A 72,089-nucleotide genomic window follows, 5' to 3' on the forward strand; every position below is an offset into this window, starting at 1 on the left:
TTGGGCTGAAATCCTAAAGCCGGATTTGATTTAGTAATTATCAACAAGAGAACCATGTGGTTATTAATCATCATCATCATCATCTAACCTCGTCATAATTTGACCAATTGTTTAAAGTGTATGCAGTTTCATCCACTTTATAGGCATACAGCATCTGCAAATTTTGGAGATAGAATAGAGAGAAGCGTGCAAAAAGGAGTGCCAGCAAAAAGAGTCCAATCATGGACAAAGATAAAAGAGGTTTAGCCTTTGAATTCAACGTGCTTGATCGTGCGTGGGTAGGGGACTCATTTTCCTTTTCTACATCCCTCTTTCTTTATTTTTCCACGAGGAGACAAATGCATCGTGTAGGGGTTGGCTTTGTCGGGGACGTGCCATTCTCTCTCGCACATTTGTCTGTCATTGCCGCCCTAGCGTGCTGCCTTTTGCTTGCTCTTGCTCTCGCTGTTTACTTTTTTGTTTCATTGTTTTGTTCTCCCCTCAAGCAATCATTACACTCATTCCCTTTTCTCCTTCTTGGAGCTCGGGCAAATTCTTGATTTGTTTAGGGATGGGCCATTTAAGTTTACCTCTGTTTTTTTGTCTTTTTATTCTCTTGAGGTTTTTGGCACTTGTTGTAATCTTGGATTCATTCTTGAGATTGCCTAGCTTCGTGAGGAGCAGGTACCATAGACTCATAGTTGTGAGGCCTGGCAAAGGCCCCAGGTTGAGGTCTACTATAGTAATAAACTAGACGAAGGCTCCTCCTCACCCCCATTGGCTGTGTTACTAACTTACCGTTATAGCATATTTTTCACCTTTAAATATAATTAATTAAATAAATTTTTTATAATCATGGCTCAAATTTGAAAAACTACATAAGGTATAAACCAATAATGTAGAGAGAGAGAGAGAGAGAGAGAGAGAGATTTTTCTTAAATGACGTAGAAGAATGAATGTTGAAGACTTAATTATGATACATTTAAATACTATGCTTCTCAATTTTTATTAAATATAAAATGCAAAGCCATGAACATATATTAATACATTAGTAAAATTCACAAGGATGAATGTTGAAGAATTAGAAAATACATTATGTAAGAGGTTTAGGTAAAGGGTGTGCATGCCAATAAATACATACAGCATAGAATTTGAAAAAGAAAGGCAATGTTAGTTTGCGAGGACAACAACAAATTCAGTAGATATCGTGTAGTGATTCATATGAGCAATGGACTTGACATGAACATGAGACTTGGATAATGGACCATCTAAACTTGCAATAAATACATTAGAACTGGTAGTAAGGGGTTGACTATTAGACATCTAGCTTGTGGGAGAAAGGGGTAGTGGAGTTGTGGAAAGTTTTTAGTGGTTTTCATACATGGCTAGTCTAGGAGAAGACTATCCAGATCGTAGGTGAAAGGTTGTCAAACATGGAGCATGATTAAAAATGCTCTACAAAATCACTAAGTTCATGGAAATTTAGGAGAAACTGTTCAACACTTGCTGGAATGAGGCTACTGAGTTAAAGAGAACATAAGGGAGAAACTACCCCCACTATATCCTAAAAAACAAAGATGGTAGCTTTGCCTTGTAACTTCCTTGAAATTGTGTATAAATAGGCTTGAAATTCTTTGATGTGTAGGGTGCAAGTTTTATATACAACACATATAAGTGTATTATGTATTTCCTATGTTAAAGTGTTAATAACGTTTAGGAATTCTCCTGTATGTGTTGTGCACTATTATGTTTCGTTGCTTGTGTTAATTTTGCTTGTTTATGATAAGTTAAAGTATGAGAATCTATTTAGAAGAGTGAAACACATAATTGTAGGAAAATACCAACGAAAAGGTGGAAAGACTTAGTTTAGTGGGATTAGATTGCTGCATAAAGGATGAAGTCTTAAGTGAAACGTTTATCCCTGTGACAAGTAGTATTTCAACACGGTTGTTTCTAAAACTGTACAACTTGATAGGTTATGCCAGCGGTATGTAAGTAATTCAAAAGACTTACTCAAATTAAAGGTCTGATTGGATCAATCAAAGAGGGCAAAGATCATTCTATTCTTGCCAGGTTAAAGAAAACCATTAAAAGCACTGAAATGGTTGAGGGTTTGTATATCAATTTTGCATTATAGTCAAACCATAGATTAGTGGCCGTTGAGGAATTGATTCCCATCTTAAAGAGGATAATAACAAACACTAATGATGGGGCAAGTCATTCAAAGCTTAAACTACCAAAACCAAAAGATTTTGGTGGGGAGAGAAGTTTTAAGGAACTTAAGAATTTTATATGGGATATGAAATAATGTTTTAGCGTGGATAAAATTGGTATGTATGACCAAGTCGATATCATCATGATGTATCTCATGGGTGATGCTAAGCTATTGTGGAGATTGAGGACAAAAAAGAATTTGAATGTTGGACATTTTAAGATTAAGACATGAGATCATCTTAAGTAAAAATTGAAAAAATAATTTCTACCAAACAATACTTCATGGGTTTTAAGGAAAGAATTAAATAAGCTTAAGCCTAAGAAGTCAATTTAGAAGTATGAAAAAAGCTTTAATTCATTAATTCTTAACATCAAAAATATTTTTTTAAAAAAAACATGCTTTTTAACTTCATGTTAGGTCTCCATCTTTTGGCACAAGTTAAACTAAGATGATAAGAGGTATAAGATTTGGCTTCCACTATTGCAGGTGCTAATAGTTTGGTTGATTTCAAGGTTGTCATTATAAAAAGCTATGTGTCAACATCCTCTAAATATGAGATGAAGGACAATAAGGACAAGAAAAAGAGGAAGTTTGGTGGAGGTGCATCCAAGTCTACCACGAATAAAGGTAAGGTTAAGCCATCGAGTGGACAAGGTTAAGATGCTAAACCTAACTTTCCTTGTTTTATTTATAATGGATCACACTTTCCTAGAGAATGTTTAAAGATGGAAAACATCAATGCCATTTTAGTTAAAGAGGGCAACAAAGATGAAGAAATGGTCACACATATAAACCTGATGCTTGTATTAAACTATTTAATGATTAAGTTGGGTGATTTAGTTGAAAATTCTAGATTTGTTAAAAATGATTTGACGCAAATTAATGCATTATAACAAGGAAAGTTTAGTGCTTTAGATGCTTTGATGTATGTGAAACTCAAAGAAAATAAAAAGGATGCCAATGTTATGTTAGGTTCGGGTGTTACACATACTGTTGTGTTTGACAAATTCGTGGGAGAATTGGACCTACAACTGAGTAGTAGTTAGGCCACTATAAACGTAGTGAATACGAAGGAATAAAAAAATAGGCATGGCTTATAACGTGTTGAGTATCTTGGATTGATGGAAAGGGAAGCAAAGCTCTTGGTTGTAAATCTAGATAACTTTAATGTAATTCTTAGCATGAACTTCTAGAGGAAGGACAAGGTCAATCTAATCCCATATCTTGATGGAATTATGATCGCTGACAAAACTTGTCTATTTTTTTTGTTTAGTGTTGTAAATTGTTAATAGCAAGTGGCAGAAAAGAGAAAAAAAATAGGGTCTTAACTATTGTAATTGATAATGTTTTGTGAAATGGTGGATAAGTGTTCCTTATGGAAGTGATGGATGAGAAAGCAAGTAGATATGAGAAAGTACCTAATATTATTGCTCATGTGTTAGAGGAGTATAGGGTTGTGATGCCACTTGAGTTGCCAAAGAAGTATCCACCTAGAATGACTATTAACCATCAAATTGAGTTGGTGTCAGGATCAAAGCCATCATTTCAACCCTCTTATCAAATGTCACCTACAAAATTGGTAGAATTAAGGAAGCAATTTAAAGAGTTGATTGATGATAGATTTATCCTTTCAAAGCTCTATATAGTGCTCCTATTTTGGCCAAGTATGCAGTGTTTATTATTACCCCAATAATATGTATAATAGAGGTTACTGTTGGATTGTTCTATTAAAATATGGTGAAGTATTTTAGAGTGATTACATATATTGTTACTGATCATGATATACGATTAAATGGAAGGTTTTGGATAACTTCATTCAACTTTATGAGGATGAGATTGAAGTTTTATACTGCCAACCATCCATCAACTGATGTGTAAATGAAAAAGATAAATGATTAGTTTGAGAAATATTTGAGATATCATATGACAAAAATGTAGTAAAACTGATTGGAATTGTTAGAAAGTGCATAATTTTGTTATGAGATCCATAGGTCCTCAAAAACAAAAGCTAGTCCATTTGATTTGGCTTTGGGGACACATCCATAAACTCCTATTATGATTGTTATGCAAAAAATTTGGTGGGAAAAGTCTAGTTGTGTACAAGTTTGCTTTAGAAAAATAAGAATTATTTAAGCTAGCCTAAGACAACTTAAGTTAGGTAAAAAAAAGATGCTAAAGTATACTAACTATAAACAAAAATTGTTGGAATTGAGTAAGGGTGATAAGATGTTGGTGAAATTAACTCCATAAATTTAGAAGAAAATTATAGGGAAGTCAAAGTATTAAGGCTTGGTGCCAAGCTATAAACCTTTAGAAATCATGAAAAAAAAGGTGTTGTTGCCCATATATTGCAGCTTTCAGAGTGACGAAAGCTTTATCCAATTTTTCATATAAGTTATTTGAGACCTTTTCATGAAGACTAAGAGGATCTAAAATGATATAAATCATAAAGAGCTCCTCCAACGATTCACAAACAGTTTGACAACTTGGCCAACATATATAGGAAGAATGGATAAATTGAGTTTTTACTAAAATAGAAGAAAAATTTGAAGGTTTTGTGTAAAAAAGACATGAATTTATGGCAATTCAAAGATAAAGTGTAGGAATACTTCACCTTTATTATGAAAAGTATACCAAACTCTTTTAATGGGGTGGTAAAATACAAGGTATGAGGGTATGCTAATGAATGCATACTATGTAGAATTCAACAACGAAGGATTGTGTCGACCTGTATGGACAACAATGAATTCAACAAGCATCATTTAATGATTTGTGTGAGCCATATGTTCTTGGTTTGGCATGAAAATAAGGCTTAGATAATTAACCATCTAAGCAGACAAAAAACATAGCTTATAGGAGAAACTTACAACAAAGTTATGTGAAGTTTTAGAGGCTTTTAGATATGGCTAGTTAATGGGAAGATTGTCTAGATCATGGGTGATGGGTTGTCAAACATGGGGTATGATATAAAATGCTCTACAAAGTAACTAAATTCATGGGGTAGACTACTTAACACTTGTTGGAATGAGGCCACTAAGTTCATGGAAAATATAAAGGAGAAGCTGCCCTACCATGACCTGAAAAATAAAGATGGTTGCTTTACCTTATAACTTCTATGAAATTATGTATAAACAAGCTTGGAAGCCTTTGATGTGTAGTATTCAAGTTTTGTGAATAACTTACATAAGTCTATTGTGTATTTTCTTTGTTGATGTGTTAATAAAGGTTATAATTTTCTTGTATATGCTGTGTACTATTCTATTTTATTGCTTGTGTATTTGGGTAATTTATAGGCAGATTTATAGTGGTATATTTTGATGAGATACTAATTTATAGTCACACTGACAGATTCTTATTTAGAGCACTTATGAGTTATTTTTAATACATTGAAGAAGGAACAATTGTATGTCAATCGAAAAAAATGTAAGTTCTTCACTGATATTGTTGTATTTTTTTGGTTTAATTGTATATGTTGATAGTGTTCAGGCTGACCAAAGTAATATTTATATGATTGTTGAGTGGTCGACACCAAAAAACATCTACGATGTTTAGAGTTTTCATGACCTTGTGTTTTTATATAGAAGATTCATTAGGAACTTTAGTTCCTTATCACACCCATTACAAAGTGCCTAAAAGGATGTACTTTTTAATGGATAAATAGGGTTGAAATTAATTTTCAGCTAATGAAACAAAATATAACATGAGCTCTAGTTTTGACATTACCAAACTTTAAGAAGCTGTTTAAAGTAAATTGTGATGCTTTTAGGGGAGCTATTAAGGGAGTTCTAAGCTAGAACGGGTACCCCATCACCTTTTTTTATGATAAACTATCCACCTTGAAAAAGAAATATTCCATATTTGGTTTAAAATTTTACTCTATTGTTTAGACATTAAAGCATTAACAACATTACCTTGTGTATAAGAAGTTTATTTTAATTACTGATCATAAAGTATATAAATGAGCAGAATAAGCTGAGTCGTCAACATGTGAGGTTGGTGTTGTTTTTGTAAGAGTTCACTTTTTTATTGAGAAGGCAGCTTAAACAAGGTGGCTGATGCTCTTAGTCGACGAGTAACCTTGCTCAATATTATACACATTAAGATGCCAATATTTGATACTTTCTGTGAGTTGTATTTGAATGATTCCTCATTCAATCATATAAATACTAAGTTATCAAAGTAAGGTAAATGAGATAACTTTGTGCTTTTAAATGGTTATGTTTTTCATGGTTTGCAGCTTTATGTTCCAGTTTGTTCTTTATGGGAGTATATCATTTATAGTTTATATTATGAGAGAGATTTGGGATGAGATAAGATGTTAGCTCTAGTGTCCTCAAACTGTTACTGGCCTAAGTAACTAGGTCAAGTTTCCAACTTTGTCAAGAGGTGTGCTGTTTATTCGAGGTCCAAGATGGCCTTATCGAATGCTAGAATATATACACCATTACCAGTTCTTAATGCTCTATGGCTAAACATGAGCATATATTTTATCTTAGGCCTACCCTGTACATAACAGGCCATGAATTCTATTTTTCTTATTATCGACAGGTTCTCTAAGATAGCCTATTTATAGTCTATTGAAACACCATGGATGCATCTTGGGTTGCCAAACTTTAATTTAATAAAGTGGTTTGTTTGCATGGTATGTGTCATAACCTATTTTTGAGCCCCTGTATAAAAAAATACAAAAAAATAAAAAATATTATCAAAAAAATATAAACAGTGAACAAAGGATGTCAGCACGCCTAAGAAATGGTTAAAAATTGGTTGAGAAGGTTAAAAAATACAAAGGTTAAAATTTGACAGTATTTTATTGATTGATGATAGCCCTATTGACAAAGAAAATTCAATTTGAGTAAGAAAAGTTCAAAACCAGATGTTTATGGAGTCAATTAAAGTTTATTGAGGGTTTAATTGAATTTATAGAGAGTTTGATTGCAAGAAAAATTGATTTTGAAATCAATTTATACTTTAATTGGAAGAAATTAAAATTCTGGGGTCAAATTATAATTTTTAGAAGTTAATTTGGTCAAATCAGGGGCTTAATTGCATAAATATTGAAGTTTGATGGCCATTTAGGGACTTAATTAAAGAAATCCAAAATCAAAGACTGAAATAAAAAAGATGCGTATATAGAGGGGCTGAAATTAAAACCGATCAGGGGTCGAATTGAAGAAATTAGAAGTTTATTACTCAATTGAGGATCAAATTGCATAATTTCAAAAACAAGGACCAAAGTAAAAAGGGCAGTTAACTTTAGGGCCGCTGTTGGATTTTTGGCTGGGATGCAATTGCATTGATTTTAAATTAGAATTGCAATTTAGGACTTGATTTAACAAATTACAAATTAAGGATCAAAGTGAAATTTGACATGTTTTTGCCACCTTTTTCATTTAAATGAAACGGTGCGTTTTGGTCAAAACGCGCCGTTTCATGCACTATTTAAAAAAAATAAAAATGAAGGCTCGAAACAGTGCCATTTCGAAGGCATTGTATGTCTTCTTCTTCCTCTGGACGAATGAAGCAGGGGAAGAAGAAGATTTTTCTTCCTTCCTTTGTCACCGCCATCAACTTCAAAAAGATGCCAACTCTTTCTAAAAAAATGTCGACCACTTTTCACTTGTTGGATGGATGGTGGAGGGGCGACAGCACAGTGGCCGCCCCAGCCACATCCCCCCTGTTTTTGCCTATAAAAACAGGGGAAGGGGAAGAAAAAAAGTGATGATCGAGAGAGATAAAAAAGAAAGAGAGAGACCAAGAACACATAGCAGATGAGAGAAGAGAAAAGAGAGGAAAAAGTTGAAAAAAGGAGAGAAAAGCAGAAGGAGAATGTAAAACAGAGGAGAGAGAGAAGAGAGACAACATTGCTGGCCACCAGCGCCATCTCCAGCGTCGTTGCCACTCCAAGTAAGCCCTCCGCCCTTTATTTCGCCTTCACTTATGTCTGAAGGGGGGAGAAGCTGGTTACTGTGCTCATGCACAATAACCATCTAATGTGGGCTGGGCAGAGCCCAGCCCATGCAGTTGGGCCAGGTTTGGCCCAGCCCATGTATTTGGACCTAACTTGATCAATTTCAATTTTTTTTCAAATGCTTATTTTAGAATTTTTACAATTTTTTCGTGTAGTTTATGTAATTTTGATTGATGTCCGGCAGTATTTTTATGTCGTAAAAATACAAATTCGGTATTAAAATGCTTGGTTTTTGTCAAAACTTTCAAAAATACAAAAAAATTTGAAAAAAAGAAAAAAAATGTTTTTGTGTATATGACAAAGTATCTCAAAGCTAAAAATTTATATTGTATTTTTCATACACTAAAAAAACAATGTTTTAGCATCATTTTGACTTTAATAACTAGTTTATTAAAGTCAATAGAACATTGGCCTAAATTTCAAAAATAACAAAAAATTTATTTTGTTTGTCTCTTAATATCCAGGGTATAACATTACACGTAATGCGTATTCTTGATATTTAATTCTTTTTTGGATAATAGAACGGTTAAGTTTAACCGTATTAAGGATAAGAACCTCCTTGTTAAGGAGGATTTGTCTTGAATTTTCGATAAACCAACAATTAAAAACCATAACACTATTTTAGATTTTAATAGATAAAATAATACAACCTACCTTAGGTAGGGTATGTTTGGGGTGCTAATATCTTTTCTTTACGCAATCAGTCTCCGTACTTGATCTTGGAGACCAGTTAAGGTTCCTAGTAACCAGAATACTAGGTGGCGACTCCCATTCAAATTTTCCACTGATAAGAGACACAATAATTCCTTATCTCTTTATATTTTGCCAGAAACACACCACATCTATTTTTTCCTAGAGGATGGATAGTCATTGTGATGCCGCATATATGCGACAGTATGCTAAGATCCATCATTTTAGATTGGAATGTCAATTTTATGAGTAATTTTTGAACGAGTTTGTAGGGAAGTGTTGCTACCCAATTTTTGACCTATGTTTTCATAAAAAAATAAAAAAAATAAGGGTTTACATATGGCCATAACATAGAACATCAAGGCTAACATTAAGGAGGCAATATGTCAAGGAGATAATTATTGAATCATATATAATTATTGCAATATAAAATACCATAGATATATGATTTGATTCGTGCTGGTTATGAAAAATAATCACTGCAATATAAAATACCATATATATAGGATTTATTAGTGCTGGTTATAGAAGACAATCTCTGCACTAATTATTGCAATATTTCCTTGAAGAGCACGTATAGATATCTTTTATATAAGTGAACCTTCAACCATAATAAAAGGGGGAAGAAAATTTACAAGGGAGTAATTTTGCACATTTGGGAAGAAACACAAACAACACCCTAACCCTAAACCCATTTTTTTTTCAAGCAAGACTGGCCGCCCTCCTTACATTGGAAAAAGAAAGGAAAAAAACCAGCTTGTCACTCTCTTTTCCCTTGTATCAGTCGACCACAATGCTCCCTCTCTGCCACTCCACTCTTTGGATCTCTGTCTCCATCGTCCCTCATATCCCTCTCAATAGAGTCTCCATCAACACTCCCTTCTCCCCGATTCCAGCCTTTTCCCTTTGTTTTTCTTCTCCCCCCCAGCTGACCAAAGAGCACACTAGCCCTTTGCCACACTAAGCCACGACCAAACTTGTCGCCCTCTCTCTTTTCCTCTGTTTCTCTCCCAAACTAAACAAACTCATAGCCCCTTAGCCACGATCTCCCTCTCCCCCTTATAAGCGCTGACCCATTCAGCCTTCACAGAAACCAGCAGAGCTCGCCCTATTTCAACAGATCTTCTCCTTCGATCTCCTTCATAGCAACCAGCCAGAAGCAGACCTAGCTCATCGCCTCCCACGACTGCCCAAACATGGCAGACCACACAGCCCCATCGTCGACTGAACAACCACTCCCATCTCAAGAGCAGCTTCAGTGGCCACGCGCATAGCAGCAAGGCCAAACCTATAGCTACCCCAACCACTTGATCTGACATTGGCAGAAAGTAGAACAAACCAAGAGGAGAGGAGAACAGAATGCTTTAAACAGATCTAAAAAATACCCAAATAAAATCGACGCATGGAGGAGACGCGCCGCCACTGTTTTTTGGTCCAGATGCCTTCCCAGCAGTTTTCCTGGAATTTTAGGGGCTATTATATAATTTTTGAATTGTGTAAGGTGTTGTTTGATTTATTTTGAATTTTTGTGATTTGTAACTTGTAAATGTGGGGAAAATAATAATAATAATTAAAAAAAGAGAAATATATGTGTGTGTGTGTGTATTTTATGTATGTTATTGAATTATAAAATTAAAAAAGACAAAAAATAAATTTAATGTTTTAATTTGTATATAGTCAAGTATTTATAGAACAAATAAAATCATGTTGTATTTTCCGTGAAGATATAAGAACATGTTTCTATATATTTTTTGGAATTTAATAATTGATTTATTAAAGCCTTAAGAATTTGACTAATATGTGGTTTTTTTTATAAAAATACTAGGTGACGACTCCAAAAAACCAATCAAGCAAAATAAATGAAAAAAATCGCCATCAGATGTCGCGCGTGGGAGGGTGAGACAGGAAGGATGAGAACTCAACTAAATTTTAGTAGTATTTATCACCTTTAGATAGATAGGTAAATAGAAATGGTTAATTGTAGCCTAACAATTTACTACAAAGCTTAGTTGGAGATAAATCAAAATAATAGGATATAACATTGCTATAGGTGAAGTTTGCTTATAATAGGTCATGAAATTGGACAACCTAATTTAGTCCATTTGAGATCATTTATGGAAAGAATTCTTCTAGAGTACTAGAGCTAATTCTTGTGCCTCACATGACACGAGCAAGCATCAAAGCTACTAATATGGAAGATTATTTACATGACATTCATGAGAAGGTCAAATGGACTATCAACAACAGCAATGCAAAGTATAAGGCCATATCAAAGCTACTAATATGGAAGATTATTTACATGACATTCATGAGAAGGTCAAATGGACTATCAACAACAACAATGCAAAGTATAAGGCCATATCTGATAGTCATGATATGAGAGTGGTGTTTGAGGTTGGTGATTTGGTATGAGTAGTTCTTATACATGACATGTTTTTAGTAGATGAGTATAATAAGTTAAAGAAAAGGAAGATAAGTTCTTGTAAGGTGTTGCAGAAGATAAATGATAATATTTATAAGATTTGTCTTCCTCATTATATGAAGACTTTTATTGTCTTCAATAACTAGCATTTGACTTCTTATTTGGAGGAATAGAACTTGAGGACAAGTATTCTTCAACCCAAGAAGAATGATATAGTCGGGCCTGCAATAACGTATGATTTTGAACGATCATGTATAAATCTGTCACAACTAAATGAGGATTTGCTTCAGACATATTATATGGATGACTTAAAATATATATTTACAGATCAGTGATGTAGGTCAAGGTCTAAGAGAAGGTTTGGTCATGCCAGACCAAAATAACGACTTAAAAGAGTCATAACTTTTGATTTAACTGTTAGATCACACTTAAATTTTTACAGTAGTTTTCTGGGGTTGTTTCCCCGTTAAAACGATTGTATAGCTATGTGAACCTTTAGATCTTTAGATATTGATAAACTTATCAAAGCCCTATGGATTTAGCATTTTTTATGATTTTCTTTTTTATTTTTAGATTTCTTGTTTATTATGGATTTTATGCCTTTTTTTTTTATGTAATTTCAGATTTTTATTTTTGTTTTCTAGTTGAGGTAGAATTTCTAAACTATTCAAGCCTTTGTAAATCTTTAAAAAAAGCAAACTTTATTATCATTATTTTAGAGAAAATAAGCTTGTGAATTTAGTGCTGACATTTATAGCTATTTTCACTTGTTAAAATATCATGTGTTTTATCTTTAATTATTATCTTCAGTTTCCGCCGCTGCATCAGCAAATCTGCCGATGAAGTTGTCAATTCTTATTGGTGTGAATGTTAACCAAGCTGCGACAAGGAGGGTTCTTCTGGGATTTGAAAATCTGTTGGGGTTTGAAGTTCTGATTAATGGAAAAAATGTTGTCTTTATATGATTCAAGTCGTTGCTTTTTTCTCAAAAAAGTATCTACTTTAATTTTTGTCGCATGGTTACAAAATTTCTATCAAGCATTCCTTGAAATTTATGCTTTTATGTTCTCGATTATGCACACATAATAATACCCCTTTAAGCTTTTAGAGAGACAAGAAAAATTACCTTTAATATTTTTCTTACCAAGTACAATCCAAAACACGTTCATGTTAGATGTGTATTAGACTGTAATAAAATGTAATTCATTTGGCTTAGAAATTCATTTGGCTTAGAACACGTACACTTATAATCTTAAAATTCAGATTTTTTTTAGAAGAATATTTTAAGAATAAAAAATATCATTATGGTGTACCTTATGTTTTGAAAGTGTAGAAATTCACTCAAAATTATCTTAAAGAATAATTTATTTTTATATTTTTATCTTTATCTCTTCAACTAAATACATGTTTATCCCTCTTGTTTCTGTTTTTTCTATCCTAGAACAATAAACAAATGTTACCTAAGAATTTATTGCATAGAAAAAAAAATGGATTTAAGTTGTAAAAATTTATACATAATTATACTAGGTAAAATCTAAAATTTAAAGAGTTATTAATTTGAACTAGAAAAATATATTACTTACAACACTAAAAAAATTGAGGAGGAAATCACTTGTTTGTATTGTTAATATAAACAGTGAAATAAATATTTTTTTTATTATTTTGTTTTTAATTTCATCATTTAATAATTAACTGATTCTTAATTTTTTTTATAATTTATTTTACTTTGTTTTTTTATAAGATCATCACAGTCTTAAACAAATATCCTGATATGTAGTTGATACTTAATTTCATGAATGTTTGATTTTATTATCATATAATTAGGTAAAAAAATTAAAAAAACAGAGTTATTAAACCCAATAGAAACCATGAAATGACTTATGGGTTTGATGAGTTAAGCTATGGAGTCCTGATTAATCCAATATGTAGTTGTTTTAATATAAAAAAAATAATATCTTTAATTTATTTCAAAGTAATATAAAGTTTTTATTGGTCCATTTGGATCCATCATGTCAATTGGATCATATCAGAACAAAAAAATAGTTTTTTTTTAAATTATTAAACTCAAAAGATTTCATGATTTGGATTGCGGATTTGACTTGTTTAATCATAAAGTTCAGATCGATCAAATAAATCTTTTTTTCATTACAAAGAAAGAGATGCCATCATTTTTTTTTAAATAAATAAATTATATTTTTATTGTTATTTAGATTGATTTTAAACATATCAAGTTGATTATGTTATATTAGAGCAATTTTTACATGGTTTAACTTAAAATCTAAACAAAGTAAAAAATCATGTTATGATTTTTTAAAATTAATTTATTAAGCTGAATTTAAAAAGAATGCAAAATATTTTCTTACGATATATATATATATATATATAGCATAACCCAATAAACTAACATTATTCACACCACTAGCAAAAAGTACTAGCTGTTAGTGGAGGAAGCCATGTTGCAAAAATTCTTTTTAAGTTGTTTTCATAGTTATTAAATATGGTATAACTAAATAGATTAATTTAGAAAATTCAAAATCCAAAACATGTTCTAAACTTTTATTTTTAGTTGAATTGAATTAAATATTAACTTAATTAAATTCATTCAACTTTAATCAAGTTTTTCACCCTATCAATCTATATAACTTGACCAACACTTTGCAAAACAAAAACAAATATAAATAAAACTTTATTTTTTTATAAAAATAATTAACCTGGATTAACTTATTTACTCTAACCCAGTACTCGTATATGTTTCTCAAATCGATCTCTATGTTATTTGGAGGAATTGGAATGTCTTCAACTCACACCGTTTTAAACTAAACCTTCCATGTCACACGCTATAAATTAACTACTTCAGCAGCCATTAGAAGAAAGTGATTCTATCAATGTTAACAGAGGAAATGAATTCTTTTTCAGTTGGAGCATCAAGTGCTGCACCTGCGTTGTCCAAATCCTCACCGGAATCCCCAGATTTTGTTGACAACTAGTCCAAGATACAATTCTCCTGAAAACTGCTTTAGTGTTTTATCATTAAGTGGTCTTCTTATCAATCTAATTTCCTTTCTTCATTGAAAGAAACAAAAACATTAGACTATCTGTTCAACATTTTTCTTATAAAAAAAAGTTTACCTAGGAAATTTAAGCCCATATATAGAGAACGAACTTCAGATACTATCACTCGGCCCCCAAACGTTGCATTATTCTGTTTCATTATTTTTAAATCGTCATGAAGACGAACTTCAGACACCATCACTCGGCCCCCAAACGTTGCATCTGTTTCATTATTTTTAAATCGTCATGAAAAAAAAAAAAAAAATCTTCTGTCCGGTGTGGTGTGTGGTCAATATCCATTTCTAACAAAAATATATTAAAAATCCCACTTTCACTAAGAGGAGATATCAAAAATTAAATCTTTCATGGCTTTGAATTTTTTATTTTTGCCATTGGCGAAGATAATGCTAGTGGTCTATCTTTTATTGTTTCCCTCTTCTAGTGCATGGTGTTGCTGGCCGAAGTATATTAATACTTCTGGGCTCGTCGAGATTACAAACAGTCATTGTTTCACGTTTTAAACTAAATTGCATATATATATATATATATATATAATCATGACACAAAGAAAACTATAAATTTGAGTTATATAGTCAAAATTATAAAAAGTACACATGTAGTTTTGTTAAGCAAGAATCTTATAAAATATAAAAAGATAAATTTAAATACCCTAAATATTATAAATAATTAAGAAACAACCAATCAGGAAAAATAATAAAGCTAAAATCCAAAATTAACAAGGAAAAAAATCTAAATTATGGTCCAAAACTTCGAAGGCAATTTTGAGAGCTTTCAAAGGAAATTGACAAATCCGAGTAGCAAGCAAACTTGATGAGGAGTACACAGAAGCTTAATTCATATTCAATTTTTTTTTGTATCAGGAATTCACCTATAAAATTTAAATCCAATCAGTTATGACTATTTTAAATCCCATTAAAACAGCTTATTAAACCATTTCTTTTTGTAAGTCTCATCCAGAAAATCCTACGCTAATTTTTCCGCATCAAATTAGAATATGGAGCACATGAATTTATAGAGACGATGATTCCCTCTTTACATATAAAGACACAAGCTTCGCCCTCATGGCCTCACTATCCAATGTGTAAGTTCCTTCCATGACCTGTAAAATTAATCCACAAAGTTAAAAATTAGACTATAAACTTTACGAAAGACAGACATAGAAGGACATACAAAAAAACACAAGCAAATGTTATAGCACCTGAAGATGTAAATTATAGAAGACCCTGTCCCCAGATGACTCAAAGGAAGAAGAGTTTTTTAGAACAAGTCTATCTTCCTCTAAGGTGAGCAAGATTTCTGATAATGGACTTTTATGGTTCTTGTAAGTGGAAATATGAACGACAACTTCTTTATCACTAAGCTGGCTTGCCGATACCGATGATAAAGAGCTATACACGGTGCCATTTCTTTGATTTTCTTGATGAATTATACCACCTTGCTTTGATAAAAGCTCCTCCTTTCTTTGAACCAGTCTCTCCACTTGCTGTTGAAGCTCAGGTAGGTACTTAAGTGCACGTGAAACAGTGGCCGGTACGCTTAATTTCTTCTGCAACGATATCATCACAACCATCAAACTCAAGACCTACCTATGCTTAAATTAAAAGCTTCTCTTGATTATAACGAATTGCCTCTTAGGGTTCAATAAGAAACGTACCATTTGATCTGCTGCTGGGAGAAGTGAACGAAGTGAAGAATACAAACTTTTAATCTTCTTGCGACGGTCACGTTCATTAGCGTTGTGGCTAAGTTTCTTGACCATGCTAGGGCCAACACTTCCACTATATGCTGTGAATGATGGGGAGCGATCAAGCTTTATTATTTGTGGTTGAGATGGAGGGAATTGAGTAATTAATGACTCTGGGGTTTCACTATCTCTAAAACTTAGGTAGTTCCCCTCATGGCTTGTGGGTTCCTCTACGGGCCATCCAAATGTTGAAAACAAAGTAGTAGGAGATAATTCTAACATTTTGGATTAGGTTTTAGGCTTTTGGAACTTAATTAGTTTGCTAAGCAAGTGAGAGATATGATCATGACTTTATATCATGAAGCTCTCATCATATATGCCTCATCATTTGATCATGTATGTCTCATCATTTGATTTTTTTATAATATCATTTATTATTAAATGGTGAAAAAATCATTAAAAAAAATTTGATGCCCGAGATGTAGTTATTTTTATAATATAAGGGAAAAATGAAAATGACATCTACCTAGCTAGCTTCTCGATCTTTTGCAAGAATATTCTTGATGCCGTGGTATTGTAGTGATACAACTTATGTATATGAATAGGCAGTCAAATTAGTGATGTGCATATGAAACTATATGCTTCTAAACAATAGGTCTCGCTCTAAAAATATGAAACTGGAGAGAAATGCTATCAAAATATTACACCATACAAGAAGGACGAATCTTGGTCGAATTCCATCCCCAGCTTAATTATTTCTAGCCAATGCACTGTAAATCTTTTATTTTGTTAGCATTGAAGGAATGTAGTATTGGGAGACTACATTCTAGATTCAAATTTTACCACTTGTGTTTTTTAATTTACATGTAAATGCTCTATAAATCTTTTATTTTGTTAGTACTGAAGGAAGTTAGTAGGGAGAGAATATATTTCTGGTTCGAATTCTATAACCTATGGTTTTTAATCGACATGTAAGCCTGCATTCACTGGGGACCTAACAGGCTCTTTCATGTAGTTTGATTTTTGAAAGTGGTCACCCACCCATGGATTGCGTTTTCTAAACGTATACATGATATAAAATAGAAGAAAAAGAAGGAGGGTAATTTTTTTCTTCAATTGAAATGTCGGGATCTTGTACTAACATAATTAAATGGGATTCAACCATGAAAAACATTAAAAGAAGTTGTTGAATGCATTAATGGCCAAACAATATATATATATATATATAAACTACAGGTAAAATTAAATTAATATACCAAACAATATATATTTATAAACTACAGGTAAAATTAAATTAATATGATTTAATATATGATAAAAATGATAACAATTTAAAAACAAGTTGAGATAAATCACAAGTAAAATACCCGTTGATATTTTTTTTAATTTTTTTGATCAAAACAAGTTTGCTTTAATTTTGTTTTAAAAAATCTTAGATTAACTCGAGTTGACCCTCTCAATCTATAACCCTAGTCTTATTCTAGATTAATTTCTAAGTTAAATTTTAAAATTATAATAATAATAATTTTTATCCACTTTAACTTAGGTCAATTGACCAACCTGAGTTGATCATGTCAATCCATAGCTTAGATCAACCCTCAAGTTGAGTTTTAAAACAAAGATATTAACCATTTTTTTTTTATATTAACCTGAGTCAATAATCAACTTGACTTGTAACCCAACCTTGCTCCCTACTTTAATTTTAAGTTAAGTTTTAAAATTATAATAATAATTATTTTTATTTTTTATGTTTGACTTATATCAATTTTGGCTGAGATTTCTGACTGTTGATTTAGGTTTTGCACCATATTGATTCTTAAGTTGAGTTTTTAAATTATAATTATAACTATTTTTATTTTTTTTTATATTTTAATTGAACAATTTTAAAATTTAGAGTTTTTTATAATGATATTTAAAAAATCAAAAATAATAAATATTTTCTCTAGAGATATGTCTCTTTGCACTTCATGTTTTGAAAATACATAAATTTACTTTAGAATTATTCCAAAAAAAAATTATTCTTATATTTTTATCTTTAATTTTTTAACAAATAACAAAGCATGTTTCTGTCGCAATTGTCTCCATCATTTTACCATTTTTACCGCTAAAATATAACAATACACTACCTCAAATACACTTGGCTGGTTTCTTACTCTTGTACTTTGAGGCTATCGCGTGGAGGCCGGCACTCTTCCCCTTCCCAGTCCTAGGCTTCCCAAGAACTTTGGCAAATATCAAATAATTGTAAATATTTGATATATTTACAGATCCACTTTAAATATTATTAGAAAAACACACTACCTTATATATAAACTATGGAAAAGTTAATTGGACAATATTATTATTATCTGCAAGATATATACCAACCCCAATTACAAGGGATAGTTGCGACCTTATCTGTATGCCATTGGCTTTCTCTGATGGAGGAATATTTATTTAGAGCAATCTGCTGCCCATTTTTTTATCTCAAAATTTGGTGAAGTTGCTGTCGAAATCACTAAATATATACTTAAGTGTATAAAATGAAGAGACACAATTAAGTTGATGAACTCACAAAACCCGATGGAACAAAGAGATGAGAACTGGTGAGCTTATGAATGACATCTACTTTTCTTCTCTTCACTATTTAATATAAATATATATATATATATATATATATAGATATATATATATATAAAATAATAGTATCAAGCAAAAAAACAAAAAAAAAGAAGGCTTGGCCTTATCCGATAGATTAATATAATGGTGATATAAATTTTGCCATTAGTTTTCTTCTGCTTCCGAAGAGCTTGTGTTCCAATGGTTGATCTCAGAAGGCTCTTGTGCGATGTACATGGCTTGCGCGAGTCCTAATAGCACATTTAGCCAGTGTCTTACTCTTACACTCGAGGCCATCGCGTGGAGACAGACACTCTTCTCATTCCCAGCCCTGGGTTTCCCATTAACTTTGAAGGCCATTATTTATTATAATGACTAGCATTGCATAATAATTTAACGGTGTGTTTTTTTTTCGTGGTTGATCTTAATTAGTATTACATAATTTTACTGTGTTTGTTTTTTTAGTTCATTTTTTTTTAAATAAAATTAATAATTTTATATTTTTTTAATAATTTTAATATATGTTGATATAAAAAATAAAAACTAAAAAAAAATATTTTAATATATTTTTAATTATAAAGTGTTTTTGTAAAAAACATTGTACTTCATTATCCAATATATACTTATGGTGTGTTTGATAACGTGGTTTATAATATTTTTTAAAAATATTTTTTATTTAAAATAATTAAAATAATTTTTTAAAGATTTTTTTTATCTATTCAAGAGAAATAAATTAATCAAAACAATTTAAAAATATTTAAAAATAATTTAAAATAAAAAATTAAATTTTCATAAAAAAACAGATTTTTTTGTAAAAAACATTGTACTTCATTATCCAATATATACTTATGGTGTGTTTGATAACGTGGTTTATAATATTTTTTAAAAATATTTTTTATTTAAAATAATTAAAATAATTTTTTTTAGATTTTTTTATCTATTCAAGAGAAATAAATTTTTAAAACATACTAAAAAACCGAAATTAGTACACTCCTAATCACTCACTAACACTTTCAACTTTGCTACCTAAAATTTGGTAGGATCTAAATGGAATTCATAATTTTCTTAATCTTTACTCTACTTATGCAACTTGTGAGGTTGTGTATAGAAACATCTTACGATGCTACTCTAATATTTACCCAATAAAAAAGATACAAGTATAAGAAAAAAAAATCACATACGATCAAACTCATAAAAAGTGGTACAAATATTTTTAAATACTCATACATTATTTTTTTAATCATTATTTTATTGTGTGCCTATCTCTCAGGTGACAGACGTGCATGGTAAGATTCAAACCCAGATGCGGAGGAAGAGAACAAACCCCTCTCACCGCTAAGCCAGAACCTCACTTGCAATGCCTATCTCTCTTTGATTGAATAAGTATTGACATTCTTAGCTTATATACCGTAAAATTTATAGTTAATAAGGCATATCCTTAGAGCATATATATATTTTTTTAATTAACACTTAAGAAGTATTATAAATTATATTTTAAAGTTTTATTTAATAATTTAAATTTTTGACTGAGATAGTTTTTTAATATGATATCATAGCTTTGATGATTAAGCGATTATAAATTTTGAATTTCATCATTCTTAATTTATTTGATAAAAATTAAACATAAAATAGTATGATTTTGTGTAAGTTTTAAATTTGAAGAATTTTTACTTGAAAGAGTGTATTATAGAACAATATAAATTATATTTTAAAATCTCACTTAATAACTTAAATTATTAAGTTGAATAAGTTATTTAACACTATATTATAAGAAATAAAAAAAAATTATTTCAGCTTATAAAGAAAAAGACTTCCTTTTAAAGGTATATATGATGATGTTTATTTGCATAATCATTTAAAAAACAGGAAGTGTTTATCCTGAGAAGTTAATCAAAGAAAACTAAAGGAAAAACCAATATCCAAACATTCACAAGTCACAAAAATTCAATTGGCTACAGAGAAGAGAGTACTTTGGATTGATAGCAACTTCCTGCAAAATCTTAGACCTGCATAGGCATTTCTGGATATGCTTGACTAGAAAAGAATTGCTGGTAATCTCATGGCAGAAGAAGAACTGAAGTTGTGAGAAAAAACCGAAGATGTGAGAAAGATTTTAAGTTTTGTTCTGGTGTTATTTCTGAAGAAGAACGTAAGCATAAAAGCAGAGCACTTAAAGGGTACTGAAGATGACATATACAAGGATTCCAAGAGCTAACAACTAGGGATTATCTTCCATATATGTTGCTAGTAGTTATCTTGATCTGCATGAACAATGACATGAAGCAGCATCCATGCATTGACAAGTCTGATTTGGTATCGCAGAGTCCTTTAGTTTCGGGTGAATGACAGCAGTTTCCTTATCTTGTTAGACTACCATTCTAAATTGAATTTGTTACCATTGAAACATCTCCTAACTTCTCTTCACCAAAAAAGCCAATTTTATAGGCATTTTGGGCAGCATTGGAAGGAGCATTGTTATTAGAGGATTCTGCCTCACTACTCTAATAGCTTTGGGCAACCTTATATCTCCATTGAATTTTCACAATGCTTGTTGTCTGATTTTGTTATGCTAACAATGGCTATAAATCTTTGTTTCTTTCAAGCCAGATGCGATGAATGTAATTGAACCATGCCAATCTCAAAATAACTGATTCAAAGCTTCTTTTTTGCTTCTGGTGTTATCAGCCACTTTATCATCAAAGCTTCCTTTATCCTGTTAAAATCCCACATGCTTCTCCTAGAAAATATTCCATCCGGTGTCAATTTTCCAAACCACATTATCTTCACTAGATGAAGATGGAGAGATAATACCACAGATAGAAGCTTGAATATCAACCAAGATCTAGCATAAGGCCAAATCCATTGATCAATGAGAATTACTTCTGCATAGAGATAATTGCACCAGTAGTTGGTAATGCTAAAGATTACTGAGGATATAAGCTGAAGTGTACCAGCGAACGATAAAGTCTTTGGGGCCCAATGATGAATTTTACAATCATTGTAATCAAGCTTACCAGAAATTAAAAGCACGCCTAAATACTTGACTGGAAGTGGACCAACTTTGAAGCCCGACTTCTCTTTTAATCTTTCTCTAAATCATCAGAAACTCCTGCATGATAGAGCTCACTCTTTGCAGGATTACATTTCAACCCGGAAAGATGATGAGAATCCTTAAGAATATGGAGTTAATAGCCTGCAAATATTCTAAAGGCCCATTTGTGAATACCACCAAATCATCAGCAGAGCACAAGTGGGTGAGAGATACTCTCCTGCATTGAGGATTATATCTCAGTCCCCCAGTGGCTGCTGCTGAGTTAAGCATACACCATAGAATCCCCATAGTAATGACAAATAGGTAAGGGGGGAGTGGATCCCCTTGCCTAAACCCCCCCCTTTCCTTAAAAATAATCACACAAGCCACCATTGATGAGGATAGAGTATTTTGTGGAAGTGACACAAGTTTACAACTGAATCAAAACTTCCTTAAGAATGTAAAAACGAAGTCGGAAAATCCATAGCCATTAACACATTGAAAAGAAACTTCCGTTCTACTGAATCAAAAGCTTTGATTATATCTGTCATCGAAGAACTTCTTGGTGTCAAATTATTCCTACGGTAGCCTTTCACAACCTCCTGAGAAAGCATAACATTAACTCCAATCTTTGTGCCTTCTACAAATGCAGATCGATTCAAACTAATGAGATAAGGCAAGCATCTCTTCAACCTATTAGTTATAGAGTCTTCGAGATTAATTATAAATACTAGTACCTCGTCAGCCTTGCCAGGTAAGTTCTGATAAAAATTCAGAATTTCATTCTGAATATCCCCAGGAGCAGTGTTCTGTTCACCTACATTGTTATGAAGAATTGAAATAGCATTCCTAGATCTTCTAGCTCTTGTATTTTATGGCAAAAACCTGTGTTAGCATCTCGTCCTTGCAGCCAAGTCACCCTTGATTTTTGTTGAAAGAAAGATTCCTCTGCCGCAGAGTATCTTACTAGAAGAGCAGAGAGCTGCTACTTCCTAACCGTTAGATCTTCTGTAGGAGAGCTCATTAGAAGAGATTTTGTATTCTCCAAATCCACTCTGGTTCTTCTTACCATTTCCGTAACATTCCCATAAAAATTAGCATTCAGATTCTTCAAAGGAGGCTTTAAATTCTTAAGCTAAAAAATTTTAAAAAATTTTAAAATTTAATTATTAAAATTAACTAAATATTAAAAGATTAAATTAAAAAAATAACAATTATAAGTTAAAAAAAAACCTGAAAGTGCTTAGGCTAACTACCTAGCGTATGAGTTAAATTATAAAATCAAGATAACAAAAAAAAATAAAGAAAATAACATAACCTAATACTTTTTTTAAAAAAATAACTCACTAATAAATGTTAAATTATGAGATGAAAAAAATTAGAAAAATAACAATTATAAATAAAAAAAAAGCTTAAACGCATACAAGTTAACTTGTTAACCTAACCATTCAAATTATTAAATTAGGATAATTTTTCAGTAAAAAAAATTCACAAAATCGAATTTTTTAAAAGATAAAATGATAAGAGATGAAATTACAAAACATATTAATTAGAGCTTTGTTGCTGGTTGCGTTTTTTTTTTTGAAGAAAAAGTTGATATTCAATTAATAAAAGTATTTTTTTTAAAAATAAATAATATTGAATGATTAAAAAAAAATCAATGTTAGTCGTTGTTAACCTATTAAGTTTTTAACCTGAAGCATTTGATTGAAAGTAAAAATTTTAAAAAAATTTAAAATTTAATTATTAAAATTAATTAAATATTAAAAAATTAAATTAAAAAAAATAGCAATTATAAGTTAAAAAAAAAACCTGAAAGTGCTTAGGCTAACTACCTAGCATATGAATTAGATTATAAAATCAAAATAACAAAAAAAAAAGAAGAAAATAACATAACCTAATATTTTTTTTTAAAAAATAACTCAATAATAAATGTTAAATCATGAGATGAAAAAAATTAGAAAAATAACAATTATAAGTAAAAAGAAAAAGCTTAAACACACACAAGTTAACTTGTTAACCTAACCATTCAAATCATTAAATTGAGATAACTTTTCAGTAAAAAAAATCACAAAATTTAATTTTTTAAAAGATAAAATGATAAGAGATGAAATTACAAAAAAATTAATTAGAAAATTAATATAAAAAATAATAATTAAAAAAATAAAAATCAAATCTAATATAAAAATTAAACCAAATAATATTTCATTCGATGAAACCAAAAAAAAATATTAATTAAAAAAATAAAGATCATATTTAATATAAAGACTAAATCAAATTAATTTTTTTAGGGCTGAAAATGAAAAAAACAAATATCGATAAAAAAAATAAAAATAAAATCTAATATAAAAATTCAACAAAACTTAATTTAAAAGGATAAAATTAATAAGAAAATCTCAAATAATCAAAGATCAATAAAAAGAACAACGACTATAACTGAAATGAAAATCGAATAGAAGAATGCACTTATTTTTTTACCTGTCCAGCACGTATCCTGAGCCCATAAGAGAGAAAAAACGGGCAAAAAAAACCTGGAAACCACCAATAACAGCCATACATGTGTCAGCCCAATGGAAGTGCTGCTATTTTCCAGTGACATGATAATATAGTGTTTTTATCCACCATATCACATGTCATGCACCGCTTGAATGCAGTGTCTTCGCCTCACACGCAAGTATGTTCTCATAAGATGCTTTTTTTTTTTTTTAGATTTTATACCTATAAAAAAACTAACCTAACCCTCATTTGTACTGTTTTTAATGTAAAAACAACAATAAAAAATCCAAAAAGCTCTCAGTAGTAATTACTGTGCAACCAAGGATCAAAAAAACCTTTCAAAGCAAGTTATTTTTTGTCTTTATTTTAAGGGCATTATAGTATTTAGACTGTTTATTTCAGCAGGAAAAGACTAACCTGACCAACAATGACAACTGAATCCATATGAAAAAACAATCTCACCTCATCTACAAAGACAATTTTTCAGTGAGTGAAGGGGCAAAATAGTAATCTGGACCTATGTTGCAGTGAAAATTCCAGGCAGTTAGGTTTTTGTATAACTAGTTTTAATTAGACTTGGGCTGTGATCAGAAACTCACAATTTACTTGTTAAACCATGTAAAGAAAAGACCAGCACTGGGGTGATCATGAAGGTCTAGCAGCTTGAGCGGAATATCAAAACCCTCCGTTTCTCATATAGAAAAGTCAGCTTCTGATGTAGTCTCATGAGGGCCTCTAATAATGTTGAAATCACAAGTTAACACCTAAGGAGACTGCTGTAGATCAACCTTCACTTCTTCATAAAGCTTGTTCCTTTCACGTAAGATGTAAAGAGCCATGTACGAAAGTACAAAGACAAATATAGCTTTTTGATGCATCAAATATTTGATAGTGAACAAATTGACCGTGCTTACTAAGAACAAAGAAAATCAAAGTAATATAAAATTATTTCTTAAAAATCATTCAATAGCTAGAGATTTTAAGTTTAAATGATTTTGATGATTTTGTTGCACAGTATCAGATTGTTTACAATCAAACAATGAAGAATTTGAAAGGTAATGATATACATTTTCAAGTTTCATGCCCAAAGGTTTTTACTAGAATAATTAGGTTAAAGTGTAATATAAAATCATTCGCCTCAATCAATACCTTAATTTTTCAAGTTAAGATGATTTTTTAACAAAATTTTAAACTTAAAACACAATCTCCAGGTGCGGAAATTAACCATTTGGATGGTGTGGAGAAGAAACTTTACTCTCTACTGTCGTTCAGAGCCTCGCAGCCTGAGCATTCTTGCTATTCTTCTTACTTTTCCTTCCTAGATTTTGATTTTCTTTTTTCAATTGTTGTAAGATGGCATTCACTCCACTAGTAGCAGTCAATCTTGTCTTCCTTGGAGATGATTTAACATTGGTCATAACAGGAGGAATATTGAGTTCAATCATAGCACAAGAGACATCTCCAGCTACAACTTATGCAGTCTTGTCCGATATTAACAGCATACAACATGATGTTCCTTCGAACTGACCAGGCAGTGAAAGAACCTCAAATGACTTAAACAGTTGGAAGGGGCTACTCTTTGGAACCCACTCCTGTTTATGCTCCTTTTTTTGGAAGAAGTCGATATATTGAGAAGGGGATACTCTTTGGAAGAATTTTTCCTCGGATAACTGCTCCTGCTTAGGCTCCTCATTAGGGGCTACTCTCATACCTTCAGGAGTCAGGACAGTCTTGGCTTTTGATGGAGGAGCAGTTATCCGAGGTTAGGCCATAGGCCCATAACTATTACACAAGCTTCTGAATGTCTCGCTGCCACTGCCATTTGAGAAGAGGGATATTGGCAGCTTTCATGCCAAGGGCTAGGCCTCCCTCCAGAATCCACATCATTTTGATAATTAGGAGGAAAAAAATAAAATAAAAATACAGCCCCCGTTTTTTTTTTTTGAGAAATTTGCCTTGATGGTTAGCTATGAATCTATCTATATATTAATTTTTATACCAAAAAAAAAAAATCTAATAAACGTGGAAGTATGTTAATATCACCATCTTTCAGCTAGTTATATGATTGCACATCAAAGTTGTAAAACCTAGCCCATGACTGATTTGGGAAAAACTTGGCTTATGAATTATGAGGGTTAACTAAGGTTATTGAGTTTTAATCGAATTAATCAATTTTTTTTAATTTTATTTTTTTAACCTGAACTAATCTAAATCCTGTTCTATTAAGTTTTAGGTTCACCCACAATACAGGATTCATAAAAGTGTTGCAGATAATTTAGCACAAAATATGAAAATAAATTTGATATAGGCATAAGAATGAAAAAAAAATAATCAAAACCTCAAGGGGGTAATTAAAAAATCTGCAATCCTGGAAGAGAACTGACAGAACTTCTAAACTTAGGGGATTATTTTGTAGTTTAACTCATTGTAAAACTAGAATATAGTTGTCAACAAAACCAAACACCTCCTTATTATTAAAAAAACCGACCATCACTCCCTGCACCTAAAACACCAGCGGCAATCTCCACCTCCGGTGAAGAAAGCATCGCTAGCTAGTCGACAAAGCCAAAGCAAAAAAAAGAAAAGAAAAGAAAAGCCCTTTTGCAGTACATGGTTTCTTAACTGCAACGTAATCCTGCTTCGTGGGTTGGCTCCAAAAAGCAACGTCCCTCTCTCAAAGATAAAAGTACTTTTTTTTTCTTTTCTTATAAGTTGTTAAGAGTTATTAATTAGCTTTCAAATGTACTTTTTGGATCTCATCTGTTAAACCCTAGCCTAAGCCCTTGGTTCTAATGCTGAATTGATGTGAAGTTATGAGTTTATGCAGCAGAGTGATTTTTTTTTTAAATTAGTTTACAATTTATGCAATTTTGGGTTCGAAATCAATCAGGGCTTTTTTTTTATATATATATTGTTTGAGAAGTGAATAAACTGCGGTAGTGAGATTTTTTTCAAAAGATATTGGCAAATTATTAATGACAAGGATTTTCTGTTGCTGTGTTTTTTGTTTTGTTGTTAGGATTATCAGCAAAAGATAGAGTTGGTTCGGGATCTAACGTTTCCAACCGCTAGGAGTAGAATTAAAGTGACCCCAGATGGAGAATTTCATATTGCGTCGGGTAAATGGTTTTTTAGTTTTAATTTGTATGAGAATTTCTTGAAAGGTAACGACTGTACCTGCAATATGATTTGCTAATTAATTTAACTAAAATGCGGGAATATACCCACCGCAAATAAAAGTGTACGAGTTAAGACAGTTTGCATTGAAGTTTGAAAGACACTTTGATTCTGAGATAATTGATTTTCAGGTTTTCTGAAGTTTTAACATACTGTTTCTATGAAACTATTGTAATTTCCTCGTGGTGGCATTGGCAGCTATCATCATCTTTACTTGAGAGGATGAGTGTAGAGTTTTGCCATGATTTTTGATGCATTACTGAGGCAATGATTTGTTTTCTGTTTGTGTAGATATTGGATGATGACTATTCAAAGCTTGCATTTTTATGTGCTGATCGTTCTGTTTACCTACACGCCAAATATGGAAAACGCTACACTTAGTGAATTCCAAGGTTTATATTGATGATTTATCAGTATTTATGCTTTTGTTTCATATTGTGATTTGCTTTTTGTTTCGTGTATTGCTTCATACAGCTAACCATTTCCTTGACATGCTAATGTTATTATGCTTCTTGACTTCTCTGTCAGGTGGATTTTATGTTGTATTAAAGGGAACAAAGGTAACATATGTAAGGCCCTCCTAGTTAATGGGGGGTCCAATATGGTGCCTAGAGTAGAGGGGATATAGAGGTCATAAAGCAAGTAGTTAATTTTGCCTTTACTGGCATTTATTATCTTTTTTGTATTGCTTAGTTGATTTATATGAACTTAATGAGAAGTGTGGTACAAACTTATCGTAGTTGCTGACATCATAATAAGGATTTTTGTCTGATATGAAGCTGAAAGAGGAAAGAATTTTCTAAGCCCTGCCAATAGTTGGAGTCTTGATTTTAGGTGATTCACATTCAATTGAAAGTAACAAACATCTATACACATTGCACGGTGATGAGATAATGTTGAAGAATTTGAAATGCATTAAAGCTTGTTGAGAACTTGGAAAGCTCATTTTGATGTAAGAATGTGTTAACTTGAAATGCTCTACTGAGACTAGATCGAAGGTCATGTGACTCTTGGGTAATGCCCAATGTTTTAGTGAATAAGTTACTCATGGCATGAACATGAGTGCCTTGGGAGATCATAGAGGGAAAAACAGGTGAATATCCAACTAGGATAGGGTTGAATGAAACTTTTGACTGTTACTTCCAAACTTTCGGGATTAATTTTGTACTGTGCATTGGTTGCATCATATAACTTTATGCTGGAGGAGTGCTTTATTGCTTTTTGATGAGAGGATCTCACTCAAAAATGAGATACAAGAGGTTCACTCTGTTGCAGAAAGCAAAAGAACAAAATGAGGCAAATAAGGAACAAGTTCAGTGTCAGTATGAGTCCTCTGCAGTGCCTTAAGTCTGTTTTTCAAATAAAAGACGTATCAATAATGAAATGACATGAAGTACAATCACATGAGGAGAATAAGTCAACCATCAATCTATTGGTGCAACGTATTGCTAACTGAAAAGTGAAAAGAGTGGATAGTTTTCCTTAAGTCTCTCTTAGTAATTCATATGCTTTTTCAGTGGGTTCTTTGATATGCCAGTTGAACATTTATTTCTGGATCATAATGCCAGGTCTAGGAAAATCACTTTGATTCAGTTGATGATGGATTAGGAACTCTGCTTATCAGTTTGTTTTTTGACTGATATCCAGTTTCACTTTTTTCCTTGGGATGTGTCACCTCTTTATTCAGTGTCATCTCTGCCCAAGGGATTGGTTTCCCTGATTATGCATCTCTTGAATTTAAGATAGCAAACTCTCTTAGCTAGACCCCTTTAGATAGCAAATTCTCTTGGCACTCTGGAACTGCGTATCACTTGCAGAGGAGGACTCTCTTCCTCTTGGAGAGAAAGCAGCAGCCCTTGGAGATAACCTGCAGACCTCTGACTGAAATAACATAAAGTTTGGACCAGGAGAATCTCCTGAAATTTTATTCTCTACATGAAGCTCAGCCACATACAAAGAGGGTGGGGATGACAGGACAAAGAAACACGGTGTGACAAGAGGAGTGGAATCCAATCATTAGGGCTGAAGTCTGCTGGATCAGGGTTTAGAGGCAATAGAAGAGGAGGGAGTACTAGGGGGAGGGGTAGAATAGGAGGCCGGCACTGAACATCTTGTGTTCGGATAAATGTGATGACTCACATTCAGCTTTGGCTGTATTGATTTTGGAAGCTGCTTATTGGTGATCTGCAAACAACGAGCACAATCACCAGATGAGCTGGAAAAATTTGTACAGTTAAATTATTCTGTGGAATGCTTAGCTGTTGAGATTTTGCAGTTGATTTTTGTTTCTTCACCTCTATATAGAGAAAACAAATTTCATGGCCATTTTTTCTCCCCTTCTGGAGGGGCAATTTCGTTCGAGAGAGTTGCAACTTTTAACTGTACTGCAGTTGATTTTTGTTTCTTCACCTTTATATAGAGAAAAAATTTCATGGCCATTTTTTCTCCCCTTCTAAAGGGGCAATTTTGTTCGAGAGAGTTGCAACTTTTAACTGTACCATATAAACAATACTTTTCTTTTTCTTGCAGAAGAAATCTGCCTTTACCCTCTTTCAGCGTGGCAAAGATGAAAACCCAGATTGTAATCAGTGTAGGCGGTGACAGTCCTCGGAGATGTTCCTGATCAAAATATTTCTTTCCATGTTATCAATTTTGGTTTTTGAAGATCATCATTCATTGTCGTGGGATTGGAAGTTCTTATGCCGATAGGATAGATCTACTGAGGATACTCTGTACATGCATGGAGGAGCTAAAACACATTAATTTCTTTGGTTCAATCGAAGGCATTGCCTTCCTGCCATTGGAAAAAAAGCATCTAGAATTTACCTCTTTCGAGATGTGCATCATGTCAAGTGATTTTACAAGCTAGCTACAATATGATTTTGTATATCTTTGGCTATGTTTACATGAATCATTGAATCTCTAAAGAGCAGTCTGATCGATCCTATCTCTGTTATCATTGCTAATTCCATATAAGTAGAGTTCTCCTTACAGGCAGTCTGATCCTTCTTTTCTCTTCCTCCCAGAAGTTATTCCGTCGAGTTTATTTTATGAATTTTGAGAAGATTAAACATGGAATGTCCAAGCACAAAAAAGAGAGGGCAACTGCTCAAAAAGAGCTTGTAGCTCTACTTCCATAATAACAAAAAACAGGGATATGCCTAATTAGCTAGTTTCTAGAAACTCTGACTTTGGGAAAAACCAGAAGTCTTGGATTATATCATGCTAATAATTTTTTTAAAAAATCCCTTCAAATCCCTTGGAAGGCTTGGGTTGGAAATGAGAAAGCTGCCTGCCTCCACACGGCAAGCTCATGTACACGAATAATATATTGGGGAAGCTCGTGGTTTCGATACGCAAATGTTTCTTAGGACTCGTGCATGCCATGCACATTTCACAATCACCTCATGAGTCTAACCTTTGGAGCACAAGCTCTTTGGAAGCAGAAGACAAATAATGGCAAAAAGAGACATCACTGTCATATATGTGGATAAGACCGAACCTAGACTGTTGGAGCTGCTCATATATTGGAGTAATTAATTTCCTAATTCTGTATTAAACCACTAAGAGAGGGAGTGGAACATGTCACTCATGAGCTCACCATTTACCATATATTTGTTCCATTTGGTTTGTGAGGTCATCACCTTATAATTAATCCCATTTAGGAATTTGTTAATTATTGTTACATAGATCATAGTATATGTTAGTGGACAGTGCCACTATCAACTTGTTCAAATCTTGAGATAAAAAATGGATGCTCCTTCGTCATTTGTGTCATCCATTTGAGCCAGCCAATACACACACACTCTTCTGATAATAAAAATATAAGGAATTTATATATTGGAATTCGACCAAGATTCGTTCTTCATATATGGTTTAATATTTCAATAGCATCATGATTAATTCCATGTTTTAATGTAGTATATAGCGAAGATGAAAGAAACTAGAGTTTCATAAATCCTAGAATGATAGAAAGAATTCTAAGTTTTTAAACTCTGAAAGCTATAATTCTAATACAAATGACGTATAAATTATTTAAATAGTAAGATAAACCTAGCTAATTAATAGAAGCTGAATTAAATGAAATTTTCAAACCTAATTAAGAAATGAATATGAAGATAGCAAGAAAAAATAAAGAAAATTCTGAATCAGTAACTTCCACACCAAATTTGAGCATGAAAACAGCTTCAACGAGCTCTTGCCTGCTGACACCCTATACAATTTAGTCTATAGAACATACGTGTAAAATTTAAGTTCGATCAAATAATAAGATTAAAATTTATATCCATTTCCATTAGCAAGACTCCTTTTAGTTTTAGATATGTCAATCTAAGTCTGTAAACCTACATGCTAAACATTTCATACCAGCTATATGCATATCACCACGCCATATTTTCACATACTTTCTAGTGAAAGTTAATGCATGCACAAGTATATAATTAATTTAATATACTTCTAGACAAATATGATTGCATATTGCTAAAGAATTCGTACCGCACCATATAAACAGAATATAGGCAAGGAAGTTAGGTAAAATCTCATTTTCTTAATCCTCTTGCTATAATATAAAGTATCAATTAAAAAAACTTGGACATTAATTTTAATTTATTTAGTTCTCCTCCATCTAGTAACAAACGATAAGGTATCTATATATGTGTATGTGTTTGAGTTGTGAGTTTCTACATATAAGTCATCATCGATAGTCTCACTTGCTTAGCAAACTAGTTGAGTTTCAAAAAGCCTAAAACCTAATCCAAAATGTTAGAATTTTCTCCTACTACTTTGTTTTCAACATTTGGATGGCCCTTAGAGGAACCCATAAGCCATGAACAAAACTACAGCTTTAGAGATTGTGAAACTCCAGGGTCATTCACTCACATCCCTCAGCCAAATATAAGAGAGCTTGATCGCTCCACCTCATTCACGGCCTATAGTGGAAATGGTGATCCTAACATGGTTAAGAAGCTTAACCACAACGCTAGCGAACGTGATCGTCGCAAGAAGATCAACAGTCTGTATTCTTCACTCCGTTCACTTCTTCCAGCTTCCGATGGAATGGTACTATTCTTAATTCATCATAAATTCAAATTTATTAAACAACGTCCTGCCGGCTTGACCCAATACTCCATTCAAGATTAGAGTCATGGATTAAACGATGTAATCCTAGTTAATTTTTTTTTTAAATAGCATTGTATTTATTTTTATTTTTTTTAAAAAATCAAATCAAGTTTTTAACTGTATCAATTGAGTTTAACTAAATTAATTTTTACCCGGTTTAATTTCAAATTTATGTTAGTTAGATTCTAAATAGGTCGAACAACAGGTTGACCCTCAGGCTTGTTGAATAGCCCTGCCTAAATCCTCTAGCATTTTGAATGTCTCTCTTTTTGCATGCTAACTTTTACTTCTGTGATGATACCATTGTAGAAGAAGTTAAGCATACCGTCCACAATTTCACGTGTGCTTAAGTACATACCAGAACTTCAACAGAAAGTGGAGAGACAGATCCAAAGGAAAGAGGAGCTTCTATCAAAGCTATCTAGGCAAGATGATTTAATTTATCAAGAAAATCAGAGAAAAGACACCATGTATAGCTCTTTATCATCGGTATCGGCAAGCCGGCTTGGTGATAGAGAAGTTGTCGTTCAAATTTCCACTTGCAAGGTCCTTAAAAGTCCAATATCAGAAATCTTGCTTAATTTAGAGGAAAATGGACTTGTTCTAATAAATTCTTCTTCCTTTGAGTCCTTTGGAGGCAACGTCTTCTACCATTTACATCTTCAGGTATTACAAAATTTGCTCACGTACGTTTTATATACGTGTCCATTTGTTTCTGTCTTTCTTAAAGTTTATATTCTAATTTATTTTGTGGATTAAATTACAGGTCATGGAAGGAAATTGCACATTAGAGTGCGAGGCTTTGAATGAGAAGCTTTTGTCCATATGTACGAAGAGGGAAACCTTTTTTCTATAAAACTCAAGGGTTTCGATCCTTATTCCAACTTCATGTTCTAGTTTCATGTGTGTGTGTATATCACACTATACTAATTAAAAGCTATGTTAAAAAAAGTAGATATCCAATCCTAACTATACAATTCTTATCAAATCTATAAGAAATCTCAACTGATTAATTTTCTCTTAATATTTTTACTTTGATGGTTCAAAGTCTCCCACCAACATCCCCAGGCAATATTGTGCAAGGAAATAACAAGTTAATTAACAATTTCCCTCTCCATCCCATATTATTTTTCCAATATCCTTAATGATAAAAAGTATAATTTATTATTATTATTTTTCGTTTCCATATTATTTTTCCAATATATATCCATAATGATAAAAAGTATAATTTATTATTATTATTTTTCGTTTCCATATTATTTTTCCAATATATATCCATAATGATAAAAAGTATAATTTATTATTATTATTTTTCGTTTCCATATTATTTTTCCAATATATATCCATAATGATAAAAAGTATAATTTATTATTATTATTTTTCGTTTCCATATTATTTTTCCAATATCCATAATGATAAAAAGTATAATCTATTATTATTATTTTTCGTTTCGTGAATGGAAATTTTTTTTTAATTAATAATTAATGAGAAAGAGGGATACAAGAGTCATAAAGCAGGTGGCTAGAAAAGATTAGAAAAACTACAACAAGAGCATCGACAACAGCAACAGAAAAGTTAGATTTATATGCTAGATTTCAACAGGTAAACTGATTAGTAATTTACTTGTCATTTTTTTTTCATTTAAATTGATTACAAGATTTTATTTTCTATAATTTATAAATAAATAAAAATTTCATCATTTTGCAAAATGAACTAAGACTTGTTGCATGTTTGTGCTCAACATTGAGGTGTCATCGAGGTTAAGTAGTCACCACTTAATTGATTGGTTGAAGGTTAGTAAAACATTTAGATAGACTAGTTTTATATGAAATTTCAAGGATTATGACTAGAAAAGATATTAATACTCCTAATATATTTTATCTGAGATAAGTTGCATTGTGTGGTCTAAATATGATTTAAAGATATTAATAAGTTTCTAACTAGTGGTCTATTTATGGCTCAGAAAAAAAATTTATGCTTATGAATAAATCTTTTATTTTGGATTTATTACTGGCTTGTATGTCCAACTAAATTTTTACAGGAATAATCCATATAGGTACTCTGACGGATTTCATCTATCATAAAAAAGAATATATTTTCTAAAACTTATATGTTATAGTAAAAAATACTCTTAATTAAAATCAATGAATATCTAAAATAATTTTGAGAATTTTCTAGTCAAATCCTTGTGCTTAAATAAGTGCAAGGGGTGTTTACGAGACACACCTTTAAACCAGAAAAATCTTTAGCAAAAAAAATCATTTCATCCGCGCCATCTTCCATTAAAAAAATTAAGAGTTTAAACACATGAGCCCTTACTATATAGGCAAGTCGTGATGGCCTAACTTGTCACTTGTTAGGCCCAATAATATCTGACCTTTTTTTTTTTAATTTTTGTCTTTCTAATGTTTTTTTTAAAATAATTTTTTAATTTAGATTTAAATTAATACCCCTTATCTTATTTTATTTATTTAGACTCTTTGAAATAGTAATTAATTTTTAAATTATTTTGTATGCATATAATTTTTTGAATATATTATTCTAATTCATCTATAGTTTTTTTTATGTATATAAATACAAAGTATTTAATTTTTATAATATTTTTAATATGTCTAACCTTAAGTAATATTTTTTTTATGTTTCATGCAATCAATTTAATGTGTGTCTATTTTTATTATTTTTTAATTAAATAAAAATTTGAGTTTAGTAAACAAAGTTATTAGAAATAGTCGGGGCAAAAACTTGTACTGCGAGGTCAAATATATTTATTTATAAATTTCTCTTAATTTTTTTTATTTTCATCTTTATTTATCATTAATAATTTTTTTTATTATTTGTTAACACATTTAATTTTTGATTTATTTAATTAGTTATATGCATATATTTTTTGATTTACACTTAGAAGTTTTTGATATACAGAGACATGTTGGAAAATCATGCATGTATAATTCTTTTGATAGGAAAAATAAATAAATCAGGCCTGTGGTAGGGAGCAAGTCAAATGGCTAGTGTATGTGTATTATTTTTCAGTTTACTTTGTCATGTGAAAAAAGAAGAAGATAATTTGACAAAAAAAAAAAAGTCTTAGACATTTTATTGTACGGAATTAAAACATTAGACATATATTGTAATAAATTTAAAAATTAGATGCTCAGATGTAAAAGTACATAAATTCAAGCTTCAAAATAACTTTATCCCCTAAAAAAGGGTTCGATTAGTTTGAAAAGTATGATAATACAACAAATAATTCAAGCTTCAATAATATAAATCTAATTAGAGGGGTTGCAAACAGATAATGCATTGGTGTTGAATTGGAAGAGCAAAGCCATAAGTAGTGGTGATTAAATTCTTATGATGTGATAGTGGATAAGACAAAGAAGGTGAAGTGATCACCATGGGTAGATTTTTAATTGGTGGCATTACTACCTAGACTTATCTTGTCGGGTGATCAGTACTTACTTTATGTCCTTAAATCTGTGAAACATAAATGATTTTTAATTTACAGCACTAATTTTCAAAGATACTAGAGATTTTGGTGGTGTGACAGGTCGGCTGATAAGTAGCACACCATGGCTTTAAATGGAAAGTTAAGGATTTGCTTAAACAAATTGTCATGGCCATTAAATTGTTCATCCACAGGCAAGAGGCCAGTTGTCTTTCATTCTCTATTGGGGTATTATTTTATACGAAAAGAAATCAGATACTATATTATTTTTTATGTATATAAAAATGAAATTTCAAAGTAATTTGTAATTTATCGTAATAAAATGTACTTTGCTGCATGTCAAACAACAATATGTAAAAAATATAAAGGTTTTGTTTACTTTTAGAAATTCGTTTTTTAATTTTTATATCTAGGTTTATCATTTTTTTAAAAAAATTAAACATGAAAAATTAAGGAAATGAGTTTATAGTAACAAAATTTCCAAATTAGAAACAAGAGCCTTGTTTGCTTTATTTTAAATTTAAAAACTGAAGAAATGAACATAAATATTTAGCTGAACAAGTAAAAATATTTTTATTATCAGTTAATAAACATATTTTATTTAATTTTCTGTTTATTGAAATTTTTTTCTAAAAAGAAAAAACACGACCTTAATAATTCCTTATTTTCTTCTTCTCAAATTAGTAAAATCCCGTAATGAAATTTTTTGCAAAAGTAATTTTCAACTGTAAAAATAAAGGGGACATTAGAATATCTTCATTAAGATTATAACAACAATAGGAAAATTAAAACAAAAAACTCAAGGTCCTTGAATTATTTACAGAGTTACCCAATCGTCCTTGTGCTTGATATTGTTTTTGTTTACCCCTCTCCACTTCATAATTCTCAATTAATGTAAAGGCCACACATGCTCCCACTCAGTCCCAAGTCTCTAAATATTTTTATCGCCATTCCCTCTCGATGTAAGCCACATGAAGATTTTGCCCGCACAAGAGTAGGAATCTAGGCACAGAAGTCCACCTAGCCGATACAAATCTTTTCAATAGCAACCCAACACCCAGCAAACAATTTTATATGACTCTCACCAACCTTACCGATTTAAGCTGAAATTTCATAGTCTCGACCCCACCAACTCCAATGAAATGGTCCCCATCGATACTCATTTTTTCTCAACGATTCATTGATTCTTGACATGCTTGGATTCCTTAAGTGAAGTGTCTATTTTTGTTATCTTGTGGCATCCATAGCTTTTGCGTTCCTCAATTTATGTTTGCTTTCCAAACCCTTTTTTAGGTAACTATTGACGGGATTGTTAGAGCCATAGCCGTGGCCATAAAAGTTCAAATAATCGTTAAATTAAATTAAAAAAAAAAGAAGAAGACAGAATCCATTTTTATAGTGGATTAATCTATAGTGCTTTTTTCCGTTTCTTGAACTTTATTTCTTTATTATTTTACCTTTATAATCGATTTTTGTAACAATTTATGTTTTATAGTTCACTTTTATTTGCATTGTACTGTATGTGCGACGTCTCCCAGAGTGTTTTGTTTGTAAAAATTAAAATATACAACATTAGCTTCTCAACCTTTAATTTTTTTTTGCATGTATATATGGTTTTTTTTCATCTATATATTTTTGCAAGCCCCGGTAACAAACAAAAAAAATCAAAATCAAAATCCACCACTAACTATTGACATTATGAAGTTGTTGAAATGGTAAATTCATGTATTTCAGGAAAAAATAGAAAAACTATGCACATCTCAATCTATGTACAGTCAAATGCTTAGGCCTAGGACTCCGATTCGCCAAATTGGTGTGAGCTCAAGTTTTGTCTATAAGTAGCTATGATGAGCCTAGGTCATGGAATACAAGGCACTCACAAGTTTTGTCTGAATCACACATGAATGCACAGAAGAAGTGACTGCTATCTATATTTATGGAAGTTGTTTCAGCTTCGAAACATGTAGAAATTACATTGCAGGCTAAAAAATATTTGGTCAAAACCCCTTCAGGCCTATTGATTCAGGGCTTGAAAGTTGGAACATGTAGGTAGTAGCTTATAGAAAGAATTTAATTGCCGTGTTCTTTTCCTTTTCCTTTTTCTATCTTTTATATCTTCTTTTGACTGGCTCCTTCGATTAATTATGAAAGGCATCCACAGGAGATGCATATAAATCAAATCCAATATCTCAATGAAGATTTACTTAAAGAAAGAGATTTATAATTACGATTTGAGTTGCTTTGAAGATAAACTTTGGAAATCTACATGTCAGACCAAGATAAAGATATGGCTACGATAAACCGATGAAAAAATGAACGACCCTAGTAATTGATCATACGTATCTTTTCCTCCCTCTTTTAGAAAGTCCTAGAACCAGGAGTAAAATGCTAGTTTTCTCCATGCAAAAAGCATAAATCTTTTCGAATCCTTATTTGAGATACGAAGCAATGTCTTAATCTTATAACCAGATGCAAATACAGACAAATACGAGAGTTGAAGGTTGTTGAAGTTTCATGGATTCAGTGCTTGTAGTTGATTAATCAGTACACGCATGCGATAGTCTAACTAATTAGGCTCAAGTAATATTTACTCCTTGTGATTGGCAACGAATTGAGGCTTATGGTCAAAATCTTCCCCAATCATAATTTCCTTAAACCGTCTACGTACAATTTGTTTTTAGGATGGATGGATAGAGAGATGCATCATTGTATATGGGTGCCCGAATAGTCATGATAAACTTAAATTAAAAGAGTCTTAAAAAATTACTTAATACTAAAAAATCTATAGTCTCAAATAATATGTCTAGACCTTTAACAAGTCTAATAAACTCTTGAATGTTAAAAATCCCACAATCTCAAGTAATATGTCTAGGCTCAGCTTCTATAAACTTAGTTTTGGGAAAGAACCCCATCCTCATGGGTTCAATCTAGGAAAAGAGCTCATCTCCTGTGGTTATTAAGCAAATATATTTTAGATTTTATTTTTTTAATACTTCTAAATATATAAAAAATCTCTCAAAATTCTATTATATTTTCATCCCATAAATATTAATGTAAGAGATATTTATCTCTAATTAATGTATATATAAGAAATACTTATTATTTATTAATGTTATCAAGACAAAATGACTCTTTAACTCATTCACTACATAAAAAGACAAGATTTATGAGTTATAAATATCCCATAAATTTTTCAAGCTTTAAGTTCACAATATTCATTTTTACTTCACATATATTTTCAAAGCATCTCTTTTTAAAATATCATTTTTTTTCTCTATAAAGATATTTACTTAATCATTCGAGAGTCCCTAGATCTATATAAAAAAGGATCATATACAGGTACCAGTCACCTTGGCTTACCATGTATCAAGTATCAACTACCAACCACCTTGGCTATAGAGAATAGATTAAATTGCTAGAACTGAGAGATTAACCGATTATCCAACATATAAATATTGTTTCTAAGTTATTTGAATTTTTTAGAACATCATCAATTGCGCTATATGTGGAAACTGATAAAAAAAACATCAATTGTTCTTCTAGAATTGATTTATTGACATCTCTAATTACCATCAATATAGATAAACAAGGCACTATTAGAATATGACGTGTGACTGACCTCTCTACCATAACAGACAATTCTACCCAACTAAACTTCCAAGAAATCATTAACCGAGTGCACCTTACCTATACTATATTGGTCGTTTAGGGGAAAAATCAGGCTTTACCACCTCAGCAAGTCTTATAACCTACAACAACACTCCTATTAGAAAGGATGGATTAAGGATCTATTTAATGCTTTAACATTACTCTTAAATGGATAGGAATAATTAAGGTTTCTTTATAACAATAATACCACCCTTCAAAGAACGATTCCGAGACCTCTCTAATGTAATAACATCACTCTCTAAGATATAAATGTGGACTCCCTTATAAATTTTTCTAAGTATGGACATCAATATATGTCTGTCTTCTTCACCCCTTATAATTTTTTATAACTATAGGTGTTTTCATGGGTTTCTTTTAAAGGAATGGACTTAGTCTTTCTAGTACAATAACACCACTCTTAAAGGAATTGACCAAGGGTATTTCTAGTGTAATAACATCACTCTCCTTCCATTCCCTTTAGCCATTTAAAAGATTTTCTAAGTACATGTTTTACCTTTTATGGATTCCTCCTAGCCACTTAGAAATTTTTTAAGGACAAGCTCCACCCTCTATAGGTTTCTCTCAGCCTCTTAGAATTTTTTTTAAGTATACACTCACTCTTATTGGGTTTCCCTCTGTCCTTTTAAGATTTTTATAGGTATGGGTATTAATATGGCCCCGTCCCTTATAATTTTTTCTAGGTATAGGCATTGACATGGGTTCGTCCTCTTTACCTCTTAGAAATTTTTCTAAATATAGACGTCACCATAGTTTTCCTTCCAAGAGATGTATTTGGTCTTCTTAGTGTAATAAAATCACTCTCTAAGAGATTAAATATGGGTCTTCCTAGTACAGTAACACCACTCTCATTAGGTTTTTCTAAGCCTCTTAGAAATTTTTATAAATACAAGCCCTATCCTTCATAGGTTTTCTCTGCCATTTAGAAATTTGTAAGTTTAGGCTCAGCCTTTAAGGGTTCCTCTATGTCTTCACCTTATCGAGTATGGGTTCCTCCATAGTAACCTTTTATATAGAAATCCTTTTAACCATAGTGCATGCCTATGTTACTTGAGGTTTCTACCTCTTTTTTTATGCGAAGAAAATTTTAAAAACTCATTATGGTAACCAATATTTTTATAAGTCCTTACGTTTCAATATCATAAAAATTTGGAGAGCTACTGAAAAATTTAAATTTAATATGCTTAAAAAACCCTTGAAAGCCCAAAAATCCACAGTCTCAAATAATGTGCCTAAGCCCAACTCCCATGAGCTGAACTTAAAGGAAGAATTTAGCTCTCATGGACTCAATCTAGGGGAAGAGCTCAACCTCCATGGGTACTGACCCAATATTTTTGAATTTTACTCTCCTTACACCTCTATATGTGTAAAAAATCTCTCAATGACTTACTATATTTTTATCTTATTAATATTTGTGTAAGAAATATTTATTTCTTATTAATGTGCATGTAAGGGATATTTACCTCTCATTAATACTATCAAGGTAAAATGACTTTTTAGCCCCTCCACTGTATAAAAACAAGATTCATGAGTTATAAATACCTAATGAATCCTTCAAACTCTAGATTCATAATTTTTATTCTTTACTGCCTATATATTTTTAAAGCATCTCTATCTAAAATGTTATTTCTCTCTCTCTTTACAAAGATATTTACTTAAATATTTAAGAGTCTCTAAATCTACCAAATAAGACTTCTAGTCACCTTGGTTTACCAAGTAATAGTATCAACTACTAGCCAAATTCATTAAAAAATAAATCAGATTATTTAAAAAAAAAAACTAATTATTCAACATATAATTTTTATTTCTAAACTCTTAGATTTTTTAGAACATCATTACTCATAACTCAAATTGCATTGTGATATCTGATTAGTACTTAAAAGTGCATTTTTATCATGGTTTTATATCATCATTTTGCACTTGAAGTATCAATAACTCCTTAACTTAAATATGTTTTATAATAATGTATCTAATAATATAAAATACCTATAATTTATGGTAAATGTCTATTTTTAATGCAGGCCTATCACATAAATGAAAGGATTGATTGATGACTTGAAGAACTTAAATTGCAAGGATAAAGAGATGGCCAAACTTAGAAAAGAGATGTCGGTGCAATCCAAAACCGGAACACTATTCGGTAATTGGGTCATATCTGGAGCTACAGATCTCAGATTTAGGTCCAATTTATATGGATGGAAAGGTAAGACATAGTCCTACAACTTTCATATGGAGCCCAAGATCTAAAAAGGCCATTATCAAGTCCAAATTGTAGCAACAACAAAGAAGCCCGAATCTGTCTTCCAGCCCGAGCACTGTTCGGTATTTTGGCCATATCTGGAGTTCTAGAAGTCCAAATGAGCTGAATGTTTTACACAAGAAATCTGAGACAATTGCCTACAACTTTCATGTTTACAACTGGCTCCAATTTTGACGTTATCAATGACGTTTTGGGCAGACAAGAGAAGATAAGGATTGTCACCAAGTCAAAAGTTGGCCACCCACTTATCAATTAGTCATCAAATCAATAGTTCTCAATTTTGGCCTATAAAAGGAGGCATTTGCCATGCATTTAGGCATCTTGGTTTCCAGATCAAGATCATGCTCTTCCTTTCTCTCTTTGTATTTTTTGTAATGTTTATGCTTTGCTTTCATTAATATTAAGTTTATGCCTTTCATTTCCTTTCCTTTACTTAGTTAACTTTTATGTTCTTATTTTGTTTATCTATTTTGCTTTCTTTCATTATGTCTAGCTAAGTTAGTTATGTCAAGGTGAAAAGGTTACACTAATGGTGTAAGAATAAGTATAATGTAAACTTAATATGGACTTTAATGTTTGATACTAACATGTTTTATATTTGTTATCTTGTTCACTCTTTAATACTTTGCTTGTTAAATGACTAATCTTGATTTATGTTGTATAACACTTGGTACAACAAATGCTTGGCACTTTCATAGCCCATAATGTATGATATAACCGACACCTGAGCTATGAAAGGAACTTGATTTGTTGTTAACATAAGTTATAATCATGAATGCTTGACGAGATTTACAAGTATTAGCATTAATTGAATAAGATGACTAATGTAATCATGTTAACAATATATAATCTGATTGAAACCTCATTTGTGTGTGGTTTCCAATTCAATAATAAGAGTTTATACTATACTTGTTTGATATACCATTAGTGGAACCTCTAACCTTGACATTTGTTATTATTATTGTTTAATCCTTACATTAATATTTCATCTCTAAGTTCTCATCATCATCATCTTCTTCTTCTTCTCTTTCTTTATTATTATTATTATTATTATTATTATTATTATTAGTACTACTACTATTATTATTATTATTATTAGTACTACTACTACTACTACTACTACTACTACTAATACTATTACTATTGTTGTTGTTGTTATTGTTGTTGTTATTATTGCTATTATTGTTGCTTATAATTGTTGTCTATAATTTGTACAATTAACCTCCCTGTGGTTCGACCCCGGTCTTGCCGGGTTATTTATTACTTCGACACTCCTGCACTTGGGAGAAGACATCAACCTTTTAGTCGTGTCAATATCAAATAATGGGTCGAAGATAAAAGTTTAGGATTTTTAAATATCTAGCATGTTGGCTTAAACATACATACAAACACAACACTCACCCACATGAAAGCTAGAGGATGATCGATCATGCATAGTGTCGCCTGTGTGTGGTGTTGTGGCGACCGTCCACCATCCAGGAAAAATAGAAATGGATGTATTGCTAGCAAAATATAGAGAGAAAAGGAATTCATGTGTCTCTTATCAGTGAAAAATTTGAATGAGAGTCACCACCTAGTATTCTGGTTACTATGAACCCTATCTGGTCTTAGAGATCAGGTACGGAGACTTGTTGCGTAAAAGAAAGATATTATCAACCCAAATACACCCTACCTAAGGTAGGCTACATTGTTTTATCTAATCAAATCTAACATCTTATTTTGTGGTTTTTAATTGTTGGTCTATTTAAAGTTCAAGACAAGCCCTCCTTAATCACGAGGTTCTTATCTTAAAATACGTTTAGACCTAATAATTATATTATTCAAAAAATGAATTAAATATCTAAAATATGCATTACGTGTAATGTCATACCCCGAATACTAAGCAAAAAAAATAAAATTTTTGCTATTTTTGAAATTTTAGCCAATGTTCTCTTGACTTTAATAATCTGGTTATTAAAACCAAAATACATGCTAAAATATTGTTTTTAGTATATGAAAAAATACAATATGATTTTTTAGCTTTGAGACACTTGGTCGTATGCACAAAAATATTTTTTTATTTTTTTTCAATTTTTTTGTTTTTTTGAAAGTTTTGACGAAAATTAAGTATTTTAATATCGAGTTTGTATTTTTACGGTGTATTTATTTGAAATAGGCAAACATGGCCCAACATAAAAAATGATAGGCCAACACCAGCCCAACATATAACAAAATAGACCAACACCAGCCCAACATAAAATAAAACGAACCGGCATTGACCTAAAACCAAATAAAACGGGCCGGCTCAAGCCCAAAACAAAATGGAATAGGCCAGCTCTGGTTTAAAATAAAATGACTAAAACCGGCCAAACATGCAAAATAGGTCAAGGCTAGCCCATTAAAATGATAATTGGCCGGTTACTGTGCACAACACAATAACCAACCAATTATTCATTGGCTGCAGAACGTGATTTACGCTTTGCATGCCAATCAAAGGAAAAGAGAAGATGGAGCATAGAAGGAAGGAAGCTTACCCGGCTAGAGGAGGCGTGGCTATTGTCGTGGTGGTGGAGATAGTGGCCGATAGTTTGCTTTGTTTTTTCTTCTCTCTCTCTTATCAGTTTTTTCTCTTTTCTGCCTTTTCTTCTCTTTTTCTTCTCCTTTTCTCTCTCATCTCTCGACTCTCTTTCTCTCTCTCGATTTGTTTTTGCTCTCTCTCCCTCTCTTCCTTTTTCTTTTTTTCTTCTTCCTCCCCCTTTTTCTTCGGTCTCCTCCCCTGTTTTTATAGGCGAAAAACAAAGGGGACGTGGTTGGGGTAGCCACTATGCTGCCACCCCTCCACTGTCCGTCCAACACGTGGAATGTGAGTTGTGTCGGCGTCTTTTTAAAGGAGAAATGATGATGAAAATGTTGATGAAAATAGAGGAGAAAAACATCTTTTCTTCCCTTGTTCTCTGCGTGTCCAAATGAAGAAGATGATGGTGCTATTCAAAACGGCACCGTTTTGAGTTAAAAAAACAGTGCATGAAACAACGTTGTTTTAGTAAAAATATGCCGTTTCATTTAAATGAAAATGCGGTAAAACGTTTCAATTTTCATATTGGTCTTCAATTTATAATTTTTCAATCAAGTTTTAAATTGCAATTTTAATTTAAAATCAATGCAATTACATCCCTGCCAAAAATCCAACAACGGCCCTATAGTTGGTTGCCCTTTTTCACTTTGGTCCTTGGTTTTGTTATTATGTAATTTGACACTTAATTGAGCAATAAACTTCTAATTTCTTCAATTGAGCCCCTGACTGGTTTTAATTCCAGCCTCTCTACTTAAACGTCTTTTTCATTTTGGTCTTTGGTTTTAGATTTCTTTAATTAAGTTCCTAATGGTCATTAAAATTTAATATTTATGCAATTAAGCCCCTGATTTGACCAAATTAACTTTTAAAAATTATAATTTGACCCCAAAACTTTAATTTCTTCTGATTAAAACCTAAATTGACTCCAAAATCAATTTTTCTTGCAATCAAACTCTCTATAAATTCAATTAAACCTTCAATAAAATTTAATTGAGTTTATAAACATCTGATTTTGGACTTTTCTTACTCAAATTGAATTTTCTTTGTCAACAGAGTTGTCATCAGTCAATAAAATACTGTCAAATTTTAATTTTTATATTTTTTAACCTCCTCAACCAAGTTTTATCTATTTTTTAGGCATGCTAACATCCTTTATTCACTGTGTCTATTTTTTAATAATATTTTTTGATTTTTTTATATTTTTTATTTTTTCATGGGGGCTCAAAAATAAATTACGATACATAACTTAGGTCCCGTGCCTAGTGCCTACCGCATACCTATATGTTACTCGGGCCATGACTGTCGAATACGCAATATTGGTTGGTAATCTACTAAGCAACGAAATGTATTAAAGGAGAGGTCTATACGAACCGGCCAACAGTTCAAAATCCTATGAGCTGTAGAGTAGAAAATCAAAGAATTAATAACTACGTGTAGTCGTCACCAGTTAATAAATCATAACTTAATTGGAATCTACGTGTTTTTTTTTTATCATTTTAAAAATATTTTTATTTATTCAAAGTAATTTGACCATTAAAACAATAAAAATAAAAGAAATGACAAAAGAATTATAAACCTTCAGGTCCGTTTAACAGTGTAGAGCATGTGGTATAATTAAAACTATTATTTATTCTGACTACAATTTTAAAAGTATTAATTAATTAATTAATTAATATACACCATAATTTTATATAAATCTCAATAAAAAATTTCTCTTAACACTTTAGTTATGAAAATAATATAATTTATGTACTTTTTTTTTATAAAAAATTATAACTACAAAAACTTCTACACTGGCAAATATATACGAAATCGAATTCGTACGTCAAAATCTCGAAAATCAGTATAAATTTAAAAGGAACAAGAAGACAACAATGAATTATACCAGATCATCAAGAACCACTAGTTCTAGAAAGTGTACTGTATATGTTTTATTGATTCAGGACATAGGGCTGGCGCAACGATGCTAACTAGCATGATCCATAACCCCACTTTCTCAACAGGTCCATAAATAGCAATGCTGTCCAATTCCTTAACGCATAATTCCTTTCAATTCCTTGTATTTTTACCAAAAAAAAAAAAAAACTCCATTTCAGATTTTTATTCTATCTCTTCTCCTCCTAGAAAATACATTTACAAGAAAGGTGAAGAAAGATGTCAAAGCATGCATGTTCGATCATCAACATCTAGGTACGTGATATATATTCTTGGAGAGATGATCAGCGCTTACTGGTGAATTTCATGTTCAAATATTTTAGGCTGGTATCAATCATGGTCATGGTAGTGGTAACTGTTTTCCTTCTGGTACTGCCACTTGTTTTGCCACCATTGCCACCACCGCCACTTTTACTTCTTTTAGTTCCAGTCTTGATCATGGCCGCGCTTGTTTTCCTAGCTTTTTCTCCGCAGAAGCACCAAATCATATAGCACCCACCACCATGTGATCATACAATCCATTTTCTCTCTACAACAATAAAGCATGGTCGACTAAAGACTAAGAGTCTTGCCGATACATGGATGAGAAAAAATATCCAATATCTTGTATTATATCTCAACTATGTTCTCTCCCTTTGAGAAGCCGTTGCTTTTGAAGATGACACTTTACTCTCCTTATTCTTTTTCTTTTTTATTATTTTGATTATAATTCTTTTTTCTTATTTAAATTGTAACTTAGTGTGTGTGTAGTTGCATAAAAGGATATATTTTTTTGTTGTTGTTGTATTGCTTTATTATATGAAAATGAGATCAATAGCAGAAATGTTAATAAAGATGAGTTTTAATTAACTTCTTAATTTTCTAAGTAAATGAAGTGGGGTTTGGCGGTCTAGAGAATATAGAGACAGGAAGACATAAAATGCATGCTTGTGTGTGTGTGTGTGTGTATGTGTGTGTGTGTGTGTGTGAAGACATAACATGCATGCTTTTATATATATATATTGGTGTGTGATTGCAAAACTTTAATTGGAGTAGGGACCATATTTGCTTAATTTGCATATTGAGTGTTTTCTCTGTTTAACAATCTTTTAGCTTCAGCTTGGTCCTTGCCATCTCAGCAATCCATAAACATTCCAACAAGTATTATACAGGGATTTAATTTTTTTTAGCAGGGAGAATTTTGTTTTTTTTTTTTTTAAGCGAAGGTGAGGATTTAAATTTGCTGAATCTCCGAGGGTCCAGAATTTCTTTAATTTCTTTTTCGTGGGCAATAGCAAGCTAAGAAAAGTGACTTCATCTTGGTCAAGAAGAAAAATAGATAAATGAAACATGCACCCTTATTTCTTTTCTTAAAAAAGAGATAATTACAAAAATTCTTTTTTTAATCAATTTAATTTAATTTTTATATTTTCATAAATTACACTTTTCATGGTATAATTTATTTATTCAATAATAATTTACATCCTCAACAATGTGTTTTATCCGAATTTTTATTTGATTTAGGATATAAAATGTATGCTAATTTATGAAATTATAGAGGGAAATTGAAATCTAGCTTAAATTATAGGAGGGTTTTTGTAATTATTTTAAAAAATAAAATAAAGTAATAATAAAAATATTTTCACCGTATTAAAAATAGAAAACAAGGCATTAATTTGTTGTGCAAAACATAAAATTTGGTATTTATAATACATGCCAATGATTTTATAGTTATTTCAGCTCCGACCCTTATATCCATTTGGCAAGAATCTTGATTAAGTAAATATATTAACCTTCAATAATAAACAAAAATATCTTAACATCCTATAATATGAAGAAATTATAATTCCGGTTGTAGTGAATAATTCCTTAAGAAATTCCACGTCTTAGTAATTGGGCTATATTACCTCATCTTCGTAGGCCCAGCTTCCACATTATTAAGATTAGAGAATAGTTCCTAGAGAAAATCCAAGCCCACCAAATTGGGTCAAAATAACACTTTATCAAAAATAAAATAAAAATGAAAAATAAATTTTTTAGCGATATCACTATGTCCAAGACCCGTATTATTACTCATTACAATAGTATAATTATTATATTGTTACTTTGTCATTTTATTTTTTACTTTTATTTTAGAAATAAAATATTTTTTTTATCATGATATAAATATTTTTTTGAGAATTATGCAAAGTTGAATTTTTTTAATGCACAATAAAATTACTTATATAACCCTTCAATAAAATAATGCATTTTTTTCTGCATAAGGGTGTTTTTATATTTTTATATTTGATAGAACAATGTAATTATTACAATATCCTTACCATTTAAATTTTTTAGCTTTAACTTGGTTTCATTGTAATCTTATTATGGTTTGTTTGTTATTAGTGTTTAGTTATACAAGAATTTTTGGTTTTGTACAAATAAAAAAATAAAAAATTATTAATACATACTTCACACACATTAGCTGTTTTGCCATCTTCTAGCAACACTTGCGATTGACTCCAGATGTTACAACCATAATTCTTATGTATCTTTTAATTTGTTTTGATATATTTTTCCTAAGTGTCATGTGTATGGTAGGTTGGCTCAAAATTTCTTTTATTATCTTTCTTTCTCAAATTGCATACTAAACCATGCAAAACATTATACTAGCCCTTTAATTTATTTATTTTTTCTTTTGATTCAATCCCTCTTCTCTTAATAACAATTGTTTTATTTATATTAATTATTTCTAATTAGATTTTATTTTCAATTTCATTCATAGTCATTTGATATTTTTAATTTGTTTTTAAATTTACTCTCATTCTTTTAATTGCTATATTTTTTTCTTCTAATTTCACCCCTAGACATTTATTTCATTTAATTTTTATGTAAAATTTGATTCTATTTACTTTAATTGCTATTTTTTTGTTAATTATTTTCTTAATGGATTAGTTTTTTACAATTTCATCCTTAAACATTTAATTTCATTTGATTTTTCTCTAAACATTTAATTTTATTTAATTTTTATGTCAAATTTAGTCCTAAATTTTTTAATTTTATATTTATTTATTTATTTTATTAATTTCATCTCTTAATATTTTGATTAAGAATCCTATTTTTTTAATATTTTTTTAGGTTATCCTGATCTCATAATCCAAGTAATAGATTTAAAAACTTAGCTCGAGTAAACTTTCAACTTTTTTTGAAGCATTGTTTTGAATTTTTTTTTGCTTTCCTCTTTATAGGGTCATTTCAATTTTATGTTCTGAGTCATGTATTTGATTTGTTGACCTGAGTTGGCTACTGCTTTACTTGAGTATTTTTTGTTTTGATAAATTTTTAAAATTTATATTTTTAAATTAGCTTATGATAAACTTTTTGACAAACCCCATATTCAAGGTTTCATAGGTTGCAATGTTTTTAAGATTTAACTATGTTTAAGATATTTGTTTGAATTTATTTAGTTTTATAGATGTTTTTAATTTTACTTCTATGATTTTTTTTTAATTTTTAAAATTTGATCATTATTCATTTAACTGATATTTATTTTATTTGAGATTATTATTTTTTATTTTTTTCAATAAATTTATTCCTCCTTGGGTTTTTTCTATCAAATTTTATCCCTATTTTTTTAGTTGCTTTCACAAGTTTTTTTTTTTAACATTTCTATCAAATTTTAAGTTTGGTTCTAATTCTTTTAATTGCAATTTTTTTTTTGTTTTGAATATTTTTTTTTTTTAGATTTCATCTTCATTGGATTTTATCATGTTAGATTTTAGCCTTATTTTTTTTGCAATTTTTTTTATTAATTGTTATTTCAATGATTCCATCTTTTAAAATTAAATTCGATGATATTTAAGCTTATTGATTAGACTTAGGTCCATAATTTAACAAGTTGTAAATTTTTTATATTAGACTAAGTTTAGAAGTGCCTAGTTTTTTCTCCCTATTTTTAAGTTAATTTTTTCTATTTTTTTTTTAAGTTTGACTTTTTTTTTTGTTTTTTTAGTTAGGTTAACATTCAGCTGTTTGATAATTTGAATAGGTTTATTTTATTTTTTCAATTAACTTTTTGTTATTTGTTTATCTTTTGTATTATTTAAATTGTTGTTTTAACCAATGACTTGGACTTGAATTTCTTTTAAATTATTGTTTTTTATATTATTTTTCTCAAGCAAAGCCCCAGAACGTTATCTAGTTTAAGAATATAGGAAGACATGTTGAATCATAGTTGCGTACTCTAAAGCTGGAAATCTTCAGTTTTAACCTTAGATTATTATTTTAGGTTGGGACAAAAGAAAAGAAAGAATTTTTCCACCATCAGTGCTGTCTAAAATTCAAAATTACATCCAAAAATGTCAAAAGTGTCATCTCCTTTTTGTAGTTGATGAAATCCGGAATTTGTAGCCTCATTTTCAAAGCCTGTGATGACAATGTGGCATTGCCATGACACCATTGATGGAAAAGCAAGGCGACATTAGCCATGATTTTCCACTTCCCTGGCTATAGCTGAATTACCATCCCCCAAATCCCACTAATTTACCACTCAAAAGGCACGAGTTTTCCTTTGCATTTTTCAGCAGCCCGACAGAGAAGAGTAGAGAATAAACAATCACCTGGCGAGGCATGGAGGAGAAGAGCATCAGCAAGGGCTAATAACAAAAGCTTGAGTTTTTCCAGAGCCAGTGGCTTAAACTGGCGTGCTTTACTCGAACACGTCTTGAGTTACGGCTTCGAGAAGCGGTTTGGAGATTTTAAGGCGGGTATTCGTTAACCCTCGGTTATTTATAGGAATATATCTGAATTTAAGGGAATTGCAGGTCGGTGCTCCTCTTCTGGATCATCATCAGATGCATGTATTTCTTTCTATGCGTCCACGGACTTGCATGCAATTTATCAATTTTGAGAGTTTTTCAAGCCAATACCCCATTCCAGGTGCTATTTTGAGGTTTAGTTAATAAATGAGACAGCGTGCTTTTAGAGACAGGAATGGGAAAATTTATTAAAATGAGTAGTGCCACCGTGCTGGAGATTCTGGCTGATAATGTTTTGATAATAGTTGATTAAACACTAAATATATTAATATAATATTTAATATAGTTCGACAAATTACTTATATTCACGAGAAATGTTATTTGATTATATAAGGAAAGAATAAGATTTACAATAATAAAGGAGGAGTCATCCACTCTTTGCAACTCTCAACCTCACTCTGTTTTTTTTTTGTAGTACTGCAATAACAATCATTGTTTGTTGTCCTTGGTAGCCCATTTTCTCCTATATTTTTTACATCTTTGACTCTACACACTCTCACCTTGTGCTGCTCTCTTGGTGCCTATTTATAGACAAGAATGGTGAGACAACTTGGCTATTGATTATGACACTGATAGTACCGTATGGATAATCTTTCAACTAAGCAAGTTTTTGGGAAAGATTAGAGGGGTCACACAAGTTCCGTTTAACACTCAATCTCCTAACTAGAAGTTCTTAGGCCATATCTATCCATCATACTGTCTTTTCGTATGCACGATCATTTGCTAGCTTTGTTGTGACTTTCTTTTACAAATGATCTGGAATATCTTGATTTTATACATGATTTCTCAACATCTGGCTTGACTACCGATACTTAGATTCGTTAAGATTAGTTTTCATCAATTTTCACTCTCCACATCAAATCGTCCACGTGATTAGGTGATTAGAATGTCCTAATTTCCCCTTCCCTCAAGGTAACTAAAAAATCTCTCCACTTAATAGTTCAGCACATGTAATTGGCAAACATGTGTGATTTCTTCTTCTTCATCTCCATTGACCACGAGGATGACCTTTATATGCCTCTTGATCGGGCAATCTCTCTCAATAATTCACCACCACAACTTTTGATCTAAATCTCAATTATCAGATCATATCATTGCATCCAGAACGATCAAATTAAATGGAAACAAGTCTGAAATAATCCAAATTGCATTTCAAATGGCTAAGATTTGATTAAAACAATTTTTGCGTGATAAGCTGCCCAAATTCAATCTTGATCCAGTTGCACGTAGCATCGTCCACACTGAATCCTATCCCTCGGCTTGCAGCTCGACTTTAACTTGACTTGGCTCAACTCAATTTAGCTCAACTTGCGGTAAATGACATGGCATGTGGGTCACACTATGATGACATAGCAACTAACTAGGTGATAACATGGTATGTTGTCTGTGCATGCTAACGCCATGATTACGTCATGAAGATGTCATCCTTATCTGGGTCAGTCACATAGGTCGGGTCGTCTAGTATTCTGGTCAGGTCAGCCCATACAGGTGAAGAAGACGTGTGGGGTGCATTTGCGCGCGTGGCCAAACGCCTTGCCGGTGTGTGATGACGCGTGTGGCCATGTCCGATGTTTGATTTTTACGTTGTTTTCACTAGTGTGCTCATCTCTTTCTCCTTTACACGGTGATATGATTAAAACATAATTTTGACAACTTTTATTTTTGAGCAAAAATCAAACACTACTTTAAACAAAATGCTCTAATACCAATTGTTGGGGATTCCGACCGATGATGTTCTGATAGTTGCCTATTAGAGGTTAAGCATATTAACACAACATTTAACATGATTCGGTAAATCACCTATATCCACAAGAGAGACCACTTGATTATATAGAGAGACAACAAAATTTACAACAATAGAGAAGGAATCATCTACTATTTGCAACTCTTAACCTCATTTATTTCTCTCTTTGCAGTGCTGCAATCATAATCACTGCTTGCTGCCTTGAGAAACCTACTCTCTCCTATATTTTTCACATCTTTGTCTCTACATACTCTCACCTTGTAATCTCTCTTGCTGCTTATTTATAAGCAAAAATAGTGAAACAACTTGAACAGACTATGGTACTAATAGTGGCATCATATAAACTATATTATTTTATTAATAGTTGGTGTAATTTATTTGATAATATTTATCTACTATTATAATCTTTTAACAATAATTTTTTTTAGAATAATCTACAAATACTTTATATCTGTGACAACAATCCTAACACATCGTCCCATCTTAATTACAAAATTAGTGGCTGAAAATCAATGGAAGGAAAATGTCAAAATCATTGATTCTCTTTCTTTGCTTAAAGCCTCGTGGCGCCTGCCCAGCTGCTCATCTTTTGTTGGGAGATATTAGTGAGAAAGATGCATTGTATTGGTGCAGGAAACATGCAATACATGAACTTGCATATAGTCAAAATATATGGGCCCTAGCTATGAAATGCCTTGACGTGTTGGCCTATGCACACTTTCTCTCTATCACGCCCCCAGTCACCAACCTGAGAACCAGTGCTCGGGCGTGGCATAGATATTTGTGGGAACCTTATCGTCATTAATTATCGCAGACCATGCGTGCATGGATGGATACCAGCTAGCTTTTTACCATCGATCCAGTATGTAAATATATTTGATTTATGAATATGGTTTGAAACAATTAATCACATCATGCTTATGAAAGATGAGAAGGCATATAAAAAGAGGAGTTGATTTTTAGATAATTTTTTATAATAGCCTTATTATTGAAATCAAATTTAACTTTGATTACAAAACTAAATAAATACAAAAGCTTATTATGGTGGGCCTCATTCTCTATCAAAGAGGGAATGTACCAGATAGGAACATTGGATAATTTTTGTAGAATTATTCCCAGAAAAGACCTCTTTGTGTTTTTTTATTCTGATTAGAGAATTGAGATAAGATAATCACCGGAAGTAAGGCAGACATATTATAAAAAGATACGTATATAAAAACAACTCTGAAAGGAGAAACCTCAAACTAGCACAAAATTTTTTCAATTAGGTCCTAAATGTTTCAGTAATTTCCCAATTGGGTCTTGGTCATCTTCTATTATTATATATATATTTTTGGTTAAATCTTCCCAAAACGGGCTCTTTTTGTAATATAATCAATATCGACGGAATGGGTATTTATGTTAGAGATAAAGGAATACAAAATGTTTGGATCCCCATTAATAATCCCTTTAATTTTAGGTCTCAATTGAGAATGGGTATTTATACATGTTAGAGACTAAATAGAGTTTTCTCAATACTAAAAGGACTGCATCTATGACTCTTGTGTCCTTGCAAACCCCCCCACCCCCAATAAATAAATCAATGAATCCATCTATATACTTGTGATAGACAGATTTAACTCTGGGATTTATAAATAACAAATAATAGTAAATGTGCTTGACCAATTTTGCGTTCGTCTATGCGGCAGACAGAAATTGAGAAAAGGTGAAGATTTATACATGGAAGAATTCAGCAAGACTTAGATAGGCTACTAGAAGCAAATTAAGCCTATATAGATAGATAGATAGATAGATAGATAGATAGAAGTCCTATAATTCCCACTTGTGTCTTAATAGGAGTTAGCCACCAATTAGAAAGAGCACTTGGAGGAGTAAATGTGGCCTATCTACTCAATACGATGAGAAATGCGTGCCTCATGCGTGGTTTACTTTTCTGGCAATGTACATGCGATCTTGAGATCTTTCAATATGTGGGCTAGTTATGGCTCTAAACCACCCGTTTCCGACGGTGCTGATGGTGTCAAATATAAGAAAGATGACATGCATGAATATGAGCCTCTTAGTTGCGGTTGAATAATGGACGGGTGCATGGATCTTCAAATTGCAATCCATTGTCCTTTGGCGACAAGAATTTCTTTTAAGCAAGGCAATGAAAATGACGTTCTCGCTCTGCAGGGACCGAACCAAGTACTCTCGCCGTTGGAATTCTAGAAAGCAAGAAAATAAAGAAAATAAAGGTCGCTATTTGGGACCGAGTCAAGGTTAATTTCTATTTATTTACGTCTGATGCCATTGTGGATTAATTACTTTAACGAAAGTATTTAAATCTTTTTTAAAATATTTTTAAAATATAAAAACAGTTTAATTTTTGACCTTGCAGATTTCGCTATAAAGAACTTCAGTGGAGCAGATTTAAATTCGGCCTTATTACGAAAACTTTCTTGGGTAGATTTAAAAAATATATTACAATAATTTTAACTTGAATTAAATCCCTACGCAACTCTTATATGATATTTAGTCAGTAAACGAAATCGGATTATAGACTTCACTTAATTAATTTTTTTCATTACATTATAAAAATATCAAAAATAATTTTTTATTAATCTAACATTAAATAATAACGTGGGTAGCACATCTTTTAAAAAACAAAATCAAACTGTTGTTTTAAATCAAATAGCGCATAAGGCACCACTTTATTCTAAGACACCTAAAATAATATATTAACCTATTTTTTTTAGTTGAGAAAACAGTACAGCACCCCTAATTAAGTCTCGGACCCATGGCCTTATACTATTTCCCTGTGTTAACCATCGAGCCATGTCGCGATGCTTGTAACTGAATAATTAAAAAAATATATTAAATTGTGTTTACTGTTCATCGCTCAAAGAATCACTGGTTGCAATTACTGTCCCCTCTGTTGCCAAAAATTGGCCCCTCGCTCAATTCAATTCTTCTTTGTCTTTCGTCATGTATATTAATAGTCTCTTTTAAATTCTCCTTCTCTCATTCACATTCTTCTGTGCCTCTCCATATATATATACATCTTGATTTCCTCCTTTTCCATCTCCTGTGTAACATTTCTCTACAAGAAAGACACGTTAAAGCAAAATAAGAACCCACTAAGTTCAATATTACACCGGCCAGTATTTGATAGAAGAGATCGAGATGATCACAAGCTAGTTCAGAGTTTAATGTTCAGGTACTTCAAAGCGATAGCGGTCATGGTCATGGTTGTGTTAACAGTTTTCCTTCTGGTGCTTCCATTAGTCTTGCCACCACTGCCGCCGCCGCCACTTGTGCTTCTCTTTGTGCCTGTCTTCATCATGATTCTTCTTGTTTTCTTGGCCTTCTCTCCCTCCAAACTGCCCGATACACCTTCCACTAGTGTTTGAACAAATCTGGGACAACATGTGTCAAAGGTGAAAGCTAGCTTCCATGCTGATCATTAATAGTTTCACATCTCAAGTTTTTTGTATCTAGGGGATGTACAAGAGATCTTTCTTATATTCCGTGTGTAACATGAAGTGATATGATCTAATGTGTATGGTAAAGTGAGTTCCTTGATTTCTTGCCATTTGTTCTCTGTAAGAAGGTAGAGTAAAACTGAGACACCATGTTCTTTCTTTGTTCTTTGAAATTAAATACAAAATTAAATATGAGAAAAAAAAGGGAGCAAAGAACTTGACTTTTTCTTGTTCATGAATGTCATCTTTAATTTCTTGATCCTCAAACAGATTAAAACAAAAAGGGTCATTAATTTAATGCGGTGGTCGGTGTATAATCACAGTGATCTTCACATTGTATACATATAGTCAATCCTATATAGTTTTGAATTTGTGCATGAAATTTCTCAGAGGTTTCACAGAGTCAATTTTCTTAAGTACGTGTTACAGAAGACTAGGAGTGAGATAATGTTATCGAGTTGTCAAGTGATATATATGAAATGATAATTAATTTAATTACTTGTTCAAATTTAATTTGATTTTCCAATTAAAACAAAATTGTGTTATTTTTTAATTGTAAATAAAACCTATATATACATGGATAATTAATTGAGTTTGAAAAAATGTCGACATTTGAATTATAATGGATCATATTTCCTTTCCAATATAAGAGCTAAATCCTTATCCCCTGATCAACTGTGTACAATTTATTTTTTTAGGGGAACTTTGAAATGAGGTTATATTGGAAGAGTTAAGCACATATTATTTTTGTATTTGAAATTATGTTTAGATGCATTTTAAAAGTATGTTTTTTTTTTTTAATATGGTTTTAATGTCCTAATCTAAAAAAATAATCAATTATATATATATATATATATATATTAAAATACTGAAATTAATAAGTACAAAGAAAGACAAGATTTTACCAACAGAAAAAAAAAGTCTTAACAACTGGAGCCCTAATTTACATTTATTATTGAAATTTTATCTCTAATATATTATGTCTCTAAGATGTTTATAACTTTTTAAAAATGATAAAAACTGATATTTGCAAGGTAAAAAAAATTCATATTAAAAATCCAAAAATATATAAAAAGAAAAATAAAAAAAAATAACTTAAATAACATCTTTCAAGCTTAAATTGAAATCTTCCAAACTTTAGCTAGTTACAAATAAATATCTAATTTGAGCTTATAAAGTTTTCTTATCTAATTTGACTTTATTGAATCTCCTTTTCAAGTTTGATTGTAATTCAACAATCATATTGGAAATTATAGTCCTAGGCTGATTTTCTAAAAATAACGTTTTTTTTTTTAAGCTTAACTTTGTTCCGCTAGTTCATAAACAAATTTAATATACTTTTTATATGATTTAATTATAACATATTCACAACTCATTGTTTAGAATTATTAAAATTTTTAAACTTATTTGTATATGATCATATATATTTGCATATATTAATATATTAAAAAAATTACTTGTTAATAAATATTATTAAATGGTGTTTTTAGTGACTCATAAAACTTTAAATTTTTTAGTGAAATGTGTAAGTGGAGTATTGTATTTCCTTCAGTTTTCATTAGTAGTTTCTTCTGTTTTTTCAGTTTAATACGTGTATATCATGAGGCAATTATCTCTGCCATCTTTTATTTCAGTTGTTGTACTTTGTATCCTTTATTTTGAAAGCCTCACACTTCACATTGTTAAAAATCTATTAATTGACTATTAAAAATTGAGTTAATTGTTTTTTATTAAAATGATATAATATTACCAAAAAACCCTAGAAAAAATAATGAAAGCCTAGAATAAACAAATAAAATATATATTGACTACTTTAAATAGATATAATATGAAAAATCATTCATTTTACTCAATTCTATTTCATTCCAAGTAAAATAAATTCAAACAAAATGCACAACATGTTGTGTATTTTTTTATATATAATTTATTATAAAAACAAATTTATGCAGAAATGACATCGTGTTCTAAACATAACAAAAGCTTTTTTAAAGAAAAAAATAGACTTTAATATATGAATTGTTTTTTATTTAAAAAAAATAAGTTTTTTCTTCTAATAAATAGAGTGTAACTGATAAAATAATAGTGCATTCCTTTTAATAAGATTTGGATTTATCCAATAGGCTGATGGGCTAGGTTGATATTTTGAGTAAATGATAAAAAAGAAAAATCTTGTTTTTATAGATTTGATTTGTTCTCTCTAACCAAGATGACTGGTAGATCATGTTGATATCTGTAAAAGGTTCTCTTTATAGATTTAATGACTCTTTGAAGCTTAAATGAATATCGTTTGAGAAAAAATGCAATCATATTTAGAACCTTTTGAAACTAAATTTAAACTGCAAAGGAGTTTATAACTACCATTCTTAGAAGAGCAAAACATCTTTGTTAAAGTAGTGTCTATCCCATCATTGGAGAGATGTATGATTATACTAGGAAGATCATATCAATCCTTTCCCAGATAAATCATGTCGTAACACTAGGAAGACATTGATTCCTTCCAAAGTAAATATACAATCATGCTAGGAAGAGTGAATTCATCCTATCCCTGAAGGGTTTGTTTCTTAGGGAGACCATATCCATCTTTGTTGAGGTAATGTATATCCCATCATTGGAGAAATGTGTGATTATATTAGGAAGATCATGTCAATCATTTCCATGGTAAATCATGTTATAGCATTAGGGAGACATTGATTCCTACTAAAGTAAATATGCAATCATACTAGAAAGAGTGAATTCATCATATCCTTAAAGGGTTAAAGTGTTTTTTTTTAGGGAGACCATATCATTCGTTATTGTTAAGGCAATGTTTATCTCATCCTTTAAGAGATATGCGATTGCACTAAGGAGACCATGTTAATTTATTTCAAGGTAAATTATATCATGGCATTAAAGAGATGTTAATTCCTTCCAAAATAAATATACAATCACACTAAAAAGAGTGAATCCATCACACCCTTAAAAGGTTAAGGGGTTGGTGAGTTAGGGAGACTATCCATTCATTGGTGCTAAAGTTGTGTATATCACATCCTTTAAGAATGTTTGATTACACTTGGACGATCATGTCAATCATTTACAAGGTAAATTATATCATAGCACTAGGAAGATTTTGATTTCTTTCAAAGTAAATATACAATTGCACTAGAGGGATTAAATCCATCTTAACTTTGAAAGGTTACGAGGCTTATACCTTGAGGAGACCGTATTCATCCTTATTGTTGAGGTAGTGTCTATCATATCCTTAGAGAAATGTGTGATTAGAATAAATAGATTATGTACATCTCTTTCAAGGTAAATTATGTTGTAACACTAGAAAGATGTTGATTCTTTCCAAACTAAATGTGCAATCGCACCAGGAGAAGCGAATCCATCCTATTCTTAAAAGGTTGAGGGGTTATCACCCTAGGGAACACCTAGACAATAGAAAAAATTATTATTTTGAACAATTTAATTTATATATAAGAAATTTACATTATTAATCATTAACCACATTACACTTTTATTTGTTTTGAGGTATAATCAATTTAATGATATTTATATTAAGATCATAGTCTTAGTCTTAGGAGAGGGGAGACTAAAGTTTTTCAAATAGATATTTTATGGGCGTTCGTCGAATGGACTTCTCAAATTATATGGTTTGAACTAGCACTCCACTTGTATTTATTGAAAGTTTTCCAAAATCTCGATTCTATAACAGTGTTTGTGGAATTGATATACGTATACCCTGATTTGTTTTGTCTTACTAAGCCCATGGGCAAGTAAAATAAATTCCTCCTTTGACTTAAAACAATCAAATTATTGCATAGGATTTCCTATATATAGAAGGATTGCTAATGCATTAATGGAGCAAATGTGCCAACAATCGTAAAAAAATTTGTGACACATTATGTTGTAATAGTGCATCAATACTCTACATTTAATAGTGATAAGAGAATTTAATAATCTGACTCTTGAAAGAACAAATGATTGTTTTTTTTTTATCAATTTTTTATAGATGGTGCTATTAATAAGGTTCAGATTTATCCAATAAGTTTATGGGCGAAGCTGATATCTTAGATAAATTAATAATCTTATGGTTCTAACGATCTGATTTTTTTCTTTTTAACTAAGAAGGTTGATGGATCATGTTTGATATTTGCAAAACGTCTCTTATTATAGATTTGTAGACTCTTTAATGCTTAAATGAGTATTGTTTAAGAGAAAACACAATCATATTTGAAAGAAGAATTCTTAGAATAAATATATAATAAGGAGTTGAAAAATTAAAACTGCCCTTCAAGGATTTTTATGATTCCTTTTATAGCCTACATGACTTGTCTCTTTTTGAAATGAAGAGTTCAAAGTGTAAATAAAATATCTTTGACTAGTTAGAGTAAAATATATTTGACTTATCAAGGAATAAAATATATTATGACTTATCACTTGTTAGCGAGTAAAATATCTTTGACTCATGATCTAATCATGAAGCTAAGGATTCTCAGAGTTAAAATGAGCACGAGTTTAGCACTTGACTAAACTAAACTTATAAATAATAGATCTCACAGTTTATTAAACCTAATATATTTGAACTCAGTATTTAACTAAGCTAGAAATACTAAGTTATCACCCTATTTTTTATCATTCTTTATCTTTGATCATTCTTTAGATTTCAACTATACACATTCTAACATAAGAGTCAATCTTGGAAGGTTAGGTTTTAGATTGAGATTGTAAATATTTCAAAAAAAAAACCCAAAAAAAAAAAAATTAACTAATGAAATAAAATCTAATACTTTAAGAGTAGTACCAGCCACTCAATACAACATTCATTTAGATCGAGTCATAAAGACAAACTTATAAATCATGGTAAAATTAACATGGTTTTCATATGTCTTGTTTCAATTTTTTAAGATCATTTAAATTAGTGAATTTGTCCATTTGCCTAAATTCAAGTGGATGTAGAATAGAGTGGAGGAATCTCTTGAAATATTTCAGGTCAAATAGTTTTTAATTTTTTTTAAAAAAATAAAATGAAGAAAAAAAAAAGAAAAAAAAACAAAACAAAACAGGAAATAAAGATATATCAAATAACCCTGTATAGTTTTAATAATTTTCTTATCTTTACAGAAAATTCTATGATACTCAAATTGTAATTATTGAATACTTACAATATACAAAGAAAATAAAATAAAAAAAATCATATTTGATCCTATAAAAGTAAAAATAATTTTTTATTTAAAAAATATATATATTAGATTTCTCTATCTTATATATTCTCATTGTGTTTATCTCTACCATATAATATAGTACAAGTATCTAATAAATAAACATCACAAAGTTTTTCCATCTTTCACCATCTTTATCGATATCTTATACAGTTCTTTCTTTGACCGTACAATTCCTCTATATCAAATTAGTAATTTTTCTTTCCTTATCCATACCCGTTACTTAAACCTTGCCGTCTTCTTATGTCGCCAGTAGAAGCCTCCACCAATCATCGCTCCTTTCCTGAAAAAAAAAGAGTAATTTTTCCTAGTTTCCATATAAATTAATGTATTTGAAAAGAACAATGAAATTAACGTGGTTCGCCGTCTCCAAGAATATATATATATATATATGTGCATTGTATGAGTAAACTTTTTGTCATTTCAGTGAACTACGAAAGTTATTAGGACACGGCAACGACCATAAACAATTGTTGTTGGTGGATCCAACAAATTCTTGCCCTTCACATGCAAAGTTCAGAATTAAATAAAGGACAAATATATGCTAGGAAGATATTTCCAAGAGCCATCGCCACAGTGTGTATAACCCACGAGCATCATGTTTGTCTAAGAATGGGAACTAAGAAACACAACAACGGCAATTTCTCAAGAACCTTCTTTATGTACAAAAATCCATCATATCTTCAACGTTTTCATGACACAAAATGACTAAATCGAGTTGATTAACGTTGTCAAATACCCCCAACCTCATGGAGATTGTAATATAATATCATCGACGCATGCGCCCCCACCCCCCCAAAGGACTTGATCCAGCACTCCTATCCTTTCATTCCACAGGTCGACATACCTCGTTGACATTCATTGATTCCGAGGACAGAAGGTGGTGGTCTGGTTATAATTAGGTCGGTTTCTATCATCCCCATCATTTTTTATCACTAAGACAAAAACTTGAGTGCTTGAAAGAGTGGAAGTGAGGATTCGAATTTTGCCACGTTGATTAGATGAGTTTGTTGAAAAACTTCTATCAGATATATTTATTTGAGAGAGAATGATTTCGAAATAAATTTTAAAAACATTGATTTCGATATACAAAAATTGAACCAGGGATTATGATTAAAAATTAAGAAACGTAAAGAAACCATAATCTAAAACTAGTATAAGCAAACTTAAATCCTTCTAGAAATTCATAAACATGGGCAGAGAGAATTTTCTATCTTCCAAGCCCATCCTAAATGAGCCGTGTCCAATATTTGTACGGACTCGAGACCAAGAGAAAGGCCCAATATTGAAACCTGGCATTGCAGAGTGGCCTAGCCCATAAAAGAGGCTGAAGTCCTCAGCTAAAAGAACAGGAAATAACAGTGAAATGTTCACTTTTATCCCATGCAAAATTCAACTTCACTTTAGCAAGGGTGATTTTCTATGCCTAAAAAATAACTCCCTATCATGTTTTTCATTTTCATTTTTAGGTAAATCCATAAAGCAATGAGTGTTATCCTTTTGTTTTTCTTGTCTTTTATTGAAGTTTGGAGTTAGAGCTTTAAAATTATTAATGTGGTGGGTTCACATCGTTAGAAACAATAATTCCAGCTCGATAATGTCATCTGTATCTTATCAACCATTGGATTAGCAATAATTGATTGCTGCTGTAAATGGTTATCACGTCATAGAAAACTCCATAATCAACTTCATAGCGAAGTTGACCACCCTAATCTTGTTTTCTCCTGTGGTTAAATGTAATTTTCATGGCATAGAAGACAGAAGTTGATTGTGATTTAGATAGGGGTGGGAAGATCATGTGAAGTACCTAAGATTTTTGAAATTTGTGCTTTTTGTTTCTAAAATTACTATTCACAATTTTTTCATTACATGTATAAATCATTGGATCCCATCAATACATCTTATCTCTTATCATATTTAATCTAAATCTTTATTTTCTTTCAATGAAATACTAGAGATATATTAATTAAATGTTATATCAATTAAAAAATATCTTAAGAGAGAAAAAAGTACAAAAAAAGCTTAAGAGGGGTTAGAAAACTTACTAACAAATCTAATCAGACCTTGAATAAAAGAAAACTATAATCATGCAATTAAGTTAATTGGTCAAAAACTTCTTACTTTGCTAAATCATCTAAAATATAATTTTTCTATTTGTAAACATGTTCAAAATATAAAGAAGAAAGCATGTTGCATGTATTAGAAATATTATTAAATTCAACTTGGAAGCGGCAAGACCACATAGCATTCTTTATTTTAATTCAAACATTTAACTCAACAACCCTTTGATTTATAGAAGAATAGCATCAATCTTTTTGAATTATCAAGACCCATTAAAAGCACAATTTTTTGAATTATCAATACTCCAGCTTCATTAGATTCCATTTAAATTTTAATCTAACTATATTCGATCATGTTATATATGATTTTTATATATCTGTAGCATTTATCCTGTAACCACTTTTAACATTTTTGGGATATTGCTTCTTAATAAACCGAACTGAATATTAGTATTACACGAATGTTCTAGGTTATTTTCACGTATCAAAATAGAATAACTTCTCAAGTATAACTTCACATTCAAATTGAAGCTTTCTATGAGAAGGGTTTTTTTCTCCTTGTAGTCTCTAATGTAGATTGTGAAAATCAAATTCATTTATCAATGAATCAACATCTCAAAAGTTTGAAATGTGTTTCTTACCTTATTGACTATGGTTTTGGGTTTTGATCCCTGAATAACGTAACTTTATGAACTTCCCTATTCCTTCGACTAAAAAAAAATACATATGATGTGTTAGATTTAGGAGCATTCGTCATTTCAGACTAGAAAAACAACCAATAAAGAAATGAATGGACGAGGGCATAGCTAGATTAACAAAGCAACTGAGAAGGAAAACGACCTGGTCTAGATAGTTATACTCATCAATATTTCCCCTCCTTTTATATATTTCAAAACCTCCATTCTTGTGGGAGAGAAAATATGTTACGTGCTTGAAAAATATTAATTAAGACAGCGAGAGGTGCATTGTATTTGGGTAAAGCCAGTCATATAGTAGTGGCATAATAATCAAACTCTTGACTTGGGAACTCTTATGCAAGGGGCAAATGAAAAAAAAATGATTATGACTTGTATATCTAATCAAGGTCTATAATTGCTTAATTGGTAAGCATCTCCATTTTGTCACTATATGAGAGGTTTAAGAGTGTTTATATGGGTTATCATCTCTCCATTTTTTCTAGTAATTGTTCAAAATCCACTATCTAATGTGATTTGAACTCCATTGATGTATTAATTATACTGTGATGTCATTTTAACAAGATCTAATTAGACCAAAAATGGCAAAAAGAAAAGCTATTTGAATAAGTTCAGGGGTGAACCTGGACAGGAGACAAGTTCCAAGGGCCCACGAATCCCTTTTTTTCTATGGATATATGGAGTAGAGGATATGACTCTCATCATTATCTCTATGATTGTTGTCACCAAGATTACAATATGCCCACTAATGTGAATTATGTAATTTCCCTGCCTGGCTAGTAATGAAGAAACACGCACACACGTCATTCATAAATGCTATGTTGTGATGTGTTTGTCAATGCTCAATGAATATGGAGCTTCTTGGGCAGAGCTATAGATTAGTTTGGGAGTGGAGGGGCCAATGCTGAAACAAAATGTGGTGTGTGAATGTAATCGAAATAAATACGAGGATCGATGTGAAGATGTAAAAACTCTCTGAGGGCCCTTTTATTCCTTTTGGAAAGTAATTACCTTTTAATTATTCTGAATCGAGGTGTAACTGGAGAGGCCTGTTTGTATGCCTCCCTAAGGCAGCATTCGACAGAGGCTTTGAAAACAATTGTACCATGCTGGAAATGACTCATTACGGGCTCCCTCGTGGACCGACAATGAACTGAGCTTTCTTTTTTAATTTGTTTTTTTATGAATGATTAATTGGCTGAATTTGATCCATTTCTTAATCCATTTCCTAGTTTTGGATCCGTTCATACTGTTTAGTCCCTTCATCGCTAAAGATGACTTTTAGTTGTTGATCTTGGAATATGCTTTGTATATTAAATAATCATGAAAAAAAAGAAAAAGAAATTAAATAGATAAATTTACACTAAAAGAATAAAAATAAATCCAAAAATCATAAACCATATTGAGAAACCTATATTACAGGTAAGAATGAATTAAGATCTAAAATGATACCTTTAGTGATAGAAAGAAGGAATACAATTAATATAAACAAATTTGAAAACACAAGCAATGAATTAAAGTAAAAAAAACTCATGAGTACAAAGAACATCATACCCAATAATCCCGTGGATTCCTCCTCCATTAGACTAAAATAGTTATTGCATAGCTGTTAAACGTGAATTAATTTGATGAATTAACTTAAAAAAATTAATCACAACACAATATTGATTCAGGCCGAGTTTCAATTAAATTGCAGAAAAATAGACTTAATAACTTGAAAATTTGAAAACCACATACATGACTCGCACGTCTCCTAGCCCACTAGTGAGGGATAACTTGGAAATCAATTAAAAAGGCAAAGGCAATGCTTTCAGCTACCACTTAAGTCACGTTATGGAATTTTGAACTCCAAATCTAAAGAAAACCTTAATTAGCGAGGAATCTAACTTTTAAGACACAACAAACTTAGGTAGTAGGCTGGTCCCATTTTTATCATCGTATGGATGAGAGATTGGTTTTTTTTTTCCCCTAAAAAATAAAGTTATAAAACTGAAGGCTCAAAAGGCTCACAGAACCTAACTAGCCATTGCTGAAAACCAATGTTTTTTAATAATAGTCCCGAGTCCCTACCTCTCTTTATAAAATGACAAGAGAGGATTATTTATTTATTTATAGAAATAAATTTAGGTAAGTTGAATGAAGACACAAAATAAGTTTTCTGTGGGACCCATTTGATGAATTCTTCAAACAATAAGTATTATTACTTTAAAACTCTCTCCCACTTTTCCCAAAAAAAAAACCTCATAGTACAAAATTTTCCCAAGTCCCCCTTGACTACTAGGATTTTTTTTTTAAAAAAAAATGTTTGAAATACTATAGTGATGGACACTAATGATCATGCAATATCAAGTTGAAGATCATGATCATGATACAAGATTTCAAGAATGTTTAAGCAGATTCATGCCTCTGCATAAAAGTTGATGGTGAGGGAATTTAGCTTGAGATCAATTGTTACCATGGTTGTGTTGACAGTGTCTTTACTGGTGCTGCCACTGGTATTGCCACCGTTATCGCCGCCGCCTTTGTTATTTCTTTTTGTTCCAGTTTTTATCATGATTCTTCTGCTTTTCTTGGCTTTATCTCCATCACAAGCTGAGCCCAATATAGCTGTCACTTCCGTTTGATGCAAGAGCTGGAAATTAATTCTCTTGCTCCAAAGCTTGCACAAGATATATGTCCAAAAACCAGTGTAAGGGATTGGAAAAGCAGCAAATCTAGCTCTATATGTCTCTTGCCTCTTGAAGAAGAAGAAGATTGCCCATCTGGGAACTGTACGTGAGGTTGATCCAAGTTTGTTGTCTATATTTTTTATCATTACATTAACCAGAAAATTCAGGTTCTCTCCTTAGTCATGATCTCTTTCTCTCTCTTTTATTTTCTTTTTTTACCCGTCTACTTTTAAATGGAGAATTGAAGAAAAAATGATGATGATGATGATGATGATATATATATATATATATATATATATTCAAATTGTTAAGATGAATTAATGAAAATAGAACTGGAGAATTCCAAAACATGGCAATACCAGTCACTATATTTTTTGGTTTTCATAGTCCATGTATTAATTTTATTATTATGATTATAATTATCACGGCATCTACATTCTTTATAGGCGTTTACAAGAGAGAGGAAATTGTTTGTAAATTTATTTACCAAATATTAATAAGAAGAAGAGGAATTGTCATGCGTGGCCTTACGTATGTAGTATATTAGTTTAGAACCTTGCCTTTAGAGAAGAGAACATCCGCTCCATACCGTAGTCCATGCTTTCTAGGAATTTAAACAATTAACTTATTTTTGTTGATAAACTAAGGCCCCAGTGTAATCTTGGGAACCGGAGAAGTTGATTAATTTGTGGTTTGGTACAGTTTTTTTAATTAAGAAAAAAAAAGTTTAATGGGCCTTGAACCACACAATTGAAAATAACTTCTTTTATTCTTAAATCTCATCCTAGTCTTTCTAACATTTGAAATCAAATTTTGAAGTGGAAAGACCAAATTCAATGGTTAAACATAACTGTTCTTTAGGAGAAAAATGGGTGATTCGACATAAATGAAGAAGGTGATGATATGGGAACTAATTATGAATTAACTATTTGCGTTTATTAGGAGTTTTATTTAATCTCATTAAATAGCTAACTGTGAAAATTAATTCAATTTAAAATGTTAAGTTGTTAATTAAGATTTTAATATATAATTTATATTATTTTTTAATATATATCTTCAAATAAAAGCTTTATAAACTTGAAATTTATACAAGTTGATATTACTTTATATTTAATTTTTATTAAATTAATAAAAATGATAAGATTTAAATTTGTAATTGTTTGATCATCAATACTCTGATATTATGTCAAATAATTAATTTAACTTAAAATTTTAAATTATTAAATAAAATTTTAATATATAATTTATATTATTATCTAATAATAGCTATTTCATACATATTATGTAGAATAAAAAGAAAACAAATAAGGATGGGAGTCTATATATGTAGATGCGAGATTGTTGAATAATTTGTGCTGTCTAAAGCGTCTACGTCTTTATAATCTACTGACAAAGAAGTTCATATGCATGAGCACTGCCACCCATGCCCCCTTTCCATGCAGCCCATTCCCACCCAAAACAATCTCGTGCGTGCCATTCCACCCTCCATAAAGCTCAGTCCTCCTAGCAGCAAGTTCATGCATTTGCGCCACGGTAGCTGATGATGTTTTGAAATCAGATATATTTGTAGAATAAGGTTTTTTTTTGGGGGGTTGAATTATGGGATAATTAAGTGAAAGAAAGTATATTGATAAATGTCTAAAGATACCTATAAATTATTATTTTTAAAGAATTTAAGTATTCTTTGATGATTAAGTTAGTAATCCTATAAAGAAAAAAAATAGTATCCTATAAAGAAAAAAAATAGTAAACATGCTAGAGAATATTAAATTCTAAAAATAAGATTGTTCTTGTGTTTAATTTATATTTTTTTAATGCAAAAAACTTGAACTTTTACTTTATAGTTTAACGAATATTTATAGATCTTGAATCTTGTTTTTTTTATTGATTGGAGGGGCTAAAAAGTAATTTTTTTATAATAACTGATGGATAAATATATCTTACAAATACATTAATGAGAGCAGATTTCTCTTATATATGTATTAATAAAAAAATATTTTTTACACATAAATTAATAATATAAATTATCATTTACATATATATAAATAAAAGATTAAATAGATAGGTCTAATAAGACATCAGACTATGTTATAAGCTGAAAAGGAAAGTCAAAACTCCTAAACATGTCTAAATACTTTAACTTGAGCTTACGCCCAAGCCCACAAGGAAATTCTAAGAGTGCCCTAGCACCTGGGCTCAAACAGATGCTTGAGCCTATAAAAAAACTATTCGGGTGTTCACTTGAGCTCGCATCCATTATTTGAGCTTGGATGTTTTATATGAGCCCACATCAGAGCTCACAAAATGATTGTATATGAGTCTAATTTAAAAATTCATGATTGTTTGTGAGTTTTGTAATAAAAGTGATAAATCTTTATTCATCCATACCCATCATTATTTTTGCGCAAGACATATGGTCATGAGCTAACTCCAAACATCACCGATACTAATTGAAGAGTATATACAAACTTTTCAACTAGTGGTTAAATTCTTCTATTGAGCAATATGACAAATATGCAATGCAAATAAGTTGTTTCAATCAATTTAAGCGAGTGTATTAGAATGTAATTTATGTTTTGGAGTGATTTTTAAAAGTTTATTTTACTTAAAAAAAATATTATATTAATGATTTTTTAGTATTTTTTTATAGTTTTAATATGTTGATGAAAAAAAACTTAAAAAATCTTTTTAATTCATTTTCAAGTAAAAAATACTTTCAAAAAACATCATATATAACAATACCAAACATTTACCAAGATAGTGTTTGAAATTATAATTGGACCATGTTTTTGAATATTTTTTTAGCTTTAAATTAATTTATTTTTTATATTTTTAAATCATTTTTTTCTGCTGATGTCAAAAATAAATTTTTAAAACTAAAAAAATAAATATTATTTTAATATATTTTCAAGTAAAAATTAATTTAAAAAATAATATTCATCATAATTTTAAACACATTAAAATCTACAAGGACTATTATTTTATTAAAAAAAAATCTGAAAGTATTATTAATGATTAACATGTATTATTGCTGAAATGATTATTATTTTAATAAATGCTGACATGATCAAGCAAGCTTAATCAAGGTTTTATCTTCGTATTATGTCATAAAATTGGGTGAGGCTTAGAATCCAGCAGCCTCTTACCCTTACCCCACCCCCTAAATAGCATATTTGTACTCATTTCAACCTCTCTAATTATTTTGCATTGTATATTGTTTTGAAGAAGTAGTTGTAGATATTTGTTAAAGTATTTATTATTTTTAAATATATTAAAATAAGTTTTTTATTTTTAAAAAATTATTTTTGATATCAATACATTAAAATGATCTAAAAATATCTAAAAAATATTAATTTAAAATATAATTTTTTTTAATTTTTTTAAAAATACTTTTAAAATATAAAAATAATCATATTTTTAGTGCAGCTCACCTTATGTTCAATCTTATCCATGCACAAGATCATGTATCCACGTTTGCATAATAGTAGTTAATTTCTTGTTATATTTTTTTTTTATTATTTTGTGTGTTTTAATTAATGAAATTAGGTTTTTTTTAAAAAAAAAAGAGGTTGATGATTTTATCATATTATCATTATCTTCATAATAACTTATAGATTTTCAATCATTTTTTTATGTTATGCATATAATATTATAAAAAATATACCTAAAAAACTTTAAAATAAGTGATTAGATCATTTTTATTTGGTGGTATTTGTTGGGCCTACAACCCATATAATAATATAATAATAGGTTGATTAATACATAACTTTATAATTCAAACATGACCATTTATTATGTATGTTCAATAACTCTTTAATATATATAGTTGCATTACAACCTTTTGATTCAAATTTTATTATAATTTCAAGTCCACAATTTACATTTTCTCTTTCTTGAAAAAGCACAATTCACGCATAATATTTTAAATTAACAATCTAACCAATAACTTTGCCAACTAAATAACAACCTTATTTTTCACCAATATATTTTAGTCATTTAAAACCTTAGTTCATCTATTTTTATTTTTTTCAATTTTAATTTGTTATTCAATATTTCTAACTATCCTACATAGTTGTTACCAATTATTAGCCTCCTCCTAATGGATGATTGTAATTCCAACAAGCATATTTAAAGTGTGTTTGGTATTGTGGTAATTGTTGTGGTTGTGGTTTGAAAAAATTTATTTTATAAAAAGTACTTTCAATTGAGATTAGTTTAAAAAAATAAGTGTTTGGTTAAAACTATAATTGAAATTGAGGTTGAAGAAAAAGTAATTTAATGTGTTTGGTTAAAAGTGCTTTTGAAATTGAGTTTATAAAATAATTTTAATAAATATATATTAATATTGATGACTTTTAATTTAAATATTGTGGATTTAACAATTGCTATTATATCATGAAATAAATCATACTTTATTTAAAAAAAATTATTGTTCCATTAAACTATCTACAATTCTATTACGTACAAAATTCATTCAACAAGAATTACAAAATTAGGTAAAATATTATCAGAAATAAAATTGAGATTACAGTACGAGTAAATTTAATTTACTTTAAACTAATTTTTGAAAAAAAAACAAAAAACAAATTGTTGTTCACATTCACATGAATAGTGCAAGTGAAATCAATTAACTGTACTGATTTTTTTTTTAAAATGTTCAATGAACAGTGGAGGCATGCATCCACTGTTTACTGAACAATAGAGCACGGTTCTTTTATTTTAACACGCAGGAAGCAACTTCTAGCTGCTTTCCTTTTTCTTGCGTTTCAAATGCAGTAGACCATAAGACCCATGAACAGCAACACGTGTTGTTAATTAACCAAACAGCTTGCAAAATAAAACCGTATGAAATATGGACGCTACCACGTAGCCAAACGGGTTCTTAATTTCCAACAATCTGTTCATCCCCTCATTGATACTGTTTATTTTAGCCAACCTATTTGGTTGTTGTTGTTGATAATTCAAACATCCCTTCACAAATGCTATTTATTCCAGCCAACCTATTTGGTTGCCAATAATCTGGCCATCACCTCGCAGATGTTATTTATTCTAATGATTAGATTCACAATATTATTTCTTTCTTTACTTTGCACTTTGAACATTCAATACATATTAACCAAACAAAGTTTTTGCAATAATACAATTTAATAACTTTTAAATTCAAATAA

At 30.8% G+C, this 72,089-nt stretch overlaps 2 protein-coding genes and 1 long non-coding RNA gene across 4 annotated transcripts; 2 read left to right on the forward strand and 1 right to left on the reverse strand.

The window, feature by feature from the left end:
* Nucleotides 1-15,063: 15,063 nt before the first annotated feature.
* LOC105136938 (transcription factor ORG2-like) lies at nucleotides 15,064-16,363 on the reverse strand. Of its 2 annotated transcripts, none has more exons than XM_011042458.1 (3): nucleotides 16,004-16,363; nucleotides 15,548-15,892; nucleotides 15,064-15,448 (listed from the first exon to the last, which is right to left on the reverse strand). In XM_011042458.1, exons 1-3 carry the CDS (start codon nucleotides 16,313-16,315, stop codon nucleotides 15,359-15,361), a joined length of 747 nt encoding a protein of 248 aa, XP_011040760.1. In that variant the 5' UTR covers nucleotides 16,316-16,363; the 3' UTR covers nucleotides 15,064-15,358. The 2 variants fall into 2 exon arrangements, with proteins under 2 accessions (XP_011040760.1, XP_011040759.1); XM_011042457.1 differs by having other exon boundaries at nucleotides 15,067-15,448; nucleotides 15,548-15,895.
* A 10,246-nt stretch (nucleotides 16,364-26,609) lies between these two features.
* Nucleotides 26,610-29,605, forward strand: LOC105136939 (uncharacterized). Its single transcript, XR_844447.1, has 3 exons — nucleotides 26,610-26,844; nucleotides 27,178-27,277; nucleotides 27,627-29,605. It is a non-coding gene; the product is annotated as an uncharacterized LOC105136939 (long non-coding RNA).
* Nucleotides 29,606-32,007: 2,402 nt separating this feature from the next.
* LOC105136940 (transcription factor ORG2-like) lies at nucleotides 32,008-33,352 on the forward strand. Its single transcript, XM_011042459.1, has 3 exons — nucleotides 32,008-32,393; nucleotides 32,763-33,119; nucleotides 33,220-33,352. The coding sequence occupies exons 1-3, from the start codon at nucleotides 32,094-32,096 to the stop codon at nucleotides 33,307-33,309; spliced, it is 747 nt and encodes a 248-aa protein (XP_011040761.1). The 5' UTR covers nucleotides 32,008-32,093; the 3' UTR covers nucleotides 33,310-33,352.
* Nucleotides 33,353-72,089: the final 38,737 nt, after the last annotated feature.

The sequence above is a fragment of the Populus euphratica genome, unplaced genomic scaffold, assembly GCF_000495115.2.
Source record: "Populus euphratica unplaced genomic scaffold, PopEup_1.0 scaffold59.1, whole genome shotgun sequence".
In the NCBI taxonomy this organism is placed as follows: Eukaryota; Viridiplantae; Streptophyta; class Magnoliopsida; order Malpighiales; family Salicaceae; genus Populus; species Populus euphratica.

Bases quoted from the DNA above. Each gene is read 5' to 3' on its own strand.
- LOC105136940 (XM_011042459.1), top strand. From the start codon at position 32,094: ATGTTAGAATTTTCTCCTACTACTTTGTTTTCAACATTTGGATGGCCC. The intron at 32,394-32,762 runs GTACTATTCTTA...ATACCATTGTAG, and splicing joins TTCCAGCTTCCGATGGAATG to AAGAAGTTAAGCATACCGTC. The intron at 33,120-33,219 runs GTATTACAAAAT...ATTAAATTACAG, and splicing joins TCTACCATTTACATCTTCAG to GTCATGGAAGGAAATTGCAC.
- LOC105136938 (XM_011042457.1), bottom strand. From the start codon at position 16,315: ATGTTAGAATTATCTCCTACTACTTTGTTTTCAACATTTGGATGGCCC. The intron at 15,896-16,003 runs GTACGTTTCTTA...ATATCGTTGCAG, and splicing joins TCCCAGCAGCAGATCAAATG to AAGAAATTAAGCGTACCGGC. The intron at 15,449-15,547 runs GTGCTATAACAT...TTAATTTTACAG, and splicing joins TCTATAATTTACATCTTCAG to GTCATGGAAGGAACTTACAC.